Source organism: Theropithecus gelada, chromosome 1 (genome assembly GCF_003255815.1).
Source record: "Theropithecus gelada isolate Dixy chromosome 1, Tgel_1.0, whole genome shotgun sequence".
NCBI lineage: Eukaryota > Metazoa > Chordata > Mammalia > Primates > Cercopithecidae > Theropithecus > Theropithecus gelada.
Genome location: NC_037668.1, coordinates 59399369 through 59470779, shown reverse-complemented (window position 1 = coordinate 59470779; position 71411 = coordinate 59399369). Strand labels below are relative to the sequence as shown.

General features: G+C 44.4%; 1 protein-coding gene across 2 annotated transcripts; it reads left to right on the top strand.

The window, feature by feature from the left end:
- Positions 1 to 39714: 39714 nt before the first annotated feature.
- Positions 39715 to 69534, top strand: PTP4A2 (protein tyrosine phosphatase type IVA, member 2). 2 transcript variants are annotated; one of them, XM_025382417.1, is made up of 7 exons: positions 40057 to 40112; positions 47137 to 47346; positions 56123 to 56810; positions 59765 to 59857; positions 63901 to 64031; positions 65627 to 65701; positions 67057 to 69534. In XM_025382417.1, exons 3-7 carry the CDS (start codon positions 56715 to 56717, stop codon positions 67163 to 67165), a joined length of 504 nt encoding a protein of 167 aa, XP_025238202.1. In that variant the 5' UTR covers positions 40057 to 40112; positions 47137 to 47346; positions 56123 to 56714; the 3' UTR covers positions 67166 to 69534. The 2 variants fall into 2 exon arrangements, with proteins under 2 accessions (XP_025238192.1, XP_025238202.1); XM_025382407.1 differs by lacking the exon at positions 47137 to 47346 and having other exon boundaries at positions 39715 to 40112.
- Positions 69535 to 71411: the final 1877 nt, after the last annotated feature.

The window sequence follows — 71411 nt, the reverse complement described above, 5'->3', positions numbered from 1 at the left end:
GCTTGAGCCACCGCGCCCGGCCAATTTTTGTATTTTTTGTAGAGATGGTGTTCACCATGTTGGCCAGGCTGGTCTCAAACTCCTGACCTCAAGAGATCCGCCACCTCAGCTTCCCAAAGTGCTGGGATTACAGGCGTGAGCCACGAGCCTGGTTTCCATGAGTGCATTCTACTTGGCTGTGTGAACTTGGATAAACGACCTAACCTCTGGAACTTCTGTGTTCTTTCTTCCAATACTACTACTAATAATGATTACTAAGCAGTTACTGTGCGCCAGGACCTACACTGAGGGTTTCAGATTAATCTTTGTTTGGTAGGTATCATTGTTTCCCCCTCTTTATAGATGTGCAAACCAAGACTCAGAATAGTAAAGTGAGCCAGGCACGGTGGCTCATGCCTGTAATCCTGGCACTTTGGGAGGCCGAGGTGGGCAGATCACCTGATGTCAGGAGTTCGAGACCAGCCTGGCCAACATGGTGAAACCCCATCTCTACTAAAAATACAAAAATTAGCTGGGTGTGGTGGTGCATGCCTGTAATCCCAGCTACCTGGGGGGCTGAGGCAGGACAATCACTTGAACCAGGGAGTCAGAGGTTGCAGTGAGCCGAGATGGTGCCACCGCACTCCAGCCTGGTGAGACAGCATGACTCTGTGAAGAAAAGAAAAGAAAAAAAAAAAAAGACAAGACAAGACATGAGGCTTTCTCAGGGCCACAAAAGCCTAGACATGGCAGAGTTAGAATTTGAACCCAGATTTGTTTAACAGAAGAACACATACCTCTCTACCAAACTGCTTCTCAGTTGGAGCCTAGCTTGCAGGGTATTGTGAGGGTTAAAAGAGATATAATACAAATAGTACAGCAAAAATTTATTGTTCTCTTTGTGCACATACTGTATGCCAGCCCCTAAGCCAAATGTTGTGTGGACACATGTTTAAATCTTGCAATAATTTCTCAGTCTTGAAAACATCTAGCACAGCCCCTCACCCAGTAGGAACTCAGTGGTAGCTTCTCTCCTTTTATGCTGCCTGACTTTTCTCTTCATGTTGGTTCCAGCATTTTTTCAGAGTTTTCATTGTTCAGTGTTGCACAGGGTCCCTGAGCTGTTTCTCCTGCTGCCTAGAAGCTGAGAAGAATCAGGGTCATGGCCCTTGTGCCTGGAGAGGTCATTATGGGGAGAAAGGGCTCAGTGAGAGGAAAGCAGGTGGGAAAACGGGCCTGGGGAGGTGATGTGATTATCACAGCATCAAGTGTTTTAGCCCTGAGCAACTTTGGACATTTTAAAAACATCTCAGCCAGGCGCGGTGGCTCACGCCTGTAATCCCAGCACTTTGGGAGGCTGAAGCGCACAGATCACAAGGTCAGGAGAGTGAGACCATCCTGGACAACATGGTGAAACCCCGTCTCAACTAAAATTACAAAAAATTAGCCCGGTGTGGTGGCGGGTGCTTGTAGTCCCAGCTACTTGGGAGGCTGAGGCAGAAGAATTGCTTGAACCTGGGAGGCGGAGGTTGCAGTGAGCTGAGATCGCACCACTGCCCTCCAGCCTGGGAGACAGAGTGAGACTCTGTCTCGGAGAAAACAAAAACAAAAACAAAAACAAAAACAAAAACAAAAACATCTCCAGGGCACTGGGATTCACCCTACCAGGGAAGTGAGAGGCTAGCAGGGGGCAGGGGGTGGAAGGGTCATGAGTCCAGTGTTGCCTGGCAAACTGGCCTGAGGACCAGGTATACCTTCTGGTTTGCCTCCTAATCTCCTGGATGGTTTCCATACTGAGAGCAACTGTCCATTGTCTTTGACTCTTCCTTTATTGTCCAATTGGATATCAGGACCTACTGATTCTCCCAAATTGTTGCTGTTACCCGAGAGTTTGTTGAAAGCTTTGACTAAGTTTTCTGCATTGGGAGTGAGGGTAGGTACAGAATCTTTCATTTTCGGGTTTCCAGCAACCAAACGCACGTTTTGTTTTGCTTTTTTTTTTTTGAGACAGAGTCTGGCTCTGTCGCCCAGGCTGGAGTGCAGTGGCCGGATCTCAGCTCACTGCAAGCTCTGCCTCCCAGGTTCACGCCATTCTCCTGCCTCAGCCTCCCGAGTAGCTGGGACTACACGCACCCGCCACCTCGCCCAGCTAGTTTTTTTGTATTTTTTTAGTGGAGACGGGGTTTCACCGTGTTAGCCAGGATGGTCTTGATCTCCTGATCTCGTGATCCACCCGTCTCGGCCTCCCAAAGTGCTGGGATTACAGGCTTGAGCCACTGCGCCCGGCCTTGTTTTGTTTTATTTTGTTTGAGAGACAGAGTCTCTGTCTCCCAGACTGAAGTTCAGTGCCGTGATCTCAGCTCACTGCAAACTCCACCTTCTGGGCTCAAGCAATCCTCCCACCTCAGCCTCCCGAATAACTGGGATTACAAGCATGCACCACCATGCTCAGATAATGTTTTTTAAAAAATTTGGTTTTTTTAGATGGAGACTCTCTCGGTCGCCCAGGCTGGAGTGTAACGGCACGATCTCGGCTCGCTGCAACCTCTGCCTCCCGGGTTCAAGCAATTCTCCTGCCTCAGCCTCCTGAATAGCTGGGATTACAGGCACACACCACCATACCCGGCTAATTTTTGTATTTTTAGAAGAGATGGGGTTTCACTATGTTGGTCAAGCTGGTCTTGAACTCCTGACCTCGGGATCCACCCGCCTTGGCCTCCCAGAGTGTTGGGATTACAGACGTGAGCCACCATGCCCGGACAATTTTTTGTAGAGACAAGGTCTCACTATGTTGCCCAGGTTGGTCTCAAACCCCTGGGCTCAAGCAATCCTCCCATTTCAGCTTCCCAAAATGTGCTGGGATTACACACTGCACCCAGCCTGTATGGTTTTTTTGTTTTTTGTTTTTTTTTTTGGTTTTGTTTTTTTTTTGAGACAGAGTCTCTCTGTATCACCCAGGCTGGAGTGCAGTAGCGCAGTCCTGACTCATTGCAACCTCCCACCTCCCGGGTTCACGTGATTCTTGTGCCTCACTTTCCTGAGTAGCTGGGATTACAGGTGCGTGCCACCACACCTGGGTAGTTTTTGTATTTTTAGTGGAGACGAGGTTTTGCCATGTTGGCCAGGCTGGTCTCAGACTCCTGGCCTCAAGTTATCCACCTGCCTCGGCTTCTCAAAGTGCTGGGATTACAGGCATCAGCCATCCAGCCCAGCCTGTATGTTTAATTGAACTTAGTAATAGTCATAATTTCTTCAGAGCCTCCGGTAAACCACTGACTTAACTGATCATCAAGTTTAATCCTCACAACAACCTTGTATCATAGCTACTGTTTTTCTTTCTGCTTAATATAAGAGGGAAGTATGACTGGTGTAAGGTCATGGGGCTAGCAAGTGGCTAAATGGTAAGCTGAAAAGCAGCTTGGACCTCTCTCTTAAACTCGAGACATATGACCAACTGCCTATTTGTCACGTCCCCTTAAATGTGCAATGGGCACCTCAAACTTAACATGTCCAGGACCAAGTTCCTGGTATCTGCTCCCTTGACCCCTAAACTGTTCAGTTAATTGCCACTGCATCTTTCAATTGCTCAGGTCAAAAATCTTGAGCTATCCTTATCTTCTCTTTGTCATACACCTTAGCTTCAATGCATCAACACACTTAGTAAGGTCTACCTTCAAAATATCTCTAGAATTGACCCCTTCCAACTCTCTCCACTGTTCCCATTCTGGCCTAAGCCACCAACAACCTCCTGGCTGCTCTTCAGGTTTCTGCCTTTGCTTCCCCCAATCTGCTCTCAACAGATTCAGATATGTCACCCTTCTGCCTGAGCACCGCAGTGGGTAAATGGATGAGTAAAAGTCAAAGTGCCTACCCTGAGCTACAAAGTGTTATCTGAACTGGCTTTTTTTTTTGAGATGGAGTCTCACTCTGTCACCCAGGTTGGGGTGCAGTGGTGCAATCACAGCTCACTGCAGTCTAGACTGGCTGGGCTCAAACAATTCTCCCACCTCAGCCTCCTGGGAAAACAGATGCATGCCATCAAGCTAATTTTTTAAATGTGTTTATAGAAACAAGGCTGCGCTATGTTACCTAGGGTGGTCTTGAATCCCTGGGCTCAAGTGATCCTCTCCCCTTGGGCTCCCAAAGTGCTGGGATTACAGGTTTGAGCCACTGTGCCCAGCTGAGCACTGTCTTCTTTTTTGAGATGGAGTCTCCCTCTGTCACCCAGGCTGGAGTGCAGTGGCGTCATCTCAGCTCACTGTGAACTCCACCCACCGGGTTCAAGTGATTCTCCTGCCTCAGCCTCCTGACTAGCTGGGACTACAGGTACATGCCACCATGCCCAGCTAATTTTTATATTTTTAGTAGAGACGGGGTTTCATCTTGTTGGCCAGGCTGGTCTTGAACTCCTGACCTCAAGTGATCCACCCGCCTTGGCCTCCCAAAGTGTCGGGATTATAGGCGTGAGCCACCACGCCCAGACTAAGCTGGCTTCTTGAGACATCTCTTCCCTCATTTTCTAGCCTCTCCACCTGCCGTCACTCTGCTACACAAACTTTTCTTCAGACCACATACTCTCACTTCAGAGCCTTTACATGTGGCACTTATTTGGCCTGGGATTTTTTATTTCCAAATACCCATTGATTGCTTCCATATCTTTCAGGTCTTTAATGCCGTCTTCTTAATGAGGCTTTTCCTGGACACCTTACCTAACATTTCACACCCTCCACTGATATTTCCTATTTTCCTTCCCTGTGCTATTTATTTCTCCTTAGGATGTATTACCTCCTAAAATACCATATATCCTGGCTTATTGTCAGTCCCACTAAAATGTATGCCCCACTATGGCGGATTTTGATCAGTTTTGTTCATGGCTGAATCTCCAGCTCCTTTAATAATGACTGGCACATCCTTGGTGCTTGATTCACATTTGTTGAATAAATGTATGAATAAATGAATTTAGAAGAAGAAATGAGGTCTGTTGACTCATTTAATTGCTCCATGCTACTTCTCCAAACTAAGTGTCTGTGATACACCTGTGGCTACTTGGTGGCACTCATATCAGGGTCTCAGTGCTGTAGGGGTTCTTGGAAGAGCAGTCTATAAATAGTACTCTCTTTGCTTGAAAAAGCTCTGAACCATTTGAGAAATAAGATTAGGAAATAAGGTGGCTGGGTGCGGTGGCTCAAGCCTGTAATCCCAGCACTTTGGGAGGCCGAGACGGGCGGATCACGAGGTCAGGAGATCGAGACCATCCTGGCTAACACGGTGAAACCCCCTCTCTACTAAAAAAACGAAAAACTAGCCGGGCGAGGTGGCGGGCGCCTGTAGTCCCAGCTACTCGGGAGGCTGAGGCAGGAGAATGGCATAAACCCAGGAGGCGGAGCTTGCAGTGAGCTGAGATCTAGCCACTGCACTCCAGACAGAGAGAGACTCTATCTCAGAAAAAAAAAAAAAAAAAAAAAAGAAATAAGGCATATGAAGACCAAAATTGCAACCTTATTATTGATAAAGCTGATATTAGAGAGAGTGACCTATGTCTGACAATAGGTGCGCATTCAAGTACTGACCCTAGAATTGCATCGGCTTAACCATGGATTTACAGGCAGTGCCCGATGAAGTAGAACTTAAGGCATACAGAGACAGGCAGAATGCATCCTTTAGGACAGGAGTGTGCAGAGCTGCATATACCAATTCTTTCTTTAATTAATTAATTTTTTTTGAGACAGAGTTTTGCTCTTGTTGCCCAGGCTGGAGTGCAATGGCTTGATCTCGGCTCACCACAACCTCCACCTCCCAGGTTCAAGCAATTCTCCTGCCTCAGCCTTCCCAAGTAGCTGGGGTTATAGGCATGCACCACCAAGCCCAGCCAATTTTGTATTTTTAGTACAGATGGGGTTTCTCCGTGTGGGTCAGGCTGGTCTCAAACTCCCAATCTCAGGTGATCCGCCCATCTTGGCCTCCCAAAGTGTTGGGATTACAGGCGTGAGTCACTGCACCCGGCCTATACCCGTTCTTTTTTTTTTTTTTTTTGAGATGGAGTCTGGCTCTGTTGCCCAGGCTGGAGTGCAGTGGCCGGATCTCAGCTCACTGCAAGCCCCGCCTCCCGGGTTCACGCCATTCTCCTGCCTCAGCCTCCCGAGTAGCTGGGAGTACAGGCACCCGCCACCTCGCCCGGCTAATTTTTTTTTTTGTATTTTAGTAGAGACGGGGTTTCACCGTGTTATCCAGGATGGTCTCGATCTCCTGAACTCGTGATCCGCCCGTCTCGGCCTCCCAAAGTGCTGGGATTACAGGCTTGAGCCACCGCGCCCGGCCCCTATACCCGTTCTTTATCACAAACTCATGGATGGATTCAGTTACTTGCCTCTTTCAGGGGAAGCAGAGAGAAGCCAGGAGTGTTACACTATGGATGCCTTTCCCATGGAAGGGAAAGATAGGAGTATTTTCTGTCTAACAATCTGCAACTCTTAAAACAAAACAAAACAAAAACAAACAAACAAACAAACAAAAACAGCTTTATTGGCTAGGTGTGGTGGCTCATACCTGTAATCCCAGCACCTTGGGAGGTGGAGGCGGGTGGATCATTTGAGCTCAGTAGTTTGAGATCAGCCTAGGCAACATAGTGAAACCTCATCTCTATAAAAAATACAAAAATTTGCCAGGTGCGGGGGCACAGCCTGCAGGCCCAGCTAGTCAGGAGGCTGAGGCGGGAGGATCACTTGAACCCAGGAGGTAGAGGCTGCAGTGGGCTGAGATCCTGCCACTGCACTCCAGCCTAGGTGAGAGTGACACCCTGTGTCCAAAAAAAAAAAAAAAAAAAAGCCAGGCACAGTGGCTTATGCCTGTAATCCCAGCAGTTTGGGAGGCCGAGGCGGGCGGATCACAAGGTCAGTAGATCGAGACCATCCTGGCTAACACGGTGAAACCCCGTCTCTACTAAAAATACAAAAAATTAGCCGGGCATAGTGGCGGGCACCTGTAGTCCCAGCTACTCAGGAGGCTGAGGCAGGAGAATGGCGTGAATCCAGGAGGCGGAACTTGCAGTGAGCCGAGATCGTGCCACTGCACTCCAGCCTGGGCGACAGAGACAGACTCTGTCTAAAAATAAATAAATAAATAAAAATAAAAATAACAGCTTTAGTGATATGTGATTCACATACTATAAAATCCACTTTTAAAGCATACAGGTCAGTGGGGTTTTTTTTGTTGTTCTTCTTCTTTATTCTGAATACAAGTCCCTTATCTGATATATGATTTATAAATATTTTCTCTCATTCTGTAGGTTATCTTTTCACCATCAGGAGATAGTGTCCTGATAAAGTGGAACAACACATTTTGGGGCCTATTGGAAAGTGGAGGTTGGGAGGGGAAAGAGGATCAGGAAAAATAACTAACGGGTACTAGGCTTAATACCTGGGTGATGAAATAATTTGTACAACAAACCCCCATGACACAAGTTTACCTATTCAACAAACCTGCACATGTACCCTGAACTTAAAATAAAAATTAAATTAAAAACAAGAGATGGGCCGGGCACACTGGCTCACGCCTGTAATCCCAGCACTGTGGGAGGCTGAGGCAGGTGGATCACCTGAGGTCAGGAGTTCGAGACCAACCTGACCAACATAGTGAAACCCTGTCTCTACTAAAAGTACAAAAATTAGCTGGGCATGGTGGCGGGCGCCTATAATCCCACTTACTTGGGAAGCTGAGGCATGAGAATTGCTTGAACCTGGGAGGTGGAGGTTGCAGGCAGGCAAGATCACACCATTGCACTCCATCCAGCCTGGGCGACAGAGCAAGACTCTGTCTCCAAAAAAAAAAAAAAAAAAAAAGAGAGAGAAACAGAAAGAGATGGTGTCCTTTGAAATACAAAAGTTTTTAATGTTTACAAAGTCCAATTTATCTATTCGTTTTGTTTTGTCTGTGCTTTTGGGTATCATATCTAAGGAACTATTGTTTAACCCAGTGTTGTGAAGATTGATTCCTATGTTTTGGTCTAAGAGTATTATTTTTTTTTTAGCTCTTATATTTAGGTGTATGTTATATTTTTGATTAAATTGTTTATATAGTGTAAATGGGGTTCATTTTAATTTTTTTTTTTTTGGCATGCGAACATCCAGTTATTGTTTTCACACATTTGTTCAAAATTGACCATAAATGTAAGGGTTTATTTCTGGACTTTCAGTTCTATTCCATTAATCTATATATTTATTCTTTTTTTTTTTCTTTTCTTGAGACAGAGTCTTATTCTGTTGCCCAGGATGGAGTGCAATAGTATGATCTCGGCTCACTGCAACCTCCACCTCCTGCGTTCAAGTGATTCTCCCTCCTCAGCTTCATGAATAGCTGGGATTACAGGCACGTGCCACCACACCTGGCAAATTTTTGTATTTTTAGTAGCGATGGGGTTTTACCATGTTGGTCCGGCTGGTGTCAAACTCCTGACCTCAGGTGATCCACCTGCCTCAGCCTCCCAAAGTGCTGGGATTATAGGCGTGAGCCACCACACTCGGCCTATAATATTTATTCTTATGTCAGTACCATATTGTCTTTATCACTTTAGCTACGTATAAATTTTGAAATCAGTGAGTCCTCCAACTATTTTTTTTTCAAGATTATTTTGACTATTCTGTGTCCTTTGCATATCTATATGAATTTTAGGATCAGCTCGGTAATTTCTGCATAAAAAACAAAACAAAACAAAACAAAACAAAACAAAAAGCAAAAAAACACCAGCTGAAATTTTGATAGGAATTTCACTGAAAATGTAGATCAGGTTGGGGAGTATTGCCATCTTACTCCCCAGAATGCCATCTGTTCATTCCAGTATAGGAACATGGGATGTCATCCCATTTATTTAGGTCTTATTAAATTTCTTTCAACAGGCCAGGAGCAGAGGCTCATGCCTCTAATCCTAGCACTTCGGGAGGTGGAGGTGAGAGGAGCATTTGAACTCAGGAGTTTAAGACCAGCCTGGGCAAAATAGTGAGACTTTGTCTCTACAAAAAATGAAAAAAATTAGCCAGGTATGTATTAGAGGTATACACCTGTAGTCCCAGCTACTTGCAAGGCTGAGGCTGGACAATCTCTTGAGCCTGGGAGGTAGAGGCTGCAGTGAGCCGTGATAGCACCACTGCACTCCTGTCAGGGCAACAGAGTGAGACTCTGTCTATAAAACCAACCAACCAAACAAACAAACAAACAAAACAGACACAAAGTCTTAGCATGTTTATAGTTTTCAGTGTCTGAATCTTGTTTTTTTTGTTTTTTTGTTTTTTTTTTTGAGACGGAGTCTTGCTCTGTCACCCAGGCTGGAGTGCAGTGGCCGGATCTCAGCTCACTGCAAGCTCCGCCTCCCGGGTTCAGGCCATTCTCCTGCCTCAGCCTCCCGAGTAGCTGGGACTACAGGCGCCAGCCACCTCGCCCGGCTACTTTTTTTGTATTTTTTTTTTAGTAGAGACGGGGTTTCACCGTGTTAGCCAGGATGGTCTTGATCTCCCGACCTCGTGATCCGCCCGTCTCGGCCTCCCAAAGTGCTGGGATTACAGGCTTGAGCCACCGCGCCCGGCCTTTTTTTTTTTTTTTTTTCCGAGACGGAGTCTCGCTCTGTTACCCAGGCTGGAGTGTAGTGGCGCAATCTCGGCTCACCGCAAGCTCCGCCTCCTGGGTTCACGCCATTCTCCTGCCTCAGCCTCCTGAGTAGCTGGGACTACAGGTGCCCGCCACCTTGCCCGGCTAATTTTCTGTATTTCTGGTAGAGACGGGATTTCAGGGGTTTCACCGTGGTCTTGATCTCCTGACCTTGTGATCTGCCCACCTCAGCCTCCCAAAGTGCTGGGATTATAGGAGTGAGGCACCGAGTCCGGCCTGAATCTTGTTATCTATTTGTTTATTTTTGAGACACAGCCTTGCTCTGTTGCCCCGGCTGGGGTGCAGTGGTGCAATCTTGGCTCACTGCAGCCTCAACTTCCCAGGTTCAAGCCATTCTCCGCCGCAGCCTCCCAAGTAGCTGAAACTAGAGGAGTGCGTGCCCAGCTAATTTTTTTTTCTTTCTTTTTTTTTTTTTTTTTTTTGAGACAGAGTCTCGCTCTGTTACCCAGGCTGGAGTGCAGTGGCACAATCTCGGCTCGCTGAAAGCTCTGCCTCCCGGGTTTCATTCTCCTGCCTCAGCCTCCTGAGTAGCTGGGACTACAGGTGCCCGCCACCATGCCTGGCTAATTTTTTGTATTTTTAGTAGAGATGGGGTTTCGCCATGTTAGCCAGGCTGGTCTTGATCTCCTGACCTCGTGATCCGCCCGCCTTGGCCTCCCAAAGTGCTGGGATTACTGGCATGAGCCACTGCACCTGACCCACGCCCAGCTAATTTTTAAACTTTTTTTTGTAGCTACGAGGTTTCACTGTATCACCCAAGCTGATCTTGAACTCCTGGCCTCAAGTGGTCTGCCCAGCTCGGCCTCCCAAAGGGTTGGAGTTACAGACATGAGTCACCATGCCTGTCCAAGTCTTGTGTAATACTTCTTTAGTTAAATTTACTCCCAAGTATATTATTCTTCTTGATGCTATTGTAAATAAAAATTATTTTCTCGGCTGGGCGCAGTGGCTGAAGCCTGTAATCCCAGCACTTTGGGAGGCCGAGACGGGCAGATCACGAGATCAGGAGATCGAGACCATCCTGGCTAACACAGTGAAACCCCGTCTCTACTAAAAAAGTACAAAAAACTAGCCGGGCGAGGTGGCGGGCATCTGTAGTCCCAGCTACTTGGGAGGCTGAGGCAGGAGAATGGCGTAAACCCGGGAGGCGGAGCTTGCAGTGAGCTGATATCTGGCCACTGCACTGCAGCCTGGGTGACAGAGCAAGACTCCATCTCAAAAAAAAAAAAAAATTTATTTTCTTAATTTCATTTTCAGATTGTTCATTGCCAGTGTATAAAAATTCGACTGATTTTTGTGTATTAATCTTGTATCCTGCAACCTCACCAAACTCATTTATTAGTTCTAATAGTATTTCGTGGACTCCTTAGGATTTTCTATATTCGAGATCACGTCATCTGCAAATACGGACAGTTTTACGCCAATCTAGATGTCACTGCAACCTCTGCCTCCCAGGTTCAAGTGATTCTCCTGTCTCAGCCTCCTGAGTAGCTGGGATTACAGGTGGCTGCCACCATGCCCAGCTAATTTTTATATATTTAGTAGAGATGGTGTTTCACCATGTTGACCAGGCTGATGTCGACCTCCTGACCTCAAGTGATCTGCCCACCTCAGCCTCCCCAAGTGCTGGGATTACAGGCCTGAGCCACTGCACCCAGCTCCCAAAAACTTATCTTTAATCTTCACAGTACCATGAGGTTGATGTTACTAATCATATATATATATATATATATATATATATATATATATATATTTTTTTTTATTTTTTTTTTTTTTTTTTTGAGATGGAGTTTCACTCTGTCGCCCAGGCTGGAGTGCAGTGGCATAATCTCGGCTCACTGCAACCTCTGCCTCCCAGGTTCAAGCAATTCTTCTGCCTCAACCTCCCGAGTAACTGGGATTACAAGCGTGTACCGCCATGTCTGGCTAATTTTTGTATTTTTAGTAGAGATGTGGTTTCAGTATGTTGGCCAGACTGGTCTCGAACTCCTGCCCTCGTGATCTACCTGCCTCGGCCTCCCAAAGTACTGGGATTACACCACACTTGGCCACTAATCCTATTTTAGGAATGAGAAAATTGGAGTTCAAAGTAGTTAAGTGATTTACTTAAGGTCATATAGTTGGTAAGTCTCAGAGTCTAGATTTGAACCCAAGTCTTTGTAATTCCATTATATCCCATGGTATTTTGAAAGTACATTTTAAATTTTAAATAAATTTTACCTTGAAAATGTAATAATGTGCATGATAAAGAATTTAATAGTACATAAGGATATCCAGTAGGAAGTAGTTCTCCTTCCTACTGCCATGCCCTCTCTCCATTCTTAGAGGCAGTCATTATTGGAGGTGTTTCCTTACAATGTATTCTATACATACCTAAATACATACATATACAGTTATACAAATTCTTATTTTAAACAGACACATAAACACTTATTTTTTTCTTCTTTTAAAAACAATCTTAACAATGAATCTTGAAGATTATTCCATACCAACACATCCAGATAGATTTATCTTTTTTTTTTTTTTCTTTTGAGAGGGAGTTTCGTTCTTGTTGCCCAGGCTGGAGTGCAATGGCATGATCTTGGCTCACTGCCACCTCCGCCTCCCAGGTTCAAGCAATTCTCCTGCCTCGGCCTCCCGAGTATCTGGAAGTACAGGCGCCCACCACCATGCCCGGCTAAGTTTCTTATTTTTAGTCGAGATGGGGTTTCACCATGTTGGCCAGGCTGGTCTCGATCTCTTGAGCTCAAGTGATCTGCCTGCTTTGGCCTCCCAAAGTGCTGGGATTACAGGCGGGAGCCACTGCACCCGGCCTCATTTTTTTTTTTTTTTTGAGACAGAGTCTCACTCTGTTGCCCAGGCTGGAGTGCAGTGGCGCAATCTCGGCTCACTGCAAGCTCCACCTCCCAGGTTTACACCATTCTCCTGTCTCAGCCTCCTGAGTAGTTGGGACTACAGCCACCTGCCACTACACCTGGCTAATATTTGTATTTTTAGTAGAGACGGGCTTTCACCTTGTTAGGCAGGATGGTCTTGATCTTCTGACTTCATGATCCACCCGGTTTGGCCTCCCAAAGTGCTGGGAATACAGGCGTGAGCCACCAACCCTGGCCATTTTTTTGTATCTTTAGTAGAAACAGAGTTTTACCCTGTTGGTCAGGCTGGTCTCAAACTCCCAACCTCAGGTGATGCGCCTGCCTCGATCTCCCAAAATGCTGGGATTACAGGTGCCCAGCCTAAATTCTCGTTTGCTGTAGCAAGCATCCTTGTGTTAATTTCTTTGGACATGCCAAACTGCCTTGGGAAATACTTCGAAAAGTAAAAAGAACCATACAAGGGCAAGGGCTTTTATGATTAGGATGATTGTTGTTGTTTTCCTGAAACTTTGCCTTCTCTGCAGTCTTAAACCCCAAGTTCAGACCATGAGTGCTCTCTCTAGTGGACAGGCAAGCTCTCCATCTCTTGCTCTAGCTGTCAGAAAAGTGTGTCCTGAAAGTCACTGGCTTGGAGTAGACAGCGTTGTTCAGATAGGTTTGCAGTCTTTAGACTTAGGCTGCTAAGCCCTGATTATGGCCCGTTTTGGGATGGGGTGCTGGGCTACTGATGCTGGTGTGCATCGCATTAACCGCAGGGCTAGCCAAAGGTCACACTTCTGGGGATGACCTTGGCTTTCAGAGTAGACTGGGTGAGCTGTGTTTCGCTAGATCAAGCTCTGACCTGTTCTGACCACAAGAGGGCAGTAGTGAGCTGCCTAGCGTTTCTGCCAGACTCATGGAAGGCCCTTCCTGCACAGGGAGTGTCTGGAGTAGCTCCCCGGAGAACTGGGCAGTCAGGTAAATTCTCCTCTTCCTCAAGAAGGAAGGTATGTTAGAGGAAATCTGGTCGAATGTGATTTGAGGACAATATAGGAGAAAGTAAAATCAAGGTGGACTCCTCACGAAAATAGCTTCATTTTTTTCTCATAAATATAATATATGCAGATTATAAAAACTTCAAATAATACATAAAAGTACCAAGAGGCGGCCGGGCGCGGTGGCTCAAGCCTGTAATCCGGGCGGATCACGAGGTCAGGAGATCGAGACCATCCTGGCTAACACGGTGAAACCCCGTCTCTACTAAAAAATACAAAAAAAAAAAAAACCTAGCCGGGCGAGGTGGCGGGCGCCTGTAGTCCCAGCTACTCGGGAGGCTGAGGCAGGAGAATGGCGTAAACCCGGGAGGCGGAGCTTGCAGTGAGCTGAGATCCGGCCACTGCACTCCAGCCTGGGCTACAGAGCGAGACTCCGTCTCCAAAAAAAAAAAAAAAATGTACCAAGAGGCCAGGTGCAGTGGCTCCTGCCTGTAATCCTAGCACTTTGGGGGGCCGAGGCCGGAGGATCACGAGGTTAGGAGATCAAGACTATCCTGGCTAACAAGGTGAAACACCGTTTCTACTAAAAATACAAATATTAGCCAGGCATAGTGGTGCGCACCTGTAGTCCCAGCTTCTCAGGAGGCTGAGGCAGGAGAATCACTTGAACCTGGGAGGCAGAGGTTGCAGTGAGCTGACATCGCACCATTGCACTCCAGCCTGGGCAACAGAGCGAGACTCCGTCTCAAAAATACAAAAACCAAGAAGAAGAGAAAGATCTCCTGAAGTGTGGCCTGAAATAACCACTGTTCAAATTTTTGGCAATATTTTTGTTTTTTGGAGTTTTTTGGTAGTTTTTTTTTTTTGAGCGGTAGCAAGGTTTATTGTGAAGAGTGAAAGGACAAAGCTTCCACAGCGTAGACGGGAGATCCAAGTGGGTTGCCCTTTTTTTGGCAATATTTTTGAAACCTGCGTTTTGTACTTGGAAAGTGTTGTGGATATCTATCTTTGTAAATACCTTTAATGTTAGAGGCCTCAGAACTTGTACTTGCATAAATGCTTCTTAAGTTTTTCCACCCAGTAACCCCAGAGGCAGAGAAGATGAATGCTGTGCCAGACAGGTAGTGCGTGAGACTGTGTGTGGGGTCTGGAATGTAAGAGAGCAACAGAAACTTCTTTGAAATATTGGACTTTCGCCTTAAACATTCAGACAAATTCTGCAGCGTACCCCATAACATTTTGAATTCTGCTCAATAGTTGTTTTCAATTAAAAATATTCTGTCCTTTCTCCTCCAAATCTTTATAACTGTCTGTTGTATGAAGGTATCATCGTTTAATAAGCAAAACAGAATGTTGGCCATTTAAGTCACTTCCAGTTTTTCTCTAATGTAAACACTATTGCAGAGAGCATCCTATGCATATGTATTTTCTCTTGTTTGATTATGTCATTAGAATAGAGTTCCAGAACGGGCTTCTTTAAAAATAAAGCCATTTCTTTCCCCCTCAATGCTTTTAAAACATTGGTACAAGGCCAGGCATAGTGGCTCATGCCTGTAATCCCAGCATTTTGGGAGGCTGAGGTGGGTGGATCATTTGAGGCCAGGAGTTCTAAACCAGCCTGGCCAACATGGTGAAACCCTGTCTCTACTAATAACACAAAAGTTAGCCAGGCTTGGTGGCAGGCACCTGCAGTTCCAGCTACTCCAAAGACTGAGGTGGGAGAATCCCTTGAACCCATGGGGCAGAGGTTGCAGTGAGCCGTGATCCTGCCACTGCCCTCCAGCCTGGGTGACAGAGTGAGACTGTCTCAAAAAAAAAAATATATATATGGGCACAAATGAGATGAAAAAATTGCTGATGGGGAGAGGGGTTGTCCCTTTAAGCCTCTTTTCTGTTCTCCCGGCTGGGACCAACCAGGGGATGCTCTGGGCTTGGACATACCCCCTCTTCTGTGTTCAGCACACACAGGTGATATGGATTCTCTGTGCCCAGCACTCTGCTAAGCTCTGATTTCCACGTTCTGTCATTCAGTCTGATAAGATAGGCGCTATTATTCTTTTTTTACAGAGGGCCAAGCCAGTCCAGTGAATCCAGGTGTTCTGGCCAAGGTGACACAGCAAACAAATATATGTTTGGGTCTCGATTCAGGGACCCAGGGTCTTTGTCAGCACAGTGAACAAAACTGCTTAGCTGCAGACCTGTTCCTACAAAAAAAAGGTCTAAAAACCTTTTGGTTACAAGCAAAAACAAAAGATCAAAAAACCACTAGAGCTATTTTAAGTTTAAAAAAAAAATAGGGTGGAGGATAATGGTGAGAAGGAATTATAGAAACCCAGAGAAATCTCATCGAACCCAAGAGGAGAAGTAATTAGTCTCACGAGGAATGAGGAAGCCGCGCTCTCTCTCTTTCTGTTTCTTTCTGTCTGGGAAATCATGGCCTCCAGCCTCTGCTTCTATAAGTGCGTCTTCGTCATTCTCTACCCTGTGTCTACCAAAAAATACAAAAATTAGCAGGGCGTGGTGGTGCGTGCCTGTACTCCCAGACACTCGGGAGGCTGAGGCAGGAAAATCGCTTGAACCCAGGAGGTGGAGGTTGCAGTGAGCTGAGCTTGCGTTACTGCAGTCCAGCCTGGGCGACAGAGTGAGACCCTGTGTCAAGCATTGACAACAACAAAAGCCTATAAGGAACCTGTCTAGCTGTTTCTGTCTCTCACACCTTTTTGTGTTTGCTTCATTCCTAGGTAGGCCTTTGCCTCATGGTGGTAAATTGCTATCAGCAGCTCTATCTGGGCTTATGTTCTCATGACTTGGCTTCCTCGGTGGAAAGCAAATTTCCCTGTTCCAATAGTTCCAGCTCCGATTGTCCTTGATCGAGTCATAAGTCCATCCTGAACCCGTCACTAAGGCCAGGGGATAGGTGTCTCTCACTGGTGAGCCCTTGGTCAGATGACCATTCCCAAGCTGAGGTGGGTCAGCCACATTGAGTAGAGGAGGGACAGTTCTCCAAAGGAAAAATGGGACGACATTAACAGAGACTCCAGAACCTACGAAACAGTGGATTGAGATTTGTACCAATAACATCCAAGGATATGTTAAAGGTCATGGTGGAGGGTGAAGAGATGCCTTTCATTCTTGTATTCTGCACACACTATTGAGAGTTCTACGTGTACTCAGCATGCTTGGCTCAGGGATAAAAGAGGGAATCAGACAGACAAAGGTCCTTGCTCTCACGGAGCTTAACTTCCAAGGAGCATGCCAAGAAATAAATGTTTCTTGAATACCTACTATGGACAAAACAATGTTCCAACCCCATTTCTTCCCCTTTGCCCATATAAAGAGAAATAAAATGTGGCCTTTCACTCAAGAAGTTTAAAATATACCAAGGCAGATAAAATAGTAGTAAATAATAGCCTTTGGGAGGCTGAGGTGAGAAGGATCGCTTGAGCTCAGGAGTTTGAGACCAGCCTGGGCTACATAGTAAGACCCCCATCTCTACAAAAAATAAAAAGTTAACTGAGTGTGGTAGTGCATGGCTGTGATTCCAGCTACTTGGTAGGCTGAGGTGGGAGGATTGCTTGAGCCCAGGAGGTCAAGGCTGCAATGAGCTGATTTGTGCCATTGCACTCCAGCCTGGGCAACAGAGTGAAACCTTGTCTCAAAAAATAATAATGGGCCGGGCACGGTGGCTCAAGCCTGTAATCCCAGCACTGTGGGAGGCCGAGACGGGCGGATCATGAGGTCAGGAGATCGAGACCATCCTGGCTAACACGGTGAAACCCCATCTCTACTAAAAAAATACAAAAAAACTAGCCGGGCGAGGTGGCGGGAGCCTGTAGTCCCAGCTACTTGGGAGGCCAAGGCGGGCGGATCACGAGGTCAGGAGATCGAGACCATCCTAGCTAACACGGTGAAACCCCATCTCTGTTAAAAATACAAAAAAAAAAAAAATTAGCCGGGCGTGGTGGCAGGCACCTGTAGTCCCAGCTACTAGGGAGGCTGAGGTAGGAGAATGGCGTGAACCCGGGAGGCAGAGGTTGCAGTGAGTCGAGATTGCACCACTGTCCTCCAGCCTGGGTGACAGAGCGAGACTCCATCTAAAAAATAAATAAATAAATAAATAAATAATAATAAATGGTAAATGCCCGCAGTTATACAAATGTTTTGGGAGAGAGGGCTGGAATGAGGAGGAACACTACTGCTAATGGCAGTAATAATAAAAGTGGCTGACATCCATTCAGTGCTTACTGGGTGCCAGGCACTGTGCTAAGAGTTTTCTGAGCAGCATCTCATTTTATCCTAATAACAACCCTATGAGGTAAGTAGCCCATTTTACAGAGTAAGGAAGGAACTGAAGCTCAGAGAAGAAAAGTGGCTTGCTTAAAGAGCACACAGCTGGGGAGCTGCAGACTCAGCAGCTGAACCTTGGTTTGTCTGGCCTCAGCGCCCATCACTTTTAGCTATTACATAATCTTGGGCCTGGAAAGAAGGGCAGGAGGTGTTGGGCCAGGAAACGTGGACATGTGGTGTATCCAGGGGCCAAGCAGTCAGCAGGAACAGGTTTTGTTCTCCTTGCTCCGCAGAGGGCTTTCTCTGCTTCTCCATACACACGGCAGAAAGTGGCCGTCTCCAGCTTTGAGTCCTGTGCCCAAACCTGACTCTCTGGCACCATCTGCAAACTGGCAGCCCTATAGGCCAAATATGATGTAAAAAAAATATTCTTAGCCTGTGGCATTTACAAAAATGAATTAGTGCCCCAAATTCAAAAATTGGGAAATCTCACACAAAAATCTGGAAAATCAGAATATCTGACAAGTCTGGGCCCATATTCCCATGGCAACCATCTGCTAGAGCAGAGACGCAGCTGCTACCTTTAGCCAAGACACACACTTTCCATTTGCCACAATTGCCGCCATTCCCCGTTGTCTCTTACTGGGCTGTTTCACTCATTGTCATTACTGTTGTGACCCCTGGGGGTGTTTGAACTAGAGTCACTATGTCCCAGTTTCAGAGTCCCAGGAGATATAATTCAGCCCCAGTGTGGGTAGGTTGGGCACCTCTGGTTCAAAACACTGTGGCAATAGCAGGGCAGGCATCAGCAAGGTCAGCGAGAGTGTAGGGGGGACTTCTTCAGCAAGGCCCGTGGCAATGGTGGGGTCTCAGGAAAGGGAGTCTGGATGGGCAGACACTTGAAAAGGAGTTTAGTGCAAAGGGGAAAGAGGTTGAGGCTGAGAACCCCCTTATGAGACATGTAATAATAGGCCTGTGTGGTGGCTCACGCCTGTTATCCCAGTAGTTTGGGAGGCTGAGGTAGGAGGATTGCTGAAGTCCAAGAGATTAAGACCAGCCTGGGCAACAGGGTGAAACCCCACCTCTACAAAAAATACAAAAATTAGCCAGGCATAGTGGCACATGCCTGTAGTCCCAGCTGGTTGGTTGGCTGAGGTGGGAGAATCATCTGAGCCTGAGAAGTCAAGGCTGCAGTGAGGCATAATCGTACCACTGCACTCCAGCCTGGGCGACAGGAGTGAGACCCTGTCTCAAGAGAAACAAAAAAGAGGCTGGACACAGTGACCATGCCTCTAATCCCAGCACTTGCGGGGTCAAGGTGGGCAGATCACCTGAGGTCGGGAATTCCGGACTAGCCTGGCCAACATGGCGAAAACTTGTCTCTACTAAAAATACAAAAATTAGCCAGGCATGGGGGCGCACATCTGTAATTCCAGCTAGTTGGGTGGCTAAGACACAAGAATGGCTTGAACCCAGGAGGCAGAGGTTGTAGTGAGCCGAGATCACGCCAGTGCACTACAGCCTGGGCGACACAGCAAGATTCTGTCTTTAAAAAAAAAAAAACACCAAAAAATGTATCAATCCAGGCTTCAGGTCATGATGAGGGCCTAAACTGAAGCAGAAACAGTGGAGACAGGCCAGGTGTGGTGGCTCACGCCTGTAATCCAATCACTTTGGGAAACTGAGGCAGGACGATCACTTACGCCCAGGAGTTCAAGACCAGGAGTTCTGGACTAGCCTGGGCAACATGGTGAAAACCCATCTTTATAAAAATAAGCAAAAATTAGCCAGGAATGGTGGCAAGTACCTGTAGTCCCAGCTACTTGCAGGGCTGAGGTGGGAGGATCACCTGAGCCCAGGAGGCTGAGGCTGCAGTGAGCTGTGATTGTGCCACTGCACTCCAGCCTGGGTGACAGAGCAAGACCCTATTAAAAAGAAAAAGAAAAAAAAAAAAAAAGAAAGAAAGAGAGAGAAAGAAACAGTGGAGACAGAGGGAAGAGGGGAGGTTTATTTATAAGATATTATTAAGAGCATGGTGATTGGTGAGCTGGGCTGGGCAGAAGCAAGAGTGACATTTGAGCTTCTGGCTTGGATAACAGGGTAAAAGGTGGTGTCATTCATCAAGATTGGGAACCTAGGAGGAGCAGGTTTGGGGGAAGATAAAGAGTTCAGTTTTGGCCTCGTTGAGCTTGCTGTACACGGCAGGTTGCAAATGAAGCTGCTTGACAGGTGGGTGGCTCTTAGGGGGAAGATCTGTGGTTGAGATACAGTCTGGGAAGTCACCAGCAAAGAAGTAGAGGTTGAAGACACAGGCACAGCTTAAAAGTGGGAGGGAGCATGAGGGGTAGGAAGGGAAGAGGGCTAAGAGCAGAACCATGAGAAGTGATATTTAAGGGCTGGAGTGTGGCCAGCAACCAAAGAAGAGAGAAGGAGGAGGAGAACCAGGGGTCTGTGGCCTCACAGAAGCTCAGGAAGGAGAGTTAAGAAAGAATGTGGTCAGGGTGGGGCACAGTGGCTCATGCCTGTAATCCCAGCACTTTGGGAGGCCAAGACGGGCAGATCATCTGAGGTCAGGAGTTCGAGATCAGCCTGACTAACATGGAGAAACCCTGTCTCTACTAAAAATACAAAATTAGCCAGGGGTGGTGGCATGTGCCTGTAATCCCAGTTACTCAGGAGGCCGAGGCAGGAGAATCACTTGAACCCAGGAGGCAGAGGTTGCAGTGAGCCAAGATCACACCATTGCACTCCAGTCTGGGTAACAAGAGTGAAATGTCATCTCAAAAATAATAATAATAATAATAATAATAATAATAAAATATGAAAGAAAAGAAGCTGGGCATGGTGGCTCAAGCCTGTAATCCCAGCACTTTGGGAGGCCGAGGCAGGTGGATCACTTGAGGTCAGGAGTTTGATACTAGCCTGGCCGACCTGGTGCAACATCGTCTCTACTAAAAGTACAAAAATTAGCCCGTGTGGTGGTGGGTGCCTGTAATTTCAGCTACCCGGGAGGCTGAGACAGGAGAATTGCTTGAACCTGGGAGGCAGAGGTTGCAGCGAGCTGCGATCTCGCCACTGCACTCCAGCCTGGGCAAGACTCTCTCTCAAAAAACAAACAGGCTGAGCACGTTGGCTCATGCCTATAATCCCAGCACTTTGAGAGGCTGAGGTGGGTGGATTACCTGAAGTCGGGAGTTTGAGACCAGACTGGCCAGCATGGTGAAACCCCATCTCTACTAAAAATACAAAAATTAGCCGGGCATGGTGGTGCATGCACCTGTAATCCCAGCTATTCAGGAGGCTGAGGCAGGAGAATCACTTGAACCCCCCAGAAGGCAGAGGTTGCAGTGAGCCGAGACTGCGCCATTGCACTCCAGCCTGGACCACAAGAGTGAAACTCCATCTCAGAAAAAAATAAAAATAAAAAAGAGAGTGGTCAACAGCGCTGACTGTTTAGAGAAGGCAAGTAGGAAAGGCTTGGAAAAAGTCTTTGGATTTGGTGATGAAGAGATCATCACTGAGTGTGATGAGAGACAGTTCAGTGACCAGGCAGAAGTCAAATGACGGGGACTGAGAAATGAGTGGACAGTGAGAATGGGAGACAGGGTTTTGACTCTCCTGAGGCCTGGGATAGGGAGGAAAGGAGAGAGTTTGTCCAAAGGCAAAAAATTTGTGTCAAACAAGACTCCAGAGAAACGCCTGGCTGCTGTCGAGAGACTCAGGAGTAGCGAAGGCCTTTCTGGGTTCAGGAGGGCCTGGGAAGATGCTGTCTTGTTTGCGAACCTGAAGTGAAAGCTCACCAGAGGGGCCAGCAGAGGGAACTGCCTTTTGAGAAGGCCCCAGCTTTGCGGCTGGGTTTTCCCCACTCTGCATCTAGTTTCCTTGATCCACTGATTATCTTGGGCTGGTTTTGCTGAATGACTCAGGAGCTTGAGCAAGCTTTGCTACTCAGTTTCACAGCTCTGGGGGAGGGGAAGTTGGATTCCTTTCTAATAGCTGGGAAACAGTCATTAGATATTGAAGGAAGAAGGATAATTGGGCCCCAGCTTCAGAAAAAAAAAAAAAAAAAGGCTCTCCAAGCCTTTATTTATTTATTTATTTATTTATTTATTTATTTTTTTATTTTTGAGATAGAGTTTTGTTCTTGTTGCCCAGGCTGGAGTACAATGGCGCGATCTCAGCTCACAGCAACCTCTGCCTCCCCGGTTCCAGTGATTCTCCTGCCTCAGCCTCCTAAATAGCTGGGATTACGGGCATGTGTCACCATACCCGGCTAATTTTGTATTTTTAGTAGAGACAGGGTTTCTCCATGTTGGTCAGGCTGGTCTTGAACTCCCGACCTCAGGTGATCCTCCCACTTCAGCCTCCCAAAGTGCTGGGATTACAGGGCATGAGCCACCATGCCCCAGCTCCTTTATTCTTAATAAAAATAACAATATCTAACAGTTATTGAGTGCTTGTACCATTGCCAGGCAATGCTCTATGGGCCTCCTGGCTTCATCTCTGGGATTGACTACTTGTTATTATCCTTGTTTGACATAGGGAGCTGAGAGTTAGGTGAAATGACTTGCCTGGGGCATCCAGCCAGTCACTGGAAGGGCTGAGACTTGACTGCCAAAAGCCCATGTCCGTAACCACTGTGCAACACCGCACCTCTTAGGACCTCTGTAGGTGATCCAGCAAGGCCTGTGGGATTGAGGAGGGGCCTCCCAAATGAAGATCCTGGGCAAATGGCTGGAAAACAAAGTCCTTAAAAAAGAAGCTTCTCCCCTGCTAGGATTTCTGCTGAGAAGGAAGGGACAAGATCCCCTGAGCTTGTTCTGAGGCGCCTTATCACCTGAGACCCCCTTCTGTGAGTCTTTTCCCCCATTTCAGCTTAGATAAAGGGCCTATTCACAGCCTCCCTGAGCTGTGTCTGGAAGCTGGCCCTGGCAGCAGCCAGGAGTTTGTCCCCTGTCCTGCCTCCTTCCTCCCTGCCTGCCTCCCCTGCCCCTGATTTGACACCTGGTATCTCTTTCCAGTGTCCCCGAGCTCAGGGCACGTGAGGCCCAGGCAGGCACAGTATCACTTTCTTCCTGAACTGTCCCTGAAGCGGGGATAATTTTGTGCGCTGCCTGCCCCCAACTCTGTTGTCAGTGCACATTTCCAAGGGTTCCTGTGGAATCCAGGCTCCCGTAAAAACACCCAAAGAGGAGGAAGTGGGCCAAGCACTAAGCCTGTGATTGCATCAGGACTGACGCACTCTCTGCCTTTTCCCCTACCTCGGTCTCCAGGGGAGCCACGTGGGCAGGCCATTGGGTCAGGCCCAGGCCCTCTCCCCTTCATTCGGCTGAGGGGAAAAGGGAGATGCTACGGAAGGAACACAGACCTCCAGCAGCACCTCCTTGGTCTGAAAGGGAAGTAGCCAACACATTTGAAAACTGAAGAGAAGGCAAAGGTGGGGTGGCCTGAGGAAAGGGTCTGAAAAGGCTGGGAGGTAAAGTTTTTGGAGTGTCAACCAAGTGCCAGGCTCTCTATACATGTAACACTATTAACAATAGGTTGGGTACAGTGGCCAACATCTGTAATCCCAGCACTTAGGGAGGCAGAGGTGGGAGGATGGCTTGAGGCCAGGAGTTTGATACCAGCCTGGAAAGAAAAAAAGAGGGAAATTAAAAAAATAATAATAACAATAATAATATCTGACTATGAGGCTCTCAATCAGGAATTCCATTTCTATACTTAAAAGCAACTACCATAGGGGCCAGGCATGGTGGCTCATGCCTGTAATCCCAGCACTTTAGGAGGCCGAGGTGGGTGAATCACCTGAGGTCAGGAGTTCGAGACCATCCTGGCCAACATGGTGAAACCCCATTTCTACTAAAAATACAAAAAATTAGCCGGGCGTGGTGGCACGTGCCTGTAGTCCCAGCTACTCAGGAGGCTGGGGCTTGAGAATTGCTTGAGCCTGGGAGGCAGAGCTTGCAAAAGGCCCGGCGCAGTGGCTCACACCTGTAATCCCAGCACTTTGGAGGCTTAGGTAGGTGGATCACCTGAGGTCAGGAGTTTGAGACCAGCCTGGCCAACATGGTGAAACCCCGTCTCTACTAAAAATACAAAAAATTAGCCAGGCATTATGGTGGGTGCCTGTAATCCCACCTGCTAGGGAGGTTGAGGCAGGAGAATCACTTGAACCCGGGAGGCGAAGGTTGCAGTGAGCCGAGCTCGTGCCATTGTACTCCAGCTTGGGCAACAAGAGTGAAACTGTGTCTCAAAAACAAACAAACAAAAAAGCAGCTACCGGCTACCGGCCTGTCGCAGTGGCTTACGCCTGTAATCTCAATACTTTGGGAGGCTGAGGTGGGGAGATCACCTGAGGTCAGGAGTTCAAGACCAGCCTGGCCAACATGATGAAACCCCGTCTCTACTAAAAATACAAAAATTAACCGGATGCGGTAGCCCGTGCCTATAGTCCCAGCTACTCAAGAGGCTGATATTGGAGAATCACTTGAACCTGGGAAGTGGAGGTTTCAGTGAGCCAAGATCATGCCACTGCACTCCAGCCTGGGTGACAGAGTGAGATTCTGTCTCAAAAACAAAACAAAACAAAAAAAACAAAAGCAGCTATCATTTTATTGTATGCTGGTGCTATGCGGTTTACATATATATATTCTCTTATCTAAGTCTAGAAACACCCTTATGAGTTGTGATTACCCTTTTACAAAGTAAGGAAACTGAGACTCAGAGACATGAAAGTTCAGAATTCTCCCAGTCACTCAGCTGGGCATTGGAGAATTAGGGTGTGGTGGATCTAGGTCTGTCTTCTCTTTGCTTCATCATTATGCATTAATGAATATCATTTTCTCAATAACAGCAATGCAGTTACTATTAGCTTTGACTTACAGATGGGGAAACCGAGGCTTGGGAAAGTAAGCAGACTTGCCTGAGGTTAGAGTAAGTCTCAACATGTCTCACCTTTAATTTTGATGCCCTTATGTCGAGCTCTTATGGGCTTGCCAGAATGTTTGTAAGAGTCCTTCTCAACACAGCTGAGACTTCACACAGTTTCCCAGCTCCCCACGAGGTGACAGAACCAGCACCTGCCTCAGTGAAGTCACTTCTCGTCTTAGCTTGTGATCACCTCCTGAACCAACCTTCCTTCTGTACTGCTGGCTCTCTGGGGGCCCATTGCAGCTCTTCATAGTCATCTGTGTGTATCTGCTAGTGCCTGACCCAGAACAGGGGTTGTTGTTTTGTTTGTGTGTTTGTTTTTGAGACAGAGTCTCGCCCACAAGGTGTGCAGGCTGAAAAGCTAAGAGGCTCAGAAGTCCCAGACTTCTGGATGTCATCAACAGTTAAAAGTTTTAAAAATGAGGAGGGAGACCCAGATATGGTTGCTAGCTTTTATTCTGGCTAAATGAGAACATTAACACTCTCAGCCAGGCTGGAGTGCAGTGGCGCAATCATAGTGATCATAGCTCACTGCAACCTCCACCTCCCAGGTTCAAGCGAGTCTCATGCCTCAGCCTCCCGAGTAGCTGGACTTACAGGCATGCACCACCATGCCAGGATAATTTTTGTATTTTTAGTAGAGACAGGGTTTCACCATGATGGCCAGGCTGGTCTTAAACTCCTGGCCTCAAGGGATTCACCTGCCTCGGCCTCCCAAAGTGTTGGGATTACAGGCGTGAGCCACTGGCCTCCAGGGGTTGTTTGAATGAAAAAAATAAAAAGGGATTCCTTGAGGAATTGAGATTTGAACCTAGGTCTGTTGGGCTCCACCTGAGCCATTTCCACTTCCCCCGCCTGCTGTTGGCCTCCCTCCCCTAGAGACGCCTAGATGTGCAGGCTGAAAAGCTGGGGCAGGGCAGCATGCGAGCTGATTTAGAATCCTTCCCCTCCCCTTTCCTTTTTCAGAAGCCAAGGAGAAACATGAAAACTCAAATGTGCCCTGAACCAGTCTCAACCCTGAAGTGAAGGAATGCAAAAGGTGAGGAGTCACCATGGTAACCACAGTGGCAGGTGTGTTGGTGAATACTTTGTTTCTGTAGCATCCACAGGCAAGGCCTGCCCAGTGCCTGTCTGAGGGTTTGTGCTATCTGGCTACAGGGGAGCTGCATTTCATTCATTTTTCTTAATGGGACATTATGGGAGACTTTTGCTTTTCATTGCCTCCATTTTCTTATAAGTGGAAGGGGAGAAAAAAAACCATTTTCCTTCCTTTCCCACCCACTCAGAGAAATGCCCGAAAAACACCAGCATTCCCATCAGAGGCTCTGCTGCCGCTGGTCATGAAACCCCATCATCACTTAAATTGCTCTATTTTAAAGGTTTGTGAAAACTGCACCAAATTGATTTTTCCCATATCACTTCTATCTGTTATTTCTGAGGTCTCTCTTCTTCATTGCTACATTTCCCCGGAGCAGGGGAGCAAATCTATATGGAAACTTGAGGTACTCTTATGTGGTTTGGGAACCAAAAAATAAAAGTGTTTTAGAGGCTATCAGATTGTTGTCTTTCTGTTACTTACTCATGGACTTATGTATTTATTTTTACCCTGGGTCTGTTGAAAAGGATTTGGCTCACAGATTCTGAACTTAATTTAGCTTCAGGCCTTAATCACCATTGAGCAGAGAATTTTATAATCACAGAGATGGAAAGAATCTTAGATGTCATCTGGCTCAGAAGTCCCCAGACTTTTGGATGTCATCAACTGTTAAAAGTTTTAAAAATGAGAAGGGAGACTCAGATATGGTTGCTAGCTTTTAGTTTGGTTAAATAAGGACATTAGAAGAAACACAACTATCATGTAGTACCACCACTGTTTCATAAAAGAAAGCACATTTTAATATTAAAAAAGGTAGGAAGGAATGGTATACATTCTTAGAATAAAATACTGTTCCTTAATACATTTAGTAAATAATTCACCCCTTTATACATATTTTTTTCTTTTTTCCACATAATAGCACCAGTCTGAGAATAGACGTTTGAGAACCATTCATCTTGTTTACTATCCCTGCCAGTATTTCTTGGAGATGGTATTTTGGCCTCTGCTTGGATACCTTTGGTAGCTGGAGCACTCACTACCTTCCCTCTTTGGATAGTTCAAGCTATTACTTTTTTTGAGATGGAGTCTTGCTCTGTTGCCAGGCTGGAGTGCAGTGGCACGATCTCGGCTTACTGCAACCTCCGCCTCCTGGGTTCAAGCCATTCCCCTGCCTCAGCCTCCTGAGTAGCTGGGACTACAGGTGCGAGCCACCATGCCTGGCTAATTTTTCTTTTTTCTTTTGTATTTTAGTACAGATGGGGTTTTACCATGTTGGCCAGGATGGTCTCGATCTACTGACCTCATGATCTGCCCACCTCAGTCTCCCTAAGTGCTGGGATTACAGGAGTGAGCCACCACGCCCGGCCTCAAGCTATTACTTCTTTCTCGTAGCCCTTCCCCTTCCCCTTCCCCTTCCCCTTCCCCTTCCCCCTTCCCTTCCCTTCCCTTCCCTTTCCTTCTTCAGGCGGGTTAGATGTCCCTTTTATGTGTTCCCTTATTTCCCCTGCAGGCAGTTACCACATTATTAATTAATTAATTAATTTATTTATTTCAGAGATGGAGTCTCACTCTGTCACCAAGGTTGGAGTGCAGTGGTACAATCATAGCACATTGCAACCTCCATCTCCTGGGCTCAAGCAGTCCTGCCACCTCTACCTCCTAAGTAGCTGAGACCAAGGTGTGAGCCACAGCGCTTGGCTAGTTAGCATTTTTGTAGTACTCATCTCATGATGTTGTAATTGCTGGTTGAGACATCCATCAGTTTCTAGACTGTCAACTTCTTGAGGGCAGGGTCTATGTCTGTTCACTGTTGGGGCCTCAGACCTATTATATGGCAGAAGCTCATCAATAATTGTTGACTGAAGGAATGAGCTTCTATCCACTGAATTAATGATATCATGAAACAATGGTAACAATGGCCATGAAATTGATATTTGTTTCATGTGTACTATATGCTAAGCATTTTATTCAAGTTTGATCAGGAACAGGCTTTTATGTCAGGACATTTGGAATAAGATGAAAATTATAGTTGATGAAGCATATTGTTTTAAAAGGAAGTTTCTCTGGGAATTTATCCTACAGAATTTCCCTAAAAGTGCTCCAAGATGTATCAGGATGTATGTGCAAAAATGTCCACTGCAGTACTGCTTCCAATAGCAAAAAATTGGAAACAACCAGGATATTTACCAATAGGGAACCTGTTAAATTATAGTTCAGTTGGCTGGGCACAGTGGCTCAGGCCTGTAATCCCAGTACTTTGGGAGGCCAAGGTGGGTGGATCATGAGGTCAGGAGTTTGAGACCAGCCTGGCCAACATGGTGAAACCCCACCTCTACTAAAAATACAAAAATTAGCCAGGCGTGGTGGCGTGTGCCTGTAATCCCAGCTACTCGGGAGGCTGTGGCAGTAGAATCGCTTGAACTCGGGAGGCAGAGGTTGCAGTGAGCTGAGATCACACCATTGCATTCCAGCTCTGGGCGACACAGCAAGACTCTGTCTGGGAAAAAAGAAAAAAAGGATAACAGTTCAGTCATACTGTGTAGGTAGCCTTTAAAAAGAACAAGGTAGATTTAAACGTACTGACGTGGAAAACTGTCCAAGACATACTGTTAAGGGAAATAATTCTACTTCTGTTAAACACACACATACATTTAAGTACACAGAAAAAATGTGAATGTACAGAAAAAATCTGGAAGAACAATATAATCCAAATTGTTAATAGTGGTTCTTTGGCTGGGCATGGTAGCTCATGCCTGTAATCCCAGCACCTTGGGAGGCCGAGGAGGGTGGATCACCTGAGGTTGGGAGAGTTCGCGACCAGCCTGGCCAACATGGCAAAACCCTGCCTCTACTAAAAATACAAAAATTAGCCAGATGTGGTGGTGCATGCCTGTAATCCCAGCTACTCAGGAGGCTAAGGAAGGAGAACTGCTTGAACCCAGGAGGTGGAGGTTGTGGTGAGCCGAGATTGTGCCACTGCACTCCAGCCTGGGCAACAAGAGTGAAACTCCTTCTCAAAAAAAAAAAAAAGTGGTTCTTTTTCTGGATAGGAATACAGAAGACTTTTGCTTTATTAAGCATCCATCTCTGTAATTTAAAAACTGTGTGAGAAGCGTGTCTTATTTTTTAGGAGTTTTATTAAAGTATAATTTACATGCCATAAAATGCATGTATCATCTTTACAGTGGTGGTGGACAGATTATTTATTTATTTATTTATTTATTTATTTATTTATTTAAGACAGTCTTGCTCTGTTGCTCAGGCTCAAGTGCAGTGGCGTGATCTCCGCTCACTGCAACCTCCAGGGTTCAAGCGATTCTTGTGACTCAGCCTCCCAAGAGGCTGGAATTACAGGCAAATCACCACAACGTCCGGCTAATTTTTGTAGTTTTAGTAGAGACGGGGTTTTGCTATGTTGGCCAGGTTGGTCTCTAGCTCCTGGCCTCAAGCAATCCACCCACCTCGGCTTCCCAAAGTGCTGGGATTATAGGCATGAGCCACAGTGCCTGGCCAGGGTCAGATTTTAAAAAACACAAATAGAAGGAAAGGTTTCTTTTCTTTCTTTCTTTTTTTTTTTCTTTTTGAGATGGAGTCTCGCTCTGTTGCCCAGGCTGGAGTGCAGTGGCATGATTTCGGCTCACTGCAACCTCTGCCTCCTGGGTTCAAGCAATTCTCTGCCTTAGCCTCCCAAGTAGCTGGGATTACAGGCGCCTGCCACCATGCCCCACTAAATTTTGTATTTTTAGTAGAGATGGGTTTCATCATCTTGGCCAGGCTGGTCTCGAACTTCTGACTTCGTGATCCACCTGTCTTGGCCTCCCAAAGTACTGGGATTACAGGCATGAGCCACTGGGCCCAGCCAGAAGGAAAGGTTTCTAGGCAAGCATGGTAGCTCACGCCTGTAATCCCAGCACTTTGAGAAGCCAAGGTGGGAGGATTGCTTGAGCCCAGGAGTTTGAGAAGGAAAGGGTTCTGACATTGAGGCTAATCTAATCTTTTGTCCCTTTGCCTGCCCTTCTGTTTCTCTCCCCATAATGGTTTTCCCTCAGCCCCTTCTCAGACCCTCAATATCCCTGAGTGGCCTAAAAACTCTTTTTCTAGGCCAGGCACAGCGGCTCATGCCTGTAATCCTAGCACTTCGGGAGGCTGAGGCAGGCAGATCACCTGAGTTCAGGAGTTTGAGACGAGGCTGGCCAAAATGGCAAAACCCCATCTCTGCTAAAAACACAAAAATTAGCTGGGCGTGGTGGCAGGCACCTGTAATCTCAGCTACTGGGGAGGCTGAGTTGGGAAAATCGCTTGAACCTGGGAGGCGGAGGTTGCAGTAAGCTGAGATCACGCCATTTTACTCTAGCCCTGGGAGACAAGAAGAAAACACTGTGTAAAAACAAAAAACAAAAAACAAAAACAAAAACACCACTTCTTTTTTTTTTTATGTGTGCCTATAAAAGGAGGGGTTCCACTAGATGACTTCTAAGGTCCTTTCAGGTACTAATTGGGGTGAGTTGATAGTCCTGGTCTCTCTCCTTCTAAAACTTGTTCTTAGGAAGGATCTGGTAATTTTATTTTTTGTTTTTTTATTTTTTGTATTATTAGTAGAGACGGGGGTTCACCACATTGGCCAGGCTGGTCTTGAACTCCTGACCTCTGGTGATCCTCTTGCCTCAGCCTCCCAAAGTGCTGGGATTACAGGTATGAGCCACCATGCTTGGCCAGGATCTCGTAATCTCATTCTCATTACATGAAAATAGCTGATGAAGCCCAGTTTATTTTTCTCTCTTGTGATGTTTGCATTTTAACAAAAGATGAACTATCATTTCTGGCTTCAAACCAAGAAGGAAACCTCCAACTGTGCAGTTTCTACACATATAGGGGTAAGGGATATGTTTGAGTGGGCAGGACAACCTTTTCAGCATCCTTGAAAACACAGCAGCAGATAGGAAGTTTGGATCATTGATGTGGAGATAGGAAGGTACTCAAGGTTGCCACTAGGTAAAATGGGACCCACTATGGGTGGGAAAGTCAAAATTTTGGCCATCGCAATTGGCAGAATTAAGAAAGCTGTGGACCATTGGGGAAGCAGTCCTCTTAATTTCACATATGACCTTAATTGCCCCGTTTAAGCTAGTACTTTGAAGTTTCAGTGTGTAGAAACATTATCACCGGTCAGATAGCATATATTAAACATTTATACAGGCACAGATAATCTAAGTTACTCCAGAAGAGGTTGATAAAATGAAAAGAGTTCACACTGTTAGACCAACATCCAGAATGTGGTGGATTGTAACCACATTCTTATTAGGAGAGGCAGACACACAGTGGTTGAGGAAGTGGGGCCCTGGAAATATATTTACTGGGTTCAAATCCTCCTGGCTCTGTCATATACTACCAGTTGGGTGACCTTGGTCAAGTGGCTTCACTGTTATTTATCTCAGTTTCTCCACGAAATGGGAATAACACGGTAATACTAGGAATAGTGATGTAAAATGGGGATAATGACAATTCCCAACCCTCAGGATTACGAAAGTTAAATTAGTTAAAACATATCAAGTGCTTAGAACAGTGCCTGGCACAGCCGGGCATGGTGGTTCACGCCTGTAATCCCAGCACTCTGGGAGGCCGAGGCGGGTGGATCACCTGAGATTGGGAGTTCGAGACCAGCCTGACCAACATGGAGAAACCCCGTCTCTCCTAAAAATACAAAATTAGCTGGGCCTGGTGGCGCATGCCTGTAATCCCAGACACTCGGGAGGCTGAGGCAGGAGAATCGGTTGAACCCGGGAGGCAGCAGTTGCGGTGAGCTGAGATCGTGCCATTGCACTTCAGCCTGGGCAATAAGAGCGAAACTCTGTCTCAAAAAAACAAAACAAAAACAAAAACAGTGCCTGACACATAGTAAGTGCTCAATGTCATCTATGAACATCATTACCTCCTAATCCCTTTATTGTGTAGGTAGACTTGCTGCTTCACTTCCAACAGCTCTAGCGTCAGTTATTAATAACTCCTTTTCTATTTTCCAACTGCCAAATGGGGAAGCTGAGTCACAGGGTATCAGAGAATGCTATGAAGTGAACCCAGATGGCAGGGCAGCGCCAGAGGTTCAAGTGTAGTAGGCCCTCCATACTTCTGAATTCAACCAACCAGGGATCAAAAATATTCAGGAAAAAAAAAATAGCATCTGCACTAAACATGTACTTTTTTCTTGTCATCATTCCGTAAACAATACGGTGTAACAACTACATAACATTTACACTGTATTAGGTATAAGTAATCTAGAGACGATTTAAAGTATACGAGAGAGAGGATGTGTGTAGGTTATACGCAAATACTATACCATTTTATATTTTTTATTTTATTTTTTAGACTGAGTCTAGCTCTATCGTCCAGGCTGGAGTGCAGTGGCACGACCTTGGCTCACTGCAATCTCTGCCTCCCGGGTTCAAGCTAAGATTCCAGTGCCTCAGCCTCCCGAGTAGCTGGGATTACAGGTGCCCGCCACCATGCCCGGCTAATTTTTGTATTTTTTTTGTAGACACGTGAGTTTCATCAACTTGGCCAGGCTGGTCTCGAACTCCTGACTTCAAGTGATCCTCCCGCCTCGGCCCCCCAAAGTGCTGGGATTACAGGCGTGAACCACAGCGCCCGGGCCATTTTATACGTTATAACAGGGACTTGATTATTCGCAGATTTTGGGATCCGCAGAGGTCCTGGAACCAGTCAATCCCCCACGGATAGGGAATGACCTACGGGCCTGCAGTTCCCCCGCTGATGCTCAGCGAGGCCCCGAGGAGCTCCCCGTCCCCGCCGGCCTCCGTTGCCCCATGTGAAAGATGAACTAAGGAGGCTGAGCCACGTTTCTCAACTTTTCCCTCTCCCTCGTTGCCAGTTCCCGAAGTCGTTTTCTTCTCTGGCCGAAATCCAGTCCCACTTGACGGCGGTGGAGCTGGGGATTCTGACTGTGGATCGGCCCGGGAAGGATCCCGCGGAGGCAGCCGCCTTCCCGTCCACTCAGGCCCCAGCCGAAGCTTTCCAGCTCCCGCCGGCACCGGGACAGCGAACCCCTCCGCCCGCGGACGTACGCCCTGAGCGAGCCTTGACTTCTCCCGGAATTCACAGCTTCACTCCCTCCCCTCCCCCAAAGGCGGACGCAGGGGAAGCTCTAGTGCCTGAGGAGGCCATAGAGGGCGAACTGGAGCGTCTCAGGGTACGACACCAGGGCTTCCTGCACAAGCGGATAGGCCAGGGGCGGGGGATTCCTGCAAACAGCTGGAACCGGCGCCCTGCCCCCTCCGCCCCGCCCCTGCAAAAGAGGGCTGTAAAATTCCGGAAGAGAGATTAGAGGCAGGGGATGGGTGGGGCGGCGAATAGTACATTCCTTCCTCCCCCTGCCTCCTCCTACCGGGTTATCACTCTGGGAGGGTTGAGTCGTCTCTTGGCCTTCTCTTGGCCGGTGCACTGGCAGCGTCCAGACATGGGGCTTGAAACCTCCCATGCTCATCTGAACTTTGTGGAGCCTGGGTCGCTTATTTCGCAGCTCATGACTCCATCTGGTTTCGGGCTCGGAAATTTTGGTTGTTACTTGCAACTGGGTCTTTTCAACTGGGTCTTTCCCATAAGAGTGCTTCATAGGCCTGTCTGTGCGTTTGTTAGTAGTTCCTATTTATTGAGCGAACTTTGCAATGGAGGCGTACTTTACTTAGTGTTAGAGGGAAGGAACCTGAAGGTTCAGACAGGCTGTGAAACCTCAAGGCCACACAATGGCAGAGCCAGGAATCAACTCAGCGATTGGTTCCATACATTTCCCATCACATCCTGCTGCTTCCTTTGTTTCAGGTCTTTAAAAGGCAAGACTTATTTGTTAGGGGGTAGGGAAGTAACATTTATGGACCACCTCCCACTGTGCCAGCTTACTTTAAATATGTTGTCTTTAATCACTTAATTTGTCACAACACTTCAAGACAGATGTGATCACCATGCCCATATTACAGATGAGGAAAACTTTAGAGGTGAGAAGTTTAAGCGCCAGAGCAGGGATTCCTGTACAGTCATATTGCAAGGCCTGTGCTCTTTCTAAAACCATAGTTAATGTCTGCATAGTGCTTGACAGTTTACAAAGCAAAGTATTTTCAAGGTCTTCATTTTAGAGCTATCATCCTATTTAATAGATGAAGAGAAAGGTTCATTTGTGAAGTTACAACATCTGTTCAAGGTCACAAAGCTAATGGTAAGTTGCAGAAACCGTAATTTTGAAATCAACTGCAGAACTGGTGGTATCAAGGCTCATTTCATTTATTCATTGCATGGTGCCAAGTACCAACCTAAATAATACTAGCTAACATTTATTGAATACTTAACATGTGTTCAATACATGAGTTATACACACTAAGTCCTTTAGTCCTCAAAAAACCTTTTTTTTTTTTTTTTTTTTTTTGAGATGGAGTCTCGGTCTGTCACCCAGGCTGGAGTGCAGTGGCACTACTTGGCTCACTGCAACCTCTGTCTCCCAGATTCAAGCAATTCGCCTCCCTCAGCCTCCCGAGTAGCTGAGATTACAGGCATGCGCCACCACGCCCAGCTAATTTTGTATTTTTAGTAGAGACGGGGTTTCACCATATAGGCCAGGCTGGTCTCGAACTCCCAAACTTGTGATCTGCCCGCCTCAGCCTCTCAAAGTGCTGGGATTACAGGAGTGAGCTACCATGCCCGGCTTAAAAAACCTTTTTTTTTTTTGAGGTTTACCTTTTCCATTTTACAGATGGGGAAATAGAGACTCAGGCAGATGAAATAACTCCCCAAGTCTACGTGCACAACAACAAAGTGGCAATGCAAAGATGCCAGATGAATTAGTGTAAAATCCCAGGGTGGGAACCAGTCACCTGTTCCCAACCTCTGTCTAAACCACTTTTCCGAGGGCTTCAGTTTCTTTGCCACACGATCATGACTTTTTTTTTTTTTTTTGAGACGGAGTCTCGCTCTGTCGCCCAGGCTGCAGTGCAGTGGCCGGATCTCGTTCACTGCAAGCTCCGCCTCCCGGGTTCACGCCATTCTCCTGCCTCAGCCTCCCGAGCAGCTGGGACTACAGGCGCCTGCCACCTCGCCCGGCTAGTTTTTTTGTATTTTTTAGTAGAGACGGGGTTTCACCGGGTTAGCAAGGATGGTCTGGATCTCCTGACCTCGTGATCCGCCCGTCTCGGCCCCCCAAAGTGCTGGGATTACAGGCTTGAGCCACCGCGCCCGGCCATTACGATCATGACTTTTTTTCTTTTCTTTTTTGAGACAGAGTCTTGCCTGTCACCCAGGCTGGAGTGCAATGGTGCAATCTCAGCTCACTGCAACCTCTGCCTCCCCGGTTCAAGCGATTCTTCCGACTCAGCCTCCCGAGTAGCTGGGATTACAGGGGTTCACCACCTCACCCAGCGAATTTTTTTTTTGTACTTTTAGCAGAGATGGGGTTTCGCCATGTTGGCCAAGCTGGTCTTGAATTCCTGGCCTCAGGTGATCCGCCTGCCTCGGCCTCCCAAAGTGCTGGGATTACAGGCATAAGCCACTGTGCCCGGCAGACCATTACTTGTTTTTCTAACCCCTGTGTGTGGTGGGCCTACATAGCTCCTGCTCTCAAGGAGCTAACGCTCTGTAAAATCAGCCAAGAGTACTGCCAGCTTGCCCCCACAGGGGCACTGGGAAGATTAATCAGCGAATGGCACTTGGAATGCTTCAGCAAAAGCACTGGATAAACTCAGAGCACTTATGCGTGAAACTCACTGCTAGGGGTGGTTCCTGCTGTAATAAGGCACCTGCAGCCCAGTTTCTGATCTGTTTGAGGTGTGGAGGGAGTAAGACCACGTTACAGCCTCTGTGAGAAGCCATTTGGATGTCAGGGGTGAGAGCATCTCTCTGCTGTCGGGGGGAGAGGGGGTAAGAGAATGTGGCAGTGGTGTCATGGTTTAGGACCTTTCTGTCTCAGAGGCAGATATTTCACAAGGGGTTCCAGCTTATTCTGAGGACACCAGTTATTGACTGAATTAAGAAACGAATATCATTATTATTTGGGCTTCAGAGGCAAACAAACCTGGGCTGAATCCTGTTTCTGTCATTTCGTCTCTCTGAGCCTCTGGTTCCTTTTTTCTTTCTTTCTTTCTTTCTTTTTTTTTTTGTTTTGACAGCGTCTCACTCTGTTGCCCAGGCTGGAGTGCAGTGGCATGATCTCAGCTCGGCTCACTGCAATCTCCGCCTCCCAGGTTCAAGTGATTCTCTTGCCTCAGCCTCCTAAGTAGCTGGGTTTACAGGTGCACACCACCACGCCTGGCTAATTTTTGTATTTTTAGTGGAAACGAGGTTTCACCATGTTGGTCAGGCTGTTCTCGAACTCCTGACCTCGTGATCCACCTGCCTTGGCCTCCCAAAGTGCTGGGATACAAGCATGAGCCACTGCAGCTGGCCTTCTTTTTCTGAGACAGAGTCTGGCTCTGTTGCCCAGGCTGGAATGCAGTGTCTCGGTTCACCACAACCTCTGCCTCCCAAGTTCAAGTGATTCTCCTGCCTCAACCTCCCACGTAGCTGGGACTACAGGCGGGTGCCACCATTTCCGGCTAATTTTTGTATTTTTAGTAGAGATGGGTTTTCACTATGTTGGCCAGGCTGGTCTCAAACTCCTGACCTCGTGATCCGCCTGCCTTGGCCTCCCAAAGTGCTGGGATTACAGGTGTGAGCCACCACGCCTGACCGATTCTCTTTTTTAATGGGAGTAATAGTACCTTCCTAATAGGGTCATTTTGAATCATAAACTTGATAATAGATTTTATTTTATTATTTATTTATTTTGAGATGGAGTTTTGCTCTTGTTGCCCAGGCTAGAGTGAAGTGGTGCGATCTCACCTCACTGCAACCTCCGCCTTCTGGGTTCAAGTGATTCTCCTGCCTTAGCCTCCTGAGTACCTGGGATTATAGACGCCTACCACCACCCTGGGCTAATTTTTATATTTTTAGTAGAGATGGGGTTTCAGCATGTTGGCCAGGCTGGTCTCAAACTCCTGACCTCAGGTGATCCACCTGCCTCGGCCTCCCAAAGTGTTGGGATTACAGGCATGAGCCACTGTGCTGGGCCTTGATAACATTTGAAAACATTTCAGTCAGGACTTGGAAAAGAGTAGATGCTTAATAAAAGGTAACAATGGCTGGGTGTAGTGGTTCATGCCTATAATCCTAACACTTTGGGAGGCCAAGGTGGGAATATTGCTTGAACCCAGGAGTTCAAGACCAGCCTAGGCAACATGGCAAGACCTCCATCTCTACAAAAATAAAAAAATAATTAGCTGGGCATGGTGGCATAGGCCCATGGTCCCACCTACTTGGGAGGCTGAGGTGGGAGGATTGCTTGAGCCTAGGAGGTTGAGGCTGCAGTGAGCCATGTTTGCACTATTGCATTCCCTCCTGGGTGACAAAGTGAGACCCTGTCTTAAAAAAAAAAAAGAAAGGCTGGGTGCAGTGGCTCACGCCTGTAATCCCAGCACTTTTGGAGGCTGAGCAGACGGATCACGAGGTCAGGAGATCGAGACCATCCTGGCTAACACGGTAAAACCCCGTCTCTACTAAAAATACAAAAAATTAGCCGGGTGTGGTGGCGGGCGCCTGTAGTCCCAGCCACTCGGGAGGCTGAGGCAGGAGAATGGTGTAAACCCAGGAGGTGGAGCTTGCAGTGAGCTGAGATCGCACTACTGCACTCCAGCCTGGGTGACAGAGTGAGATTCTGTCTCAAAAAAAAAAAAAAAAGGGGGTAAACGTAACTATTATTGGGGCCATTATTCTTATCCTTATGTTGTTAATGTTGTTATTACACTATTTTATTTCAGGGCCAGAAGGAGAGCTAGGTGGAGGGGAGTGTCATTCACTTGGTCAAACAATCTACTAGATGAAAACAAACAAGCAATCTGCTAGACTGCCCCAAATAGATCCATCTAAGCGGGGAAGAGTCTGAAAACAGGCAATTACAGTATTATGTTAAGTGCTATGGTAGAGGATTGCACAAGGTGTTTTGCAACTTTATCGGAAGAATCAATAACTCATAGACGCAGCAAAAGTTTTGCAGAGGAGGTAGCTCTTTGTTTCAAATCAGTCTGTGTTTCCAGGAAGTAGAAAATACTGCTTGCTGGAGGCAGACGGAATGCAACTGAGCCCAGTCTGTGCTCCTCACCCAGGGGCCTTGCTACTGATCTGCAGCCCCTCTTGCTCCTCAAGGCCTCTCTCAACTCCCACACAGCCCTGCTAACCAGCTTTGCCCTAGAATACCCCCTCCTGGGCCACCTGCTGGTGGTGAACATCCTGGACTCTGCTCTGTGGCTTGATGCGGCTGAGTCATAAGACCTTTCATTTTACTGCTAAGCTCTAATGGAAGCCTTCTGGTCAGTAGCAATGCCCCAAGTCTACCTTGTGGGGAAGGTCTAATGATGACAGATTACTGCTTCTCCCCGCAGGGCTGGATGAGCATGGATGTGGTGGTGAGGTAGGGGAGAAACACCCACGGGGGCATCTTCATTTCTTCCTAGATAGGAGCCAGTTCTGGGCAGGCAAGACTTCCCAGGAGTGGACAGAAAGAACAGACCCTCCCCAACCCGCAATTCTCAGGGGGAGACATCTCCCTTCCTCCCAAGCCAGCCCCCAATGCCACACTTTGCCTGTCATCTGGCCGTGGCCCAAACCAGCCTCCCAGCTCGCTAGTGACCACATTTTCCAAACCAAAACTCAGGACGCATGATCTGGCAAAGAATTTCTGGCTAGCTTCCAAATGCAAGAGGCAAAAACCTTTCCACTTGAGAATCTCTATGATAATCTGCGTCGTTAAAGGTGACATTAAGTCGGAAACCTTGAAATTCAGGGTCTCCTCTTTCTCAAGCGTTTTGTTTTCCCTTTTTTTTTTTTTTTTTGATACGGAGTCCCGCTCTGTCGCCCAGGTTGGAGTGCAGTGGCGTGACCTTTGCTCACTGCAACCTCCACCTCCTGGGTTCAAGCGATTCTCCTGCCTCAACCTCCCGAGTAGCTGGGATTACAGGCGCGCACCACTATGCCCGGCTAATTTTGTATTTTTGGTAGAGACAGGGTTCCACTATGTTGGCCAGGCTTGTCTCGAACTCCTGACCTAGTGATCCGCCCGCCTCGGCCTCCCAAAGTGCTGGGATTACAGGCATGAGCCACCGCGCCCGGCCTTTCTCAAGCGTTTTCATACGTTATTATCGATCGTGAAAGCGCCCATGAGGTTGCTGATTATTATTTCCACTTTATAGTTGATAATACTTGGAGAGAGGGAATCACTTGCCCAAGATCCTACATCCTGAAAGTCTGAATTTTGGCTTGTCAGGGACAGTTCTTAGGATGTGTGTGTGTCTTGTGGGCAGAGCCGGGGGTGGCGTATTAATATCCTCCACGAAGATGCACACGCCATTTATTTGGGGCCTCAGGAAGGGCAGCCAAGAACTGAGCTGCCCAGGTTCCCACTTCTGAGTTGGAAATCCCCAAGCACAGGACTTGGTGGCCACCCTGTCCCATCAGGATCTGACCCCAGGCCTGACGGCCTAGGAGCGAGAAAGAACCCTTCGACCTTGCGGGTCACACCTCGGCTGCAGGGCCTCGACCCAGCCCAGGTGCGGATGGGCGGGGCGCAGCGTGGGCGAACGACTCCCCAGGCCACGTTCTGCTTTTCCCTCCCCGGTCACATGGACTCGCCTTCCGTAGCCGGGAGTGCGGAGCAGAACGAACCACCAGGAGGAGGAGCGGGGGAGGCGCCCAGGGCAGTGGGTCAGAGCCCCGCGGGGCAGGTGGGCGGGCCCAACCGCCCGCGAGCCGGCCGGCCAGCCAGTCAGCGAACGCGGAGGGCGGGTCAGCTGCCCATTGAGCCGCGCCCCGCAGCGCCCCCTGAGGGGCGGCGGCGGGAGCTGGTTCCGGCTGCGCGCGCAGCGGTGGTGGCGGCGGCGCGATCGGCCGGGCTGTAACCGTCGTCCGTCCGGGAGCGGCTGGAGCGGCAGCGGCGGCCGGGCACGGCGCGAGGCGACGCCACAGGGCAGCGGCGGCAGCGGGGGCAGCGGCGGCAGCAGGAGACGCAGCGGCGACCGCAGCAGCAGCAGCAAGACGGACTCGTGGAGACGCGCCGCCGCCGCCGCCGCCGGGCCGGGCCGGGTGTCGCGCGCCGAGGCTGGGGGGGAGTCGTCGCCGCCGCCGCCACCGCTACCGCCGCCGCCGCCGCCGCCGAGGTGACTGAGGAGAGAGGCGCCTCCTCGCTCCCGCCGCCGCCGGACTTCAATGCCCAGTCCCCAGCTCGCCAGCGTGAGTGCGCCCCTCCCGGGCGGCCCCCGCGCCGGCGCCGGGGGCCTCGGGGAAGGGGAGGGCGGGAGGCGCTGCAGCCATTAGTACAGGCCGGAGACACGTCCCCGGAAGGAGGGCCGGGCCGGGGCGGGGGAGCGAGGGTGGGTGAGCGAGGGGCGGGCTCGTGTGTGTGGAAGGGGGAGAGCTGTGCGAGCGTGGGGGAGAGTGTGAGTTGGTGAAGGGAGGGCGTGTGAGTGGGGGACAGGGCTGAGTGTGCGAGGAGGTGGGGGGAGTGGGAGCGGGTCGGGGGACAGTCGATGTTGGGGGAGTGTGGGTGCAGGCGGGGGAGGGTATGGGTGTGCGGGGAGCGTGTGGGCATGAGGGGTGGGGGTACATGAGTGAGAAGTGGGGGAGGAGAGAGTTGAGAGTGTGGTAGAGAGCGAGTGTAGGGGGAGAACATGGTGTGTGTCGGTGAGAAGGTGCGTGGCAGAGGCGGGAGTGTGGCAGGGTGTGCCGGCGTGTGTCCAGTGTGTGAGCAGGCGTCTTGGAGGCCCTTCCTCTTCGTCTTTGTGTGTGGCGATAGTGAACCGTGGTGTGTTGGGTTAGGGAGTTCTTTCCGGGAGCATCTTGTCCCTGGGTGCTCAGGTTCAAGTATGAGGAAAGGGGGTATAAGTCTCTTCTAGTGGCACTATGATCTTCTAGCTCTGGGATTTTAATTTTTTTCCCCCCCAGAAAAGATGTGATGTGTTTTTTTTGTTGTTGTTCTATACGGTTTTTTTCTCCCACGTTTCATAACTTCAAAGTAAATTTTCAAATTTGTCAAGGATGCCATCCTATCCTAGTCTGGGGTCCCTGAGAGCTAACGAAAAGAAGTTTGTCTGTTGCCCAAGATCCTACACTCTGGCCTGTAGAGTGTTCAGGAGCATAAACTTTTGTAAAGTACTGCTAGTTTTTCAGGTGAAGAGTATTTTATTGTTAGGTAAATTAAACTATAGGCTAGTTTATTATTTCCTGGAATTTGTCAAGAAATTAGCAGTGACCCGCAGTTCTAGTGTCACTGTAGGCATTCAGCAAATGTTTGTCTGGAGTCACCAAACTACAACCACTGCTGAGTTGGAATATGGTACTTGCTGTCATGCTCTGTAACAGAGTAGTTTCAGAGGGAAGTGAGTGAAGTTATGCCTTGCCGAATGTGCAAAAGGAAATTAAGGATGCAGAATGACACATTATCAGGGCTTCAGAATCACTTGCCAGCACACCATTGTATTGGTGAAGATGGTGAGAAGTTGTTTGCTGGTATTCTGATCTTGGCATTTTTAAGTTTCATAATGAATGGACTAATTATTGTCATGAACTTTTCCCATTCTTGAGTTGTAAAAGTAGGGATTCTTGATGAAGAGTAGTACCTCGATAGGGATTTTACACTTTGATATAATATTAAAAATGATGTTATCTTAAAAATAATTGTCTCTTAGAAGTTGGTAGTCTTTCAGTATAAGCAAAAAGTAGTATGGTCCTTTTGTTGTTGTTGTTTTTTTTTTGAGATGGAGTTTCGCTCTGTTGCCCAGGCTTCCCAGGTTCAAGTAATCTCCCGCCTCAGCCTCCCAAGTAGCTGAGAATACAAGTGTGCGCCACCACACCCAGCTAATTTTCGTAGTTTTAGTAGAGACGGGGTTTCACCTTGTTGGCCAGGCTGGTCTCAAACTCCTGACCGCCACTGATTCACCTGCCTTGGCCTCCCAAAGTGCTGGGATTAACAGGCGCGAGGGTGGTCCTTTTGATCGTGAACATAATAGAATTACAGGCAAAATCATTGATGTGTAATTAAAAGTTAGAAATTATATTTTTCGGCTGGGCGAGGTGGCTCACGCCTGTAATCCTAGCACTTTGGGAGGCTGAGGCAGGAGGATCGATTGAGCCCAGGAGTTCAAGACCAGCCTGGGCAACATGGTGACTCCATTTCTACAGAAAATACAAAAGTTAGGCATGGTAGTATGTGCCTGTAGTTCCAGCTATCCTGGAGGCTGAGGCGAGAGGAACTTGTGAGTTCAGGAAGTCAAGGCTGTGGTGAGCCAGTGAGACCCTCTCTCAAAAAAATAAGAAAGAAATAGTAAATAGTATTGTTACTATTCAGTGAGGGAAGGAATTAATTAGTGTTAATTCCCTACTGTGCTACAGGTGCTTTTTATATTCATTTAATTCTCACAACTACAAGAAAGGTGGTCTCTTCATTTGCATCCATTTGGCTTATTTTGAACCACTTCTGTTTGCCCGGCACTAGGGATACAGCGATGAGCTCCCATGGATTTACAGTGGTGAGAAGAAGAGATACAGAAACTTAAAAGGTTAAGTAACTTGTCCCAGGTCACACAGATAATAAGAATTAGTGCTGGATTAAAAATCCAGGTCTTTGACTCCAAAGCTGTTGATTTTTCCAATACATCATACTGCTGTTTCAATAGCTCGTCTTACATTGAGGTTTCTCATCCACATGATGACCTAGCAGCTTGTACTTAGGAGAGCTGTTGAAACTAATAGAGAAGGCTGGAGGCAAGGGGATCATTTAGGAGATGCTGACTGGAGGCTCTTTGGGGCCTAAGCTAGGCTTTTATGTGGGAGGAGATGCTGTCTTGAAACTCTCTTCGGGCCCCGGGTGTGTGCTTTGAGACAGTTTTTATGAGGCACCTGGGATATGTCTGCGTGAGGGAAGTCTGATTAAAGAAATGCAACAGCCTTTTATGTTTTATTTTTTGGAAAAAAGAGAACATATTTATTGGGGCCAAGAGTGAACTAGAGCTTAACCACTGTATGAAAGTTTCTCTGTTGAGCTGTGTGGGACACTTAAATCAGAAGAAGTGAGAATATACATGTGAAAGCATTTTGTTAATTATAAATTGAACTACAGATTTGAAGTATGATTGCCACTAAGATCTTTCTACTAAGGCAACAGATTTTGTAGCTGGAAAAGGCTGGCATTTTCGAACACCTTTATAGATGAGAAATAGTTTCGAACTGCTGAACGGGGTATTTTCTGACTCAGAACAGCAAAAGTCAGGCCACTCCCTCTGTGAGTCAGTCAAGTAATATTTAATTTGAACAAACCAAATTTATAGGCAGAAACCATTTACAACATCATTGAACTTTGTAGCACTAGGAAGAGTAAATGTTTGAATACTTTTGTGTGTGGCTTTGAAAAAACATAGTATGAGAGCCCTATATATAGTTGACTTGAAAAAAATTTCAAACAAGGTAAATTGGATTTATCTTTCTTAAGAATTAACTTTATTCATTTTGTCCGATAAAGGTAGTATTTCCTTATGCAGTAATTAAGGAACACTTTACAATTTTCAGACACAAAGTTGAAATTTAGTAGGGATTTATTTTACAGGATTTGAATATACTTTTTCCTTTTTGTTGTAATGTGGGAGTTGGTAACCAGTGAAGCCTAGAAAACTAATGTATTTACAAACAAGATGCAGAGGGAGCAGGTGCATACATTTTTAGCTGTTGCTCTTGGTCTTAGAAGAATGAAGCTTAAGTTTTTCTGAAACTAAGTTTGGTTAATTTATTTGGGTGCTAGTCCATCAGCTGTATTTGTTGAATAGAAGATGGAATCTAGTTTTAACATGGTGGACTTAATTATGTTTATTGAATAGGGTGATGGTAGAGATCTTGGGGTACTGGTAAAGTTCAGTATTACACTTTTAGGGTTTAGGTTTCCACGTTCCCTTCTTATGCCAAATCATGTATTGTCTCATTTAAAATTCAATAATCCTGTAAGTAGTATTCTTTTAGCTTTACAGATAAGGACATTTATTTATAGATTGATTGTTGTTGTTGTTTTTTTTTCAGAGTCTTACTCTGTTGCCCAGGCTGGAGTGCAGTGGTGCGACCTCAGCTCACTGCAGCCTTCACCTCCTAGGTTCAAGCGATTGTCCTGCTTCAGCTGGGATTATAGGTGTGTGCCACCATGCCTCGCTAATTTTTGTATTTTTAGTAGAGACAGTTTTGCTATGTTACCCAGGCTGGTCTTGAACCCCTGAGCTCAGGCGCGAGCTGCTCGCCTTGGCCTCCCAAAGTACCGGGATTTGATTATTAAATCCCAGGTTTTAGAATCTAGGTTAAAGATTATCAATAGAGAGCAGCGAATAATTTTTTTTTTTTTCCTTTTAGGGGCTTAAAGTTCTTAAATCTCTGTTGAACAATGGATGCCACCAGTTATAATTACTTTGGGAGATGGTGATTTGAGTCTCTTAATCTGTGAAATATTAGAAAAGTCTTGGCTAGGCACAGTGGCTCATTTTGGGAGGCAGACACAGGAGGGTCACTTGAGGCCAGGAGTTCGAGACCAGCCTGGGCGACATAGAGACACCATCTCTACAAAAAATACAAAAACTAGCCAGGCATAGTGGCATGAGCCTGTAGTTCCAGCTACTTGGGAGGCTAAAGTTGAAAGGATCACTGGAGCCTGGGAGGTCAAGGCTGAAGTGAGCCGAGATTGCACCACTGTAGTCTAGCCTGGGAGACAGAGGGAGACCCTGTCTCAAAAAAAAGAAAAAATCTTTTCGCCATTTTCATCTTTTGGACTATTACTACGTATAGAGGTGTCAGTTAGCTTTATCTCATTATCCTTTATTGGCTGAATTCTATTCTATGGGCTCCCTTGACTCCCTGGCCACTGTCTTAGCACTTGAAGCCTTTTAGGTTGTTTAGTGTAGAGATGAGGTACCTATTGTGTGAAAATCTTTTTGCTCTTTGGAGTGGTAGAGGTCTAGGCTCAACCAGAAACTGTCACTACCCTAGCACCTCCATGAAAGAAGCTGCACAGCAATGCTGTCTGTCTGCTTTCCACAATTCCCCATTGTGGAGTTACCAGGACTCAAGTGAGAGAATGACTCCTTTCCTGCACTGTTTGTTCAGTCAGTGTAGATTTACAGGACTCCGAAATCTTTCCCAGAAAAATGACTGTGAGGAGTTGACAGATTATATGGATATATATATATATTTTTTACTTTTTTTTGAAACGGAGTCTTGCTCAGTTGCCCAGGCTGGAGTGAGGTGGCGCGATTTCGGCTCACTGCAAGCTCCGCCTCCCGGGTTCACGCCATTCTCCTACCTCAGCCTCCCGAGTAGCTGGGACTATAGGCGCCTGCCACTACGCCCGGCTAGTTTTTTTGTATTTTTAGTAGAGACAGGGTTTCACCATGTTAGCCAGGAAGGTCTCGATCTCCTGACCTTGTGATCTGCCTGTCTCGGCCTCCCAAAGTACTGGGATTACAGGCGTGAGCCACTATACGGATATTTTTATGTGACTTGAATATAGATGGTTTTTGTTTGCCTGTACTGATTTTCTTGCCCACAGGTTACATTAACACAGCATCCACTTCATTTTAAGTGGCCTAGACACTAAATTTCATCATTTGAATATAAATTTACATTACACAATGTTGGCTTTTTAAATTGTTGAGAATTTTAAGATTAGGCTTTTTCGTGACCCTTTTTTTGCTAGTTGAGCCTGGTTTGAAAAAATATTTTGAACATTAGAACAGTCTTTACCTTTAGAGAAGTGGTGTATTTAATTTCTCTCATAGTATTTTTTATTTGAAATTTTATTCTTCTCAAAACTTTAATTCTTTTGGCATAAAATATACACATGATATTTTTGTTTTAGCAGATCAGATAAATTTATTTCTGCAGTGGTCAGATATGTTGGCTGTTAACTGAATGTATTGTTTGACAGGAATTCAGATTCACAATCAGGTCTGTTTTCTTCCAGTTGTCCTTTAGTTTTTGTTTAAATTTGACCATCTTTTTATTTTCCCCACTGTTTTACAGGAAACATTCACTAGGTTGTATCACCACAGTATTTGTAAATTGGATTTATGTACACATATTTGTATTTGTTTTTAGTAGCAGAACAAATAGTTGTGTATTGTATTTTCCATTATTGGTGAAAAGCCTTTCATTAGGGAACGGAGAGACTGGTTAGTGCAGAAGGATATGAGTCACCAGCAGGATTTGTCAGCAACTAGAGAAGGATATGATGGAGAAACAATAGATTGTACTAACATTATTTTCATTCCACATGTGTGGTTACAAACAAGTTTCCTTTTGGTGATTAGTTTAAGTTATGCAAATTTGGTCTTTCTGGGTGAAAAGTACTTTAAATATAAGTCACAGACTGTATTCTCTTTTTTTTTTTTTTTAGATGGGGGTCTTCATTTGGAGGTCATCAATGGGTAGAATTTAGTTAAACTCATTATTTGTTGACTACGATTTAGTAAGTTGAAAGAATATTTTTGTTAAGCTTTTTGGTGATTATGGAGCTGCTTGCTCAGTAGATCAGAGGAGGCCCATAAATACGGCAATATTTGCTCTCTGTCTCAGTGAGCAAAGAGTTGCTTTTTTTTACCACTATTCTGCTTTTAAATTCCTAAGAGCTTTTATTGCATTTGAATTGGTCTGAAATTCTCAGCCTGGTCAAGGCTTCTCCAGAGTTATCTAACCAAAGACTAAGCCCTTTCTCATGTCACACTACCATGGTTCTTCACTGTTTTTACCAGTTTTCTATTATAAAAGTTTTACCTTTCTTCAGAACCCTTAATCCTATTCCATTCTTCTCACGCTTACTTTGTATCTTTAAAATATATGGTGTTGGCCGGGCGCGGTGGCTCAAGCCTGTAATCCCAGCACTTTGGGAGGCCGAGACGGGTGGATCACGAGGTCAGGAGATCGAGACCATCCTGGCTAACATGGTGAAACTCCGTCTCTACTAAAAAGTACAAAAAACCAGCCGGGCGAGGTGGCGGGCGCCTGTAGTCTCAGCTACTCGGGAGGCTGAGGCAGGAGAATGGCGTAAACCCGGGAGGCGGAGCTTGTAGTGAGCTGAGATCTCTGGCCACTGCACTCCAGCCTGGGAGACAGAGCGAGACTCCGTCTCAAAAAAAAAAAAAAAAAAATAAATAAATAAATAAATAAAATATATGGTGTTAATATGAAAACTTAATACCAATCAAGTGTTTTTCACCCACGTTGATTCTTCTAGGAGCTTGATCCTGGATAGTGTTTGTATGATGTACACACGTCTCTGCAAATGCTTGTTCGAAGATTGGCTGTGCTGCATTTTGGTATAATTCAGAGGTGACATATTGTCCCTCGTCTCAGTAAACATTTGGAGGAAGAGGACGAGAAAGATTGAATTTTACATTCTTTAATTAGAAAGAAAAGGAAGGTGAATCCATGTTGAACTAAGCTAGTGAGTAAAGAATAACTCCTTGACATGGCATTATAGAGTTATTTCACCATTTTTATTTCACGTTAATATGTAGTATGAAATATTTACTTTCACTCTGTGGTTTTTAAAGATCGTAATGTTACTGTGTTTTGTGAAAGTATGCCATTATTAGACAATTAGTGGATAGACAGTACATTTTAAAAGGCCACCAGCAGCTTCAAATAGAATGATTTGGATTCTTGACTGTTTATCTTGTATTATACCCAGTACACAAACATATGTCTGTGAACTATAATGTAATTTATAAAAAGCAAGTTTAGGAGAGGAAGTGAAGTGTAACTTACCCAGTTATAGGGGAAACTTGGACCAGAGTGCCTGAGCAGCAAAAACATTTCTGGGGCTCAAACAAAATAATTGATGCTGACAAGATGTATTTTGGGATGTTTTTATTCTGTGTCTTGTCCATAGTTTCCCTCCCTCTCTTTGGGGGTTAATGCTGGAACAGGACCTTTAAATATGCCCGGTACATTTGACAAAATGGGGAAATGAAAAGAGTTAAGTTGACCCATAGACTACTAAGTTCTGAGATATAGTATATTTGAAATAATGTGAGCAGTAGCCTGAAAGTTTTTACTTTGCATGCTACTCCTGTGCTGTAGGTTATTTTGAAAGGTGATTCAAATAACCTTTCCCAAGTATCTATTTTGCAACCTCAGGGAACTTGCAGCTGTTACAGTCATTCTGACTGTCCTGATATAACTCAGAAAACATTTCAATGTGGTGTTGACAGGCTGAATCCAGGTGTTTTTTTTGGATTTTTACTACTGAATTTGCTTTATTACAATTGAAGTTCAGAATCTTAAATTATTAATGAAATTATTGATTCAGTGGTTCTTGGGTTAATGTATGTATAGTGATGTTGGAAACTAAATTAAAATGATTAAGACTTAAGTTGTTCTCTGGGAAAATTAGCCTTTTGAGATTAAAGAAGGATGGGAGGAGGAAAGAAAACAAATGTTAGGATTTAACTTTTTGGGGAAGCAACTGAATTGGAGATAGTTCCTATCCTTAAGAAGGCTACCAAAGTTATTTAGGAAAAGAATGTGTTTAAGCTTTATATTAAAGGGGCTTGGGAGCCTTAAAATGCACATAAAGTCTTTAAACATAAACCCCGTAGAAAAGATAGCCATGATACTTTTATCACAAAAGTATTGATGAATAGAATCCATTTAGTAGAACTATTTAATGTAATTTTTAAAAGATTAACTGAAAACAATTAGATTAATACTCAATATTAGGATTGTGCTGTTAGGATTTTTAAATGTTATTACCAGTGCTATTCAAATACTTTTTAAAGAGAAAGTCAGCGTTGGCCATAGTGGTGGTAACCTGCATTTAAATTTTATTTATGAAAGGAAAAATACCATTTTGGGACAAGAGATTCGTTTTGAGAATTGCAAATCTTTAGAGGAAAAATGGAGTACAAAATTGTAAAGTAAATATTTTTAAGTGTGGCCTGAAAATATTTAATGCAATTTTTGTCTTTTAGTTATTTGTAGAGGTAAAAATTACTAGAAAAGTACAACTGTTAATCACTAGGGTACATGCACATCTAAAAACGACTCCCTTTTCATTTTGGTGGGAACAGGGCCCACAGGACTTCAGTGAATAACTGTCACTGTTCTCAGAAGCAGGTGCGATTGTTGACTAATTGCTTCCCTTATCTTTCTGAGTGGCTGGCCATGTATCTTCTACTGGTTTTGAAATGTTAAGACATTTTCCCACCATCAAGGTCATGATTTCTTTTTATAGAACTGATTATTGATTTCTGTACTGGAACTTGAGTCTCGAGTTCCCTCCTTAAATGAGGAAGTGGAAAAGTGGGAATAACCAAGGGAGTAACTATGAAATTTTTTTTTTTCTTTTTGAGACGAAGTTTTGCTCTGTCACCCAGGCTGGAGTACAGTGGCGTGGTCTTGGCTCACTGCAACCTCTGCCTCCCGGATTCAAGCAATTCTTCTTTCTCAGCCTCCTGAGCTGGGACTACAGGCACCCGCCACGCCTGGCTAATTTTTGTATTTTTAGTAGAGACAGAGTTTTGCCATGTTGGCTAGGCTCGTCTCGAACTCCTGACCTCAGGTGATCCACCCATCTTGGCCTTCCAAAGTGCTGGGATTACCGGCATGAGCCACCACACCCGGCCAAAAAATATTTTTTAACAGTAAAAAAGCATCTTGTTTTTGGCTTATTCATTGACGTTTTGGATTCTAATTTGTGTAGAATTGAATTGATACCTCTTTATCAACTTCCTACGACTGTACTAGTTGTGAGTAGGGAGGGAAACTAATATTAATTTAAATCTAAGTTTCAAGGAGCTAGATTATTCAATTTTAGTTTGGTAAATGGAACAGTAGAGGGACAAACAAAGGTAGGTAGCGCAGAGGATAGATAGAACTGTTGTTCTGGCAGAGCGCGGTGGCTCACACCTGTAATCCCAGCACTTTGGGATGCCCGAGGCCAGCGGATCACAAGGTCAGGAGGTCAAGACCAGCCTGACCAACATGGTGAAACCCTGTCTCTACTAAAAATACAAAAATTAGCCAGGTGTGGTGGTGCACGCCTGTAATCCCAGCTACTCGGGAGGCTCTGGAGGCTGAGGCAGGAGAATTGCTTGAACTCTGGAGGCAGAGGTTGCAGTGAACCGAGATCGCACCACTGCACTCCAGCCTGGGCGACAGAGCGAAACTCCGTCTCCAAAAAAACAAAAAGATAGAACTGTTGTTCTATCTACTTGATTTGGCAGTAGGTCGTAAGAGATTAATAAATTTTCAGTTTGAGACCAGTTAATCAGAAGATGAGTGTTTAATTAGTAAAGATGAGATTTTTTTTTTTTAGTTTACAAGTTTTCAGACACTTTTTTTCCCCAAGTGGTCAAAATACAATAGGTACAGTAGCATTTTACAGAGGAATTTCCCTACTACTATGATGGTTGAGAAGATTTTACATTCTATTGTCTGAGTAGTCTCTGAATGTTAAGTTAGACTCCACAAGTTCTGTAGTTACTCAGAGCCTTGACTGTTTTTCATAAACTCTATATTCAGTCTGTGGACAAATCCCACATCAAAGTATATCTTGAAACTGACCCCTTCATATCTTCCCTCCTGCTGTTACTCTGGTCTAGGCTACCATTATCTCTACTAGTCTCCTTGCTTCCACCCTTACAATTTTTGTAATGTCTCCACATAGCAGATAGAGTGATCCTTTGTAAAACCTAAGTTGTCACTCTTTTTTTCCCTCCTTTTTCATCTTTTATGTTAGGGTCAGCGTGTACATGTGCAGGTTTGTCACATGGGTAAATTGAATGTCGCTCAGGTTGGTGTACAAACGATTTTGTCACCTCGTCACCAGCTAGCGAGCACAGTACCTGATAAGTAGTTTTCCAACCCCCACCCTCCTCTCACCCTCCACCCTCCACCCTCAAGTGGCCCCCAATGTCCGTTGTTCCCCTCTTTGAGTCTATGTGTACTCAGTGTTTAGCTCCCACTTTTAAGTGAGAACATGCGGTATTTGGTTTTCTGTTCCTGCGTTAATTTGCTTAGGATAATGGCCTTCAGCTGCATCCATGTTGCTGCAAAGGACATGATTTCATTATTTTTTATGGCTTTGAGTTGTCACTCTTGAGTGAAACCCTTCATTGGCTTCATTTGGAGAGGCATCATTCTCTGAATAAAAGTCAAATGCTTTTAGTGGCCTATAAGGCTCTCTTTTATTTCTCTGACTCTATTCATTCCATTGTCCTCTCTGTTCCAGTAGCATTGGTTCCCTTGTTCCTAGCATACTCTAAGCTTGTCCCCACCTCATAACCTTTGCAGCAGTTAATCCTCTGCCTAAAATGCTCCCCAAATACCTGTTTGGCTCACACACTCAGCTCTTGGATAGAAAGTCACTTTTTTCAGTGAGGCCTTTCCTGTTAGCCTTATTTAAAATTGGAACCCCCCTCCCTCTGGCACTGCTAATTCCCCTACTTCAAATTTTTCTCCAGAGCAGTGACATTTTTATTTCTTTTTTTCTGCCCAGTGTAAGATCCATCCTGACAGAAATTTTTGTTTTGCTTACAGCTCTTGCATCTGTAAGAGTATGTGACCCATAGTACATGTTCTGTAAATATTTGAATTAATGAAAGAATTTGAGGAAAATGCTTAGCTCTTCAGGAGGATAAATTATTTACTGTTGACAGATTAGATTTTTTATACTTATTTTAAGGGGAAATAAAAGTAGCTATTGACATGAAGGGAATTTGTTTTAGGAAAAAATTGTTGCAAGGTTCTAGTTGTATATTACATTATTAGGCTTTCATGTTGACTGATTGTGGAAACCAAGCTGACTCAAATTTGCATTACTTCCTGTAAAATTTCTGGTAAGAAAAGTAACATAGTAAATATATGCATACTGGTTTTTTTTTTTAGATTTTTGCTTGTAGACTGTATTCCCTTAAATCTAGAATTCTTTTATTGTACCTTTATATTTTAATGTGCTGTTTTAATTTGCTGAATACTGGCATAGCCCACCAAATTAGAGGGTTTATTGTATCATTTAATTTGGAAATGTAAAGAGATGATTTCTTAGTAGAAATTTTGATGTGAGTGGATTGATAGGATATATATATATATATATATATTTTAAAATTTTTTGAAACGAAGTCTAGCTCTGTTGCCAGGCTGGAAGTACAGTGGCGCAATCTCAGCTCACTACAACCTCTGCCTCCCGGGTTCAAGCGATTCTCCTGCCTCAGCCTCCTGAGTAGCTGGGATTACAGGCACGCGCCGCCACGCCTAGCTAATTTTTGTATTTTTAGTAGAGATGGGCCAGGATGGCCTCGATCTTCTGACCTCGTGATCCGCCCACCTCGGCCTGCCTGAAGTGCTGGGATTATAGGCATGAGCCACGGTGCTCGGCTGATTGATAGGAATTTTAAAAGGATGCCCAGTAAGATTGGATTAAATTAAATGAGACTGCTTTTATAAAATTCCCTTATACCTCTAAATTCACTTTTTTTTTTTTTTTTTTGAGACGGAGTCTCACTCTGTCGCCCAGGCTAGAGTGCAGTGGCGCGATCTCGGCTTACTGCAAGCTCCGCCTACCGGGTTCCCGCGGTTCTCTTGCCGCAGCCTCTCAAGTAGCTGGGACCACAGGCACCTGCCACCACACCCGGCTAATTTTTTTTTTTTTATTTTTAGTAGAGACGGGGTTTCACCGATTTAGCCAGGATGGTCTCAATCTGAGCGTGTTCGTGATCCGCCCGCCTCGGCCTCCCAAAGTGCTGAGATTATAGTCGTGAACCACTGCACCTGGCCTCTAAATTAACTTTATTTGTAGTTAGAATTACAGTTGGCCAAGGCAGGACATGAATTTTACTCATTTAGCCTCTTTAACAGGGAAGAAAACACTTTATGGAATTGTGTAGGTACAGACCTGCCTGGGACAGAGGACTAGCCCTCTGGAACCTCTTTCTAATCCTATGATTATAGAACTTTTTTTTTTTTTTGAGACGGAGTCTCACTCTGTCGCCCAGGCTGGAGTGCAGTGGCTTGATCTCGGCTAACTGCAAGCTCCGCCTCCCGGGTTTACGCCATTCTCCTGCCTCAGCCTCCCGAAGTTCTAGGGTACATGTGCACAACGTGCAGGTTTGTTACATATGTGTACATGTGCCATGTTGGTGTGCTGCACCCATTAATGTTACATTAGGTATAGTTCCTAATATTATCCTTCCCCCCTCCCCCCACCCCACAGCAGGCCCCAGTGTGTGATGTTCCCCTTCCTGTGTCCAAGTGTTCTCATTGTTCAGTTCCCACCTATGAATGAGAACATGCGGTGTTTGGTTTTTTGTCCTTGCGATATGTTTGCTGAGAATGATGGTTTCCAGCTTCATCCATGTCCCTACAAAGGACATGAAACTCATCCTTTTTTATGGCTGCATAGTGTTCCATGGTGTACATGTGCCACATTTTCTTAATCCAGTCTATCATTGATGGACATTTGGTTCGGTTACAAGTCTTTGCTATTGTGAATAGTGCCGCAGTAAACATCCGTGTGCATGTGTCTTTATAGCAGCATGATTATAATCCTTTGGGATGGTGGGTCAAATGGTATTTCTAGTTCTAGATCCTTGATATAGAACTATTTAAGAACGTACTTTGATTGTAAATCATTATAGGGTTCTTATCACCCTGGAATTTTTTTTTTTAAAGGTAATACCATATGTACATGGGAAAAGTTAAAAAAATTCAAAAGGTATACGTTAGGATGTAGTAAATCATGCTCTTGACTTCCAGCCTCCAGTCCTGTGTTCCTGGCCCTGCCCCAACCCCAGGAAACCATTGTTACCTCTTGTCTTTGTAAATCTTCCAGATATCCGTGCGTATGAATACATACAGTACTCACAAATATTTCTTTTTTTTTTTTTTGAGGCGGAGTCTCGCTCTGTCGCCCAGGCTGGAGTGCAGTGGCCAGATCTCAGCTCACTGCAAGCTCCGCCTCCCGGGTTTACGCCATTCTCCCGCCTCAGCCTCCCGAGTAGCTGGGACTACAGGCGTCCGCCACCTCGCCCGGCTAGTTTTTTGTATTTTTAGTAGAGACGGGGTTTCACCGTGTTAGCCAGGATGGTCTTGATCTCCTGACCTTGTGATCCGCCCATCTCGGCCTCCCAAAGTGCTGGGATTACAGGCTTGAGCCACTGCGCCCGGCCAGTACTCACAAATATTTCTAAACACACTGTTCGTACTGTCATGTACCATGCTCTTTTTACTTACTAGTGTCTTTTAGCTGTCATTTCATATCACTTCATACAGATGTTTTATTCTTTTTAACCTCTGGATAGTTTTTTCTTTCTTTTTTATCCCTTACCTCCCTCCTTTTTTAATTTAAAAGGACTTCGCTGTCACAGACTATCCTTTCTCATCCTTTATTGAAGTTATATTCTTTTGTTAAAAGTGGAAATGTTGCCTAGGAAATGGAAATGTCCCAAATTCAACATTTTAAAAGTTAGGTTTTGGCCGGGCGCAGTGGCTCAAGCCTGTAATCCCAGCACTTTGGGAGGCCGAGACGGGCGGATCACGAGGTCAGGAGATCGAGACCATCCTGGCTAACATGGTGAAACCCTGTCTCTACTAAAAATACAAAAAACTAGCCGCGCGAGGTGGTGGGCACCTGTAGTCCCAGCTACTTGGGAGGCTGAGGCAGGAGAATGGCGTAAACCCGGGAGGCAGAGCTTGCAGTGAGCCGAGATCTGGCCACTGCACTCCAGCCTGGGCGACAGAGCCAGACTCCATCTCAAAAAAAAAAAAAAAAAAAAAAAGTTTTATGATAAAATTAAATGGCAGAGAGAATATTTGGGTGTATATTTGAATTTACCACTGTTATATGTCAAGTAAACTAGCCTCTTTCATCACTTGGTAAGTTTAAACAATAACTTATTTAAGTAGACAGAGCAGAATTAATGCCAGAGAGACAACTTTAGGAGAATTTTCCTGTATGGTGTACATGCGCAGAATTTATGTTAAAATATAGGGTTCTGCAACTTTTGAGTACTTTCTAGCTGTGATAGGTTATGATTTTTTACACACTGCTTTGCATTCTTGAGTGTGTCACAGGAATTAACATTAGTTTATCTGAATTGACAGGTGCAAAAATGTAATTGTTGATGTGTAGTTGAACTCTTGATGGAGGGGGAGGGAACGGAAGCTTGTTTTTATCATGTGTCTGTTAACAGTGCTAGAACATACTGTTTCTTTTGGCAGAAATTCTTTTGCTGGGTTCTCAGTATTAAGAATTGAAAATCTAATAATGAATTATTTTTATTCCTGGAAATGGTCTTTCCAAAATGAAGTTGGGGGAGTAAGATGGGATAAAGCTTGTTCTATTTGCTGAGCAGGCACACACTGGAGACTAGGTGGAAAACCTAATGCTGGAGTTGTAGCCTTTAAGCCTGGCTGTCACTACAATGCAGGTCTTTCAGTGCCTTTACTCAGCTGACACACATTTGCAGTGATAACATCATTGAACCAAAGGGAATCGAATAGGTTAGAATTTCCTTGTGTTTTGCTCTGCATTGCATGCAAACTATTGTTCTTTGAGTAGTTACTTTAATAAACTCCACCCACTCTCCCACCTTATTTTAAGGTCACAGAGTTGGAGATGAACATCCAAGCAGGTATTTGGAAAAAAAATTATGCTTGTATGGAAGATTGCAACTTGAAAAATATGTGGGGCTAGACTCAGTGGCTCCGGAGGCCTGTAATCCCAGTGCTTTAGGAGGCCAAAGCTGGAGGATCGCTTGAGCCCAGGAGTTTGAGACCAGCCTGGGCACCATAGCAAGGCCCCCATCTCAACCACAACCTCAACCTCCCAGGTTCAAGCAATTCTCCTGCCTCAGCCTCCCGAGTAGCTGGGATTACAGTCACGCGCCACCACGCCTGGCTGATTTTGTATTTTTAGTAGAGACGGGGTTTCTCCATGTTGGCCAGGCTGGTCTTGAACTCCCGACCTCAGGTGATCTGCCCGCCTCAGCCTCCCAAAGTGCTGGGATTACAGGCATGAGCCACCACACCTGGCTTGAGTCTCTGATTTTTAAAACTCTTGATAATACCCCTTTATCCAATTCTTCATAGATGGTAATAACTTATAATTGGTGACATTTCACATTGCTTTGATCTTATAAAGAATGTATTTTGACTTCAGGCATTTGTGTTTACTGTGCCATCAGCCTCTAGTTCATTTTACTTATTCTTTTCTTCTCCAGGTTTTTCGTTGGAATATACGTTGCACATTTATGGCGATTCTGAGTGTGAGGGCAGACTTCTGCCAGGCTCAGCACAGCGTTTTCGCTGACAAGTGAGCTTGGAGGTTCTATGTGCCATAATTAACATTGCCTTGAAGACTCCTGGACACCGAGACTGGCCTCAGAAATAGTTGGCTTTCTTTTTTTTAATTGCAAACATATTTCTTTTAATGACTCCAGTAAAATTAAGCATCAAGTAAACAAGTGGAAAGTGACCTACACTTTTAACTTGTCTCACTAGTGCCTAAATGTAGTAAAGGCTGCTTAAGTTTTGTATGTAGTTGGATTTTTTGGAGTCCGAAGGTATCCATCTGCAGAAATTGAGGCCCAAATTGAATTTGGATTCAAGTGGATTCTAAATACTTTGCTTATCTTGAAGAGAGAAGCTTCATAAGGAATAAACAAGTTGAATAGAGAAAACACTGATTGATAATAGGCATTTTAGTGGTCTTTTTAATGTTTTCTGCTGTGAAACATTTCAAGATTTATTGATTTTTTTTTTTCACTCTCCCCATCACACTCACACGCACGCTCACACTTTTTATTTGCCATAATGAACCGTCCAGCCCCTGTGGAGATCTCCTATGAGAACATGCGTTTTCTGATAACTCACAACCCTACCAATGCTACTCTCAACAAGTTCACAGAGGTAAGATTGTAGCGTGGTCTACTTTTTGGATTGATTTCTAGGTAAAATCCCATTAAAAAATTCTCTTAGCACAAAGCCATTTATTTCTGTATTCGGAGTATGGATGGTCATCCTGCCAATCCTGGTTTGAATTGGGTTGGGTTAGTTACAGCAGATTTTTTCAAGAACATTTATGGAATTTGGGGACTGTAGAGGTATCTAGTAGTGTTTTTTTCTGTGTCCTTTCTACATTTATTGACAGGTTTTTTTTGGTCAAACATTCAGTCATAAAAATAACATTTTTTGAACACAGTATGCACCCAGCATTATAATAAACAGTGTTACACATTATGCAACAAGCAATGTTTGTGCTTAAGGTCACAAATACAAAAACCCTATCGGGTGTAGATACCATTATTATTTCCCTCTTACCAATGAGGAAACAGGTTCAGAGCCATTTAGTAATTTGCATAATGGCACATAGTGTGGTGGAACTGCTGTACTTGCCTGGGTGTCTGACACTAAAAACCATTCTGTACGTACTTGAGATATTCTAACCACCTTTGATGAAAAGACACCACCAGACTACTTAGTTGTAATAATCATATACAAGGGTCCAGAAACTTGGGGGAAGGAAAGGTGGTAGAGATAGTATTTTTATGTCAGATCCTTAATATTTTTTCTATTGGTGGGAGAAAAATCTCTTTGTACTTCTTTGAGCAAACATTTGAACATAAACTTTTTTTTTTTTTTGAGGCAGAGTCTTGCTCTGTTGCCAGGCTGGAGTACAGTGGCGCAATCTCGGCTCACTGCAAGTTCCGCCTCCTGGGTTCATGCCATTCGCCTGCCTCTCCCTAGTAGCTGAGACTGCAGGTGCCCACCACCACGCCCAGCTAATTTTTTGTATTTCTAGTAGAGACAGGGTTTCACCATGTTAGCCAGGATGGTCTTGATCTCCTGACCTTGTGATCTACCGCCTCAGCCTCCCAAAGTACTGGGATTACAGGCGTGAACCACTGTGCCCGGTCTTTTTTTTTTTGAGATGGAGTGCAGTGGCATGATCTTGGCTCACTGCAACCTGCGCCTCCCAGGTTTAAGCTATTCTCCTGCCTCAGCCTCCCAAGTAGCTGGGACTACAGGCACGCGCCACCACACCCAGCTAATTTTTGTATTTTTAATAGAAACGGAGTTTCACCATGTTGGCCAGGATGGTCTTGATCGTTGACGTCGTGATCCGCACGCCTCGGCCTTCCAAAATGCTGGGATTACACCGCGTCTGGCCAGAACATAAGCTTTTTCATCATTCTTGGGTTGTTGAGTTTAAATGATTTCTCTTGCTGTATTTATGGAGTAGACTTAGAAAGGTGGGTGAACTCCTAGTGATTCTCATTTTATAGATGGCAAAACTGAGACCACAAGAGGTTTTGACTTGTTTAAGGTCACAAATACCATAAAAAATTCTATCACAGCTTTTCAATGAATGGCTATTACAGAGTTTATTTTAATGGGATTTTATTTGTATTTTGAAACATTTAAAAAATTCCTGACTTAATACTTCTACCTTTCCTGAGTGTGTATTATAAGAAGGCCTTTTTGTGAAAAATGAAGTCCTTTAGCAATTAAAATAATTTTACACTTTAAATAACTAAATGATGGACCCTTCTTAAAGAATATCACTGTGCCTGCTTATTTATACTTACAATTCCCTGAGCTTCTTAACTTTGTATACACAGTGTACAAGTTGATTCTAGGCCTGGTATGCCCTCACATTGTTCAGTTAGCTTTAAGCCTGGCTGAATTGTGTGGTACTATTTTCAACTTGTGGATTCCTTGGCCATAGACTTCAAAAATGGCACTGTCCTGCAACTATAAAAAAGATGTTGGTAGCCCCTTGAAGATAGGTAGTCACTGGGTTAGGCATTCACCATAGGGAGAGTTTTAAAGGAGCAAGGCTTCTGGCTATAATTGCATTAGCTGTCTTTTTAATATACCACTTTTTCTCCTGGTTTCAGAATTTTATTTCTTTAAAAAAAGCAGTGTTTATTTCATAAAAATAAAAAGATACAGATGAGCAAAAAATTTAACAACATTTAATTGTTAATAACTGGCTTCTAGATGTTTTTCTCTGCATATATCTGTGTATATTCATAAATGCACATACAGATAGGATCACACTATATATTTTTAAAAATCTTTCCCCATCTTCCTTGGTATTGTTTTTATAGCTGTCATAGTGTTCACTATATGGATGTGCCATACTTCTTTAATCATTCCCTTATTTTTGGACAATTAGTGGTTTCTAATTTTTCACCATTCCAGTTTGTGGTGAACATGATGTTACCTAAATCTTTGTATATGTCTTTATTTCTTTTGTATAAACTCCCAGAAGTAGAATTTTTAGGTCGCAGTGTATGTGAACTTTTGTGTAAGTTTTTGTGTTATGCTACCAAATTGCCCTTTAGAAAGGTGAGTCTTACACTCCCACTGAGATTTCATCAGTGTCCATTAAGTGTGTAACAACAGTGAGAACAATTCTGATGTTTGTCTAAAAATGATATCTCATTGTTTCAATTTATAATAGCACATTTCTTTTGTTGTTGTTGTTTTTTTTTTTTGAGACGGAGTCTTTCTCTGTCGCCCAGGCTGGAGTGCAGTGGCACGATGTCGGCTCACTGCAACATCTGCCTCCTGGGTTGAAGCGATTGTCCTGCCTCAGCCTCCTGAGTAGCTGGGATTACAGGCCGGTGCCACCACGCCCAGCTGATTTTTGTATTTTTAATAGAGGCCGGGTTTCACTATTTTGGTCAGGCTTGTCTCGAACTCCTTACCTTGTGATCTGCCTGCCTCAGGCCTCCCAAAGTGCTGAGATTACAGGTGTGAACCACCGTGCCCAGCCTATAATAGTACATTTCTACGTTTTTGGCTGTAGGTTTCAAAAACAAGTTCCATTATAATTTTTTTTTTTTTTTTTAAAGGAACTTAAGAAGTATGGAGTGACGACTTTGGTTCGAGTTTGTGATGCTACATATGATAAAGCTCCAGTTGAAAAAGAAGGAATCCACGTTCTAGTGAGTGTGTAGTATTTAACTTTTTCACGACAAACAAGTTGTATCTTTCAAACATAAATACTTACAAAACTAGGCCAGGTGCACTGGCTCACACCTATAATCCCAATATTGTGGGAAGATCACTTGAACCTAGGAGTTCAAGACCAGCCTGGGCAATGTGGTGAGGTCTCATCTGTACAGATAATTAAAAAACTGGTGGGGCATGTTGGTGCACACCTGTGGTCCCAGCTACTTGGGTTTTTGAGGTGAGGGAATCACTTGAGCCCAGGTGGTTGAGACTGCAGTGAGCTGTGGCCACGCCACCACACTTCAGCCTGGGTGACAGAAGGAAACTCCATCTCAAAAAAAAAAAAAAAAAAATTTAAAACTTGGTATTAGGTGGGCATGGTGGCACACATCTGTAGTCCCAGCTACTTGGGAGGCTGAGGTGAGAGTATATCGCCTGAGCCCAGGAGGTCAAGGTTGTTGTGAGCCTTGATTATGCCACTGCACTCCAGCCTGGATGACAGAGTAAGACCTTGTCTCAAAAATAAAAATAAAAAAACCCTGGCAGTAGTACTTTTGGATTTTTTAAGGTTGTAGTGGAAAATACGTTATTGATAGCAATCTTTCAAATTCCTTTGGATTAACAGATTGGCAGTTTTGTTCATTTGTGCTCTTAAAGCCTAAAATCGTAGTATTTTCAACTAATAAAAAACAAAATTTAGTGCTCCTATTTTAACAAAATGTAAATTTGCAATTTTTATTTTTTAGGAAATTAATGCAATATTTAGCTTTGTTTCTTGGCTACTAATTTGAATATAACAAAAGTAATTTCCATCAGACATTCTTAAGTCCATATGGAACTCTGCCACTTTGCAAGTACAAGATTAGTTACTTAATATTTTGTGGATAACTTGTAGGGGGCAAAAAGGTGGGATAAGAGGATGAGGAGAGGTAGGAGGCATCTTGTTCCAGAGTAATCAACATAGTTTCTGATACTTTTTGTTAGGTTTCTGAGGAGCTTTAGGTGATTAGATTTCTTACCTAGCTCAATTTGAGCACAAAGTGATTGGAGTTATTTTAAATTAAGTTCCTTTTTAGCACCAAAATAGGCTGTTTCCTTATAGCAAATGAGAGTGTCAGATTAGTTAACATTTTATTCTTTCTTCCCTAAGTTGTAGGAGCAGCTTTTAGGAGCATGTAATGAAATGATCTTGTAGTTTTAGGTGTCTTTAGGCTGTTGGTTTGATTGTGGGAAGGTTATGTAGTAGGAAGAGAACTGGAGATTTTATATAGGTAGTTAGGTAAGAAGAAGGTAATAAGGAAGATACTGGTTTAAGGTTATGTTCCTGCTTCTTACTGAGAGGTAGTTCTGTAGTCTTTATTTTATTGGTCAGTGGTTGGGAAGGCAGTTGATGCAGAAAGAATAATGACCTATTGGTAAGGGACTTCTCTCATATCTGATCCATAAAGTTTCCTCATATCCATTTTGGTGAAAACAAAAACTAAATAGCCAAACGTGTTTTAAAAAAAAATGTTTTAGGGCCCCGTGTGGTGGCTCATGCTTGTTCCCAGCACTCTGGGATTCCAAGGTGGGTGGATCACTTGAGCCCAGGAGTTCCAACACTAGTGGGGCAACATGGTGAAACCCTCTCTCTCCGAAAAATACAAAAATTAGCTGGACGTGGGGGCATGCGCCTATAGTCCCAGCACTTGGGAGGCTGAGGTGGGAGGATCACCTGAACCCGGGAGGTCAAGGCTGCAGTGAGCTGTGATTGTGCTGCTGTGCTCCAGCTTGGGTGACAGAGACCTTGTCAATCAATCAGTCAATCAATAGTGTGTTTTAATAGTTTGGCATGGTAATAATTTGCTTGCAGTCAAATTTCTAAATGACTTTACTGTCCACTGCTGGAAATCACTGGGAATGAGTATAAACGTGTCAAATGCAGCCCTGTGTTTAAAAAATAGTAATAAAATTTAAACTTCTGAAAATAAGCTGCATACAAGTTTATTTTGCTGCATTATGAATATGTTCTCCAGTGAACAAAAATCAACTTTTGACAGATGGCGTAGTGAGAAAATGACTGGATTGACCATAGTCTGTTTGAGTCAGTAATGTTGGTAAATATCTTTGTGAAATAGAAATGAACTAAAGAACTTGAACTAGTTTGTAGAAGATAATGGTAGGCCTAAGATTTATTCCAGGCGTTTAAATTTAGGTTTTTGTTTTGTTTTAAATAGCTGTGATCTGGGAAATGCAAATCAAAAGCACAATACGATACCGCCTTACTCCTGTAAGAATGGCCATAATAAAAAAAAAAAAAAAATTGATGTTGGCAGGGATGCCATGAAAAGGGAACAATTTTACACTGCTGGTGGGAATGTAAACTAGTACAACCACTGTAGAAAACAGCGTGGAGATTCCTTAAAGAACTAAAAGTAGAACTATCATTTGATCCAGCAATCCCACTACTGGGTATCTACCCAGAAAAAAAGAAGTCATTAAAAAAATAAATTAAAAAACCCAAACAAATAAATAAATAAATAACTATGATCAGATAAAATGAAAGGTTTAACTTACACTTGAAAAAACAAGGGCATTTAGCTTAGGCTTGGAATTTCCTTTTCCCAGACAGAGATTTTAAGAGTTAATCTACTTTTGCTAGGTGAAGAGGGTTTTGGAACATTTCATGGTAAGAGGATATCCCCAAATAAGGCCTGTCAATCCTTTGAATGCTCTTGCAAACCAGACACACATTGGAATAGACTAATGGGGTTTTTAGCTGTATCAGTTTGAGGGTCAAATGTTTCTAAATGATTAATGATTTTTTAAAAATAGACACTACTTATATGAGTAAGTGAAGCATGTTTTATGTTTCTTAACTAGGTGCATTTTAGGGAGTATTAGAGGAAGTAAGCTCTTGACTAAGGTACTGGTTTTATTGCTATTTACAGTTAAACTCTGTAGTGCCATTTACAATAACACTGACAGTCTAATTACGGGTCGTAGTTGTCAACTCAAACATGTACTGTTATGGCTAATGGGCTACATGAAGTGTTCTAGTGGTGCCAATAATGAATGCAGAATCAATTTAATGCTCTGTCACTTTTTTCTTTTTCCCCCTCTAGTATCTTAAAGTGTCCTTATGCAATCTCATTAGAATAGCCTTATGTTTTAAAAAAAATTCCTAACTGTTTTTGCATTTCTGTCCTTGAAGCTTAGATGGGAGGAGGGAAGGCTTATCAAATGTCAGCCCCCAGTCCCCCTCCTCCACTCCCCTTTTGTGTTGGTTTCTTAGGACCTCTTGCTAAGTAGTGAGGAAGATAAACCCCTGCCTGTACTGTAAATGCTCGTGGGATTAGTCTTAATTGAAAGATAGCGCCCAAATAGGTGAATACAGAAAGAGAAAGGGATACTTGACAAAATGGTCTCCATTTGCCCAGGACCCTGTCATGCAGCACTGTCCTTGTTAAATGGGGACATATATAATTGCTGCTTGCCTTTTAATAAGCACAAAGATGGTAGTATGTTTCTGTTATGATTTACTAACTATTGGAGATTTCTTATCAGATAACCTTTCTCTAAAGATGTCATAACTTAGTTATCTTCAATTATAATCTTCAGTTATCTGTAGAGATCAATGAAACACCAGTTGATATGCTTTGCCAGAGTGGTCTTTTAAATCATGTTGACAAATGTGCTGTGTCCTCTCTTACTTTGTCTTGTCTTTAATTACAGTTTTGTCTATTATGTCTAATTACTATATTCAGATATCATATTTGGGAGAACACTAGCTCTTATGACTCTGATAGAGGTTTCTGTAAGTTTTTGTAAATTTAGATGTGTGTGACACTGCATTAAGAAGGCTAATTTATTTGGCAAACTTTAATTTTAATCCTGGATCATTTTGCAGCAATGATCAGAATTGTGTTAACAATAGGTATATATAGTGCGGTTAGTTCAGTTAGGCCTGCCGTGTGTACTCTGCATAGCTATTTTATATTAGAATGTTAATCTTGGAGAAGATACCAAATTAATGTAAAAAGTGATTTCTTTTCAGGATTGGCCATTTGATGATGGAGCTCCACCCCCTAATCAGATAGTAGATGATTGGTTAAACCTGTTAAAAACCAAATTTCGTGAAGAGCCAGGTTGTTGTGTTGCAGTGCATTGTGTTGCGGGATTGGGAAGGTAAACTCTTACCCTTATTACCCTTTTTGTCTGAATTCATTACCATGCCTAAGTTAGTTGAAAGTTTCACTTTGGTAGGTATTTGCATATATTATACGAAGTAACATTAAATTACCTGAAAGGAAAGGAAATGAGAAGAAAAACTAGTGTAATGATTTCTCAGAATAGGCTGTTCATTTCATCTGGTTGTCTGATTCTGATGCCAGCCTGGATTTGGTGGGTGTTTTATTTTTCTCCCTATTTCAAGTAATCAAAAGTTCAGGTCACTGAAATAGGCAACAAAATTAAAATAATTTTAGAGTTTGATGAATCTATACATGGGTAATTTTGTACTGAGATGAATGGGAAGTTAATAGGTAGAGAACAGATATCTGAACTCTTGAAAGGAGATGTATGGGCAAGAATTGACTTTGATCTTAAAACCTTTTCCCCTGAGCATTGCTTGGAATGGTGTTGCAATGCTGTCATCAACGGCAGATTAAATGCCAATTTAGGATGCACACTTTGACTCAGAACATTAGTGTAGGCTGCCATTGCCTCAAGGTGGTGGTGACTCAGGCTGTTAGTTCTGCTCTGCCCTTTTGTTTGCTATTTTCCTTTTTTGTAGTGTGGTACTGTTCGTTCATAAGGTTAGAAGTTTTAGTCCTTATACTGACGATTGAAGATAATGTTGTAACTTGACTTGACAGTTTTATAACTAGTAGCTATCCTAGTTTTAGGTATTCCAAAATTGGTGCACTGTATTGGGCTTTATAAAAACATCATTTCCTTTGTTAAAATTTTTTAAAAAGATAGAACTTTTCCTAGTCATCAATTCTTGGGCATTTTCCTAGCTCATCAAAAGGATTTATTTGAAAAAGTCTAGCACCTTTTTAGCATTTGATAAGGAAATATTAAAATCAATTGGTAATGAAAATTCTGACACACTGGAGATACGTAATATGTTTGGCCATTTATTTTACTGTGATAATGGCTAAAGACCAATGAAGGATTTTTGATAATACCTAGTGATGAGAAAATTTGATACATAATGTGATGTTTTAAAGAGTGAAGATCTCTTAAGGTTTAGAATTTTGTGCTTTACTAAAAGTAGATAATCAGGCTGGGCACTGTGGTTCACACCTGTAATCCCAGCACTTTGGGAGGTGGAGGCAGGCAGATTGCTTGAGCCTAGGAGTTCAAGAGCAGACTGGGTAACATGGAGAAACCCCATCTCTACTAACTACTAAAAATACAAAAATTAGCAGGGCATGGTGGTGGGCACCTATAGTCCCAGCTACTTGAGGGACTGAGGCCAGAGGATCCACCTGAGTCTTGGGAGGTCGAGGTTGCAGTGAGCCATGATTGTGCCACTGCATTCTGGCCTGGGTGATAGAGCGAGACCCTGTCCGTCTGTTCCCCCCCGCCCCCCGCCAAAAAAAAATCATAGAATGTATGATGATGAGATATGTTTACTATATTAGGCAGATACCAGCTACTTCAGTATACAGGAAAAAGAAAGCTCATGTATTGCATTGGTAATATGCAGTTACAGGTTTTTTAAAATCCTTCATTCCAAGACTTACAAATACTTACATATGGGTTTCTTTCTGCAGGGCACCTGTGCTGGTTGCACTTGCTTTGATTGAATGTGGAATGAAGTACGAAGATGCAGTTCAGTTTATAAGACAGTGAGTATGAAGTTTTGTGTTCAGAAACACAGAAAGCAAGATCATGCATGAGGAAGGAATTATGGAAGGGATATTCATTTATAGTATGGGATAATTTGCTTTTTTTGGCTTAAAGTATTATTTGAAGAAGTAAAAAATTTAGAGCAGGTGATAGAGACTCAGTACAGCTGGTTTCCAGATTTAAAAAGTTTTCTAATTTGGACATTATAGACTGTGTCCAGTATATTGTTTGAGTATCTAGGAATCTCGAAAATGCCCCTTTTAATATATTCCAAATACCTTCCAAATACAATTCTCTGTTAGGAGGAGGCAAGAAGAACGTGTAGAGGAACAGTTAATCACCTGGGACTCTTTTGTTTTTGAGACGGAGTCTCGCTCTGTTGCTCAGGCCGGAGTGCCGTGGCTCGATCTCGGCTCACTGTAGCCTCTGCCTCCTGGGTTCAAGCGATTCTCCTGCCTCAGCCTCCCAGGTAGCTGGGACTACAGGTGCGCACCACCATGCCCAGCTAATTTTTGTATTTTTAGTAGAGACGGGGGTTTCACCATGTTGGTCAGGATGGTCTCAATCTCCTGACTTCATGATCTGCCCACCTCGGCCTCCCAAAGTGCTGGGATTATAGGCATGAGCCATCACGCCTGGCCTCATCTGGGACTCTTAAGTGATCTATTCAGGGACAAAATCAGGATGCAGGATCTTGACATTGATCTGGAATAACGAGTCATGCTATTTTGTTATGCAGAATTCTTTGACAATTTTTGTCTTGCCTTTTCCCTTTCAACCCTTCCTTTAAAAAAAGAAAACGAAAGAAAAGACTATTTGCGACAGAGCATGAAATATATGGTAGCGATCAGGCCACTGTACTCCAGCCCGGGCGAGAGTGAGACTCCGTCTCAAAAAAAAAAAAAAAAAAAAAAAAAAAAAGAAATATATGGTAGCGGCTAGGAAGGTAACATATTTCAAGGAATGCTATCTGTGTATGTCTTGAACCTGTTTCTTCATCTGAATATTATTTTTTAGCATCCTAAATTAAAAACTTGCTACCAACTCTAATCTGAAGAATACATCAATCTAATTGGAAGAATGTAGTCAGATGTTGCTGGATAAACTATTCTGATCTTTATTAAATGGTTAATAGACTATAATGACAGTCAGCAAGAAAAATTCTTCTATTCCTTCTAGGAGGACTTAGAAAGTTCACGTTGCAACTTATCTCTTTAAGAAGTGTTGTAGTATGGGAAATACGCTGGTTTTCAGCTGTGTGGAATTAGAAAGGCCTTCGGATGTAAATAATGCATTTCAGTGAATCAGACAGCCTGTTTTTACATGATGAAGTTTGCTCTTCTTGTATTTTCAGAAAAAGAAGGGGAGCGTTCAATTCCAAACAGCTGCTTTACTTGGAGAAATACCGACCTAAGATGCGATTACGCTTCAGAGATACCAATGGGCATTGCTGTGTTCAGTAGAAAGACATGTAAACGAAGGCTTACTTGATTGTGGCATTTAGAGGGAACTCTTGGTACCTGGAAATGTGAATCTGGAATCTTACCTGTGTCATCAAAGTAGTGATGGATTCAGTACTCCTCAACCACTCTCCTAATGATTGGAACAAAAGCATACAAAAAAGAAATCTCTCTATAAAATGAATAAAATGTTTAAGAAAAGAGAAAGAGAAAAGGAATTAATTCAGTGAAGGATGATTTTGCTCCTAGTTTTGGAGTTTGAATTTCTGCCAGGATTGAATTATTTTGAAATCTCCTGTCTTTTTAAACTTTTTCAAAATAGGTCTCTAAGGAAAACCAGCAGAACATTAGCCTGTGCAGAACCATCTTTTTGGGGAGCACACTCTTCCATTATGCTTGGCACTAGATCTCCCTGTGGTGGGATTTTTTTCCCTTTTTTTGTGGGGGAGGGGTGGTGGTATATTTTTCCCCTCTTTTTTCCTTTCTCTCCTACACCTCCCTTTTCCCCCTGATCCAAGTTGTAGATGGAATAGAAGCCCTTGTTGCTGTAGATGTGCGTGCAGTCTGGCAGCCTTAAGCCCACCTGGGCACTTTTAGATAAAAAAAAAAAAAAAAAACACCAAAAAAAAAAAAAAAAAACAGTGACACATATATATATTATATGATCCAGGTGGTTTTTAGTCTTTACTGATGAAAGGGTGTTCATGTTAGTTTCTTTTCCTCAAAACCCTATCTAATACTAGGCAAAGTAGCCAAGAGCCTTTTGTTTTGTTTTTATTTTGATAAATTAGTGGGGAAATTAAGTCGGCATTTTAAGAGGAGTCTCTTCTCAACTTAGCTGAGTCAAATTCTTCTCTCCCCTAACCAGTGAAACTAAGTGGATATCCCAGAAACTTGTCTTCTAAAAGGGAGGACTCCAGGCCATCAATAAAGATGTCCAGGGAGTGAGCGTACTTTCTACACCTTGTAGAATTGTGGGCTGTAGCGTTACTCTGATTTTCTGTCTAGTATCAGAGAATGCTGGTAGCTTAAAATTTTTATTTTAGGACTTGTACTCTGAATTTTCAGGAACCATCAAAGGAGTAGCAGCAAATTCACATATTTTCGATTTGAGAAATGCTTGTGGTGTGTGTTTCCAAACTGCCCCCTATGTGTAAAGTTCAGTTTAACCACTGATTGCCTTGTTATTACTAGGTTCTTTTGAGATTTAAAAAAAAAAAAAAAAAAAAAAAAAATCCCTGGTTTAAAACCAACAATGATGCCTAGTGAGCATGTGTCCACAGGCCGTAACAGGGTAGAAGAGAGACATCGCACAACCCAATGAGTAGCGAAGGGACTGTGTTGCTTGTGAAGCGGTGTAGTACCATTTTTGCAGATTGTTTGCTGGGTTTAGCGTACTGATCTAGAAAAGCTGTTTTTCTGCTCCTTTGTGGAAGGCAGTTACGATCAGGCTGCATGGACAAAGCAGGTAGAGGGGCACCATCAGGGGCTCTTGCACTATTTTCTCCTCTAAATATTACATACTCAGTAGTGCCCTGCTTCTAAGGCTCTGAATACAGGCTTAAAGTCATCTTGTCCTGCTGGAATTTGCTGTGCAGAGCCATAAGCCTCCCATTTTGTTAGTGTCAGCTAGGCCAGTAGGAACAGACCGGGACCTTGTCTCACACTGATGATACCTCAAATGTTGGCCGGCTATGTGAACTGCCTATTTCCTATTGCTGGAGTTTTGATTTTTAACTAAATGCAAATCTGTAGATTCTCTCCTCTCTCATCCCAGAAAACAAAACAAAATAATGCTTTTTGAAATTGTTTATAGGACTTTAAAACATAATAGTATATCCAAAATTCTTTATTTCAGAACACAACAATAGATTCCATTAATATAGACTCAAGATCAAAACAGCATACCTGCTAAGATAGATGGTGTTGACTCCACTGGGTTTTGATCAATACAATAACAAACCTTTTCCCTTTGACACACTCTGAATTTTGTTTGCGGGGAGGGCGTGTGTGTGTGTGTGTGTGTGTGTGTGTGTATATGTGTGTGTGCGCGCGCGCAGTGTCCATCAGTATCAGTGCCTGCCTGAGTTAGGAAAATTACATTCCTGGTTCTGTATTGAGGAGAAGGATGTATAAAGCAACATGAAACATTAGCCCTCATTTTGTTTTAAAGACTAATGTTAATTGTTCTTAAAACTGGATTTTTTTTTCATTAAAATTAAAGCAATTTTTTTCTTTTGGATTTAATGAAGTATTGCTAGCTGAAGCCAGTTTGACATAGAGATGTCAGATTGATTTGAAAGGTGTGCAGCCTGATTTAAAACCAAACCCTGAACCCTTTTAAAGAACAATAAAACGTATTTTACACGCTCTTTGTGCATTTTTTCCCTCCATCCTCATGAGTTTATGTCTGTGCTTATAAAGCAGAGTTTAGGCTGGGCGCAGTGGCTCATGCCTATAATCCCAGTACTTGGGGAGGCCAAGGCAGGCAGATCACTTGAGCCCAGGGGTTCAAGACCAGCCTGGGTAACGTGGTGAGTCCATCTCTACAAAAAATTTTTAATAATTAGCTGGGCATGGTGGTGTGTACCTGCAGTCTCAGCTACTTGGGAGGTGGAGGTGGGAAGAACACTTGACCCCAGGAGGTTGAGGCTGTAGTGAGCTATGATCATGCTACTGTACTCCAGCCTTGGTGACAGAGACCCTGTCTCAAAAAAACAAAAGCAAAATGTCACTTATATGTGTTCCCCGTTCTTTGCCTGCTATTCTCAAGGACTGTTTTGGGTCCTGCTAGTTTACTGCAAGGAGGTAAAATAGTTAGAGGCTTGGAAATTCAAAGATTTTATGTCACTGAGGTGTTAGTAAGAGCCAACTTAACCATAGCTGGGATACATCTAGTACATTTTCTGGTTCAGTTCTTGTATACAACCCTGTAGGAATTCAGCATCTTGTCAAAGGCTTGGTTTATACCATAGATGATTATTTTTTAGAGACAGAGTCATGCAGTGCTTCCCAGACTGGAGTGCAGTGGCTATTCACAGACTCAATCATCGCATACTGTGGTCATCCTGAGTAGCCTGTCACTGCACCCAGCTTATTTATACCATAGGTTTTGGTGGAGCATTGCAACTTTGTACTTGAATTCGTATTAAAGAACAATGAGGAAGTAACAACTCTATATTAATATATCAGAACTTGGGAGTGTGGAATTTCCCTTTCACTATGGGTAAGCATCCATCCACCCAACTAACAACATGCTCAGATACTAGGAAAAGATGCGACACTCATTTCACTTTGGAGGACCTCAGTCTGGAGGGGGCGTCAGATATGTAGACATAAAACAGTTACAGTGGGTGGTTATAGTAATGATATTTATAGTTCATTGATCCACAGCCTGGGCAGCATGGCCAAACCCCGACTTGACAAAAAATACAGAAACTAACCGGGTGTGGTGGCGCACTACCATCTGGACCACAGTCCCAGCTACTCGGGAGGCTGAAGTGAGAGGATTGCTTGAACATGGGAGGTTGCAGTGACCTGATACTGGGCCACTGCACTTCATCCTGGGTGACAGTGAGACCAGTCTCAGAATTCATTGATCCTGTCACTTGTCTTCACTTCTTTACCTTTTCATGTCCCTCATTACCCAGCTTAGACTCTCTGATTCATTGTGGCAATCACTCAGCTTTTCAGCCTTGCCCCATCTCTTGTTTCATTGTACTTCCCTGGCTAAATTCCATTTTTGGTTAAGTTCGGTACTTCACTTTCTGCTCACTTAAGTACTTACGCAACTGAACATGCTGTTTCAGTCTCTCTAAGGTCATGACCTCCTGGGGCCAGGTGGTGTGCACCTAGTAAGTCTCAAGTTACTCAGGAGGCTGAGGCAGGAGAATCACTTGAGCCCAGGAGTTTGAGGCTACGTTGTGAAATGATTGTGCCTGTGAACAGCCACTGCACGGCATCCTGGGCAACATAGTGAGACCCTGCCTTGAAAAATAAAGCTATGACCTCACATGGGCCTCAAAAACCTCTCAATCCTAGTACATTTCTCTATCCCATTTACACTTCCTCTTAAATTTTTAACAGCTTTGCCATTCTCTCAGCTTATGAGTTTTTTTAAACTTAGAAATAAAATTTTCACAGGCTCCTACCATCACATCTACTCACCCACCTGCATCTGTGCTACTGTCTTTCTTCTAGTTGCTATAGACAGACTGTCCTTGCCCTATTTTTTTTTTTTTTTTTTTTG

Excerpts from the sequence above, each read along its gene's own strand:
- PTP4A2 (XM_025382407.1), top strand. The coding sequence starts at position 56,715 with ATGAACCGTCCAGCCCCTGTGGAGATCTCCTATGAGAACATGCGTTTT. Across the intron at positions 64,032-65,626 it reads TGTGTTGCGGGATTGGGAAG|GGCACCTGTGCTGGTTGCAC; the intron begins GTAAACTCTTAC and ends TTCTTTCTGCAG. Across the intron at positions 65,702-67,056 it reads GCAGTTCAGTTTATAAGACA|AAAAAGAAGGGGAGCGTTCA; the intron begins GTGAGTATGAAG and ends TTGTATTTTCAG.